Genomic DNA, 62,211 nt, shown 5'->3' with positions numbered 1-62,211 from the left:
TGCACTTTTCCATAAATCTCTGTCCGTTCTCTATTTTCCTACTGGTCCTTGAATTCATTTCCCCAGGCGGTGTCAAGAGCCCAACACCGGCTGGGGTCACAGACCCACTGGCGTTTCGGGACCTCTTGCCAGCTGGCATCAGAAGAGGAATGCAAATGGCAGTGAGTCCAGGAAAAGGTGCTCAGTGTCCACAGCCCTCGGGGGAAATGCCAATTGCACCCCCAAGGGACGCCTCACCTCGCTGGGATGTCTGACCCCAAACACAAAGAGAGTGGAGGGGGTGGGGCCTGTGTTCCTTACAGGGCAAAGAGCAGGAGACAGAGAGTCCCTGGAGTGTGGGGGCTGTCCTAGTGTCACCCTCTCCCCATTTTGGGAAATGGGGTTTCTCCCTGTTCTCTGGCCCCACCTGCTTCCTTCCTCTCCCCTTCTCCTGCCCTCCCTGTGATCCTTCTGTTCCACCCATCCCAAGGTTTTCTCTGCCTCACTATGTCCATGCTCCTGGCCCACAGCCCAGCAGTGAAACCAGGGGCCCTGGACCCTGAGTGTTGGGGTTGGGGAGGCGACATCGGGAAGCCTCTGTGGGACCCTGGACACTCAGGACCTAGTGTGTCCTGGGCGCCCTCCCGCAGTAGCCCCAGGGCAAGGAAAGGAGGATGGGGGGGGTCCTCTGGGGCCACACTGTCATAGCCGCACGGATCCGAGCTGGACAGTGACGTCTCCACACTGAGCCTGTGGCAACGTCCCCTCGAGGGTGAAGGAGGAACCTCGTGCTCCTCACCCCACCAGGTCCAGCATTTCCTGGATCCTCATGACCCGGGAACTGTCTGGCCCTTGCTGCGACCAAGGAGTCCTCCCAGGTCTTCCAAAGGCCGTTTTGCCCGGAGTCTGTGGACCCGGAGGCCCGGGGGCATCGGCCGGCAGCGGAGCACCCACTCCGGGGTCTTTACCCGGCAGGCCCAGGTTCCAAAAGTGGGGAGCAGCGGACGCCCTGGGAGGAGCTTGCTGAACCCTGAGAGCACAGTGCGGGATGGAAACTGAAACCCTTCAGGTGAAACCTTTACCCGAAAGTCATCTGTGGTTGAAATCAGCAATCCAACTGTAATATTCCCCCTGTGACAACACCGTTGGGTAAGTATCTAGAAGCAGTGCCTCGTCACTGCAGCAGCCCCTCGGGTCCCTGCCCAGGTTCCCCGTCCCTGGACCCAAGTGGTCCACAATAGGTCAGGCGAACCCACCCGGTGACAGTCCCCGGGAATCCGGGCCCCACTCTTCCTTATTTCTTCATCTCCGTATGTTCACCTGTTTCAGGATCAAAACCATGAAAAGTCATGTGTGAAAGGCTCCCCCGCCCCTGCCTGTGTCCACTCTCATTGGCCACACGCCTGGAACGAAACTTTATTGGATTCTCATCTTTCCAGGGAGTCTTTATGCCATTCCAATATGTATTCTTAATTCAGACTTGGATACTTTTGACTCTTGATGGAGCCCTGTCATGCTGTCCTTCAGGAAGCCTGTTCCAGTTTCTCCTCCCTTCACAGTGGACTATCCTCAGATGCCAGGTAGGATGAAGCAGAGGAGGATGATGAAGAGGCTCCAGGGACTGAGGGTAGTGGCCATGGCTTTGGGTTGGGCAGTGCCTGGGGCCATGGTGAGTGGTGCTGAAATGGAAACACAAGAGTGACAACCCTTGTCCAGGCCCCAAATCTTAGGGGACCCCTCCTCAGCTCCTGCTGTCCCAGGTCATCCTGCAAGGCAAAGATTGTGTCCCCCTCTGCTGTTGGGCAGGCACTGTGACAGGTCCTGGGTTAGGAAGGGAGAGGGGGCATCCCTGTCCTCAGGGAGCTCACACAGCTGCTGAGGGAAGCAAGGTGACAGCACAGCCCCCACTCCTGCAGTGGGGGAAGAGGAGGTGACGCCCCAGGATGGGGGAGAGGAGGGTGTTGGGGCTGGTATTGGAGGTGGTTTTGATGGATTTCCAGATACAGACCAAGGTAGACGAAAGAAAATGAAAAGTGCTCCTAGCAGGAGGGAACATTAAGAGGAAAGGTGGAAACACAGTGATAGTTACAGATTGGAGGCTGGTGAGAAATCCACAGTGTGGGGAGCAGAAGCAGGTGCAGTGAGGAGAGGAGTCAGGAGGGACAAGGGAGAGGAGGATGGGAGAGCACAGGTGCCCCCTGGAGGAGCCCCCCACGAGGGGGTCATTTTAACATAAATGTGTAAACTGGGATCATTGAAGCTGAACTCAAGGACTAATTTCTCGAGATCACCATTTCTGACCTAATTGCAGATCCCCGTTTCTTTTCTTTCGTTACCTCCTGTGCTCTGCTCCAGGGTTCTGTCCATGCTCATCAGGAAGTCCTCAAGCCATCTTGTACAGTCACCCGTTGAGAAGTAATGGAAGGACGAGGTCATATCCTTGTCGTTCTCCCACTTTTCTTTCATTTTTCTGGCTCCAGGATGAACCGTTGTCCACATTCTGTTCTCTGAGTCAAAGAGGAGGAAGATCTGTCCATCGAAGCTGAACTGCCAAGATCCACTGCTGCGTCCTTCGGCTTTCTGCTCACAAGACATCCTGGCCTGCAGGGTGAGGGGTTCTGCCCCCACAGAGAGAGATCAGCTCTTGACGCATTTTGAGCCCCCATCCTGTTCCCCTTACAATTTCCAGGCCTTACTCTCTCTGCCACATCCTGGCCTTGCCTCTAGACCTCTTGTGGGGCGAGATAACCTTCCCATTTGTATTTTTCATGAAAACTATAAATGTCTCCAACCTACCCCTGTATCTGCTCCCTCCTGTCCTGGGCCGTCTTAAACTTACCCCTGGGTGTATAATTCTCCAGCTGAATGCCAAGCAGTTGCTCTGTGAGCATGTCCACCAGCTCTCTCAGTACTGGGTTCTGTTCTTTCCAGGACTTTGTGGCATTTATTTTCTTCCCCAGGAGACTGACCGGTGTGACTGTCTTGTTGCCACAGTCATAGTGAAGGAAAGTCTTTTGATCCAACTGGCCTTGAACCACACACCACCGTGGTCCAGGTCTGAACTTAGGGGTGATGGTCACATCATAGCAAAGAGAGTGAGGGTCTGTGAAGAAAGATGTGTGTGGGTAGGGTGGGCAGAAAAAGACCCCAAGATAGCCCTCCTCCATACTGTGACAGTAAGAGTACACCTCTGGAGGTCTGGGCTGGTCCAGCAAGGAGTGTCCCCTCCAGAACTGTGGTGTTCGCAAGTTTAAGAGTGCTCCCCCTTGCATGAGGACAAGTAGGAGGAGGAGGAGGTCTCTGCCTGCTGAGAAGCCACATGTCCAGAGACATGTCCCCTTGCCCCTCTGTCCACATTGTCAACACATGACTTTGCTAGACTTTGCTAGAGAGGTGCCAGGCCTGCTAGAGGAGGAAGGGCCTGGATGGCAGAGGATCTTTACCAGTAGCCCAAGTGGCCTGCAGGGAGTGGGAGGGAGTGGGAGGGAGTGGGGGCTGCCCCTGAAGATGCGAGTGCATGGTGAGATGGAGTGAGGATGGAACCCACTTGGATAAAGCATAGTCAAATGTTATGGTCACAGGATTTAACATGTTGGCAAAGCCACTGGTGATGGTGCCCTGCTGCTACGAGGATACCTTCCTGAAACCTGGGACAAAGGGATGGTCCACAGAGCAAGAAACAGAAAATCTGAAAATCTAAGGCAGGTAGTAGAGGCAGGGATCACAGGTTCAGAGAAGTGCCCATGCCAGAGGGGTCTGAGTGTGAAAATCCGGAACAATGTCCACCCACTGTGCTCACAGGGAGCCTGGAGGACTCCTGTTTACCCAGCATATAAAGAAGGCCCCATGAGAAGGCACCAGAATGGGAGGAAGCTCAGGGATGCCTGTTGCTGAAGGCCAGGGTTGGGGGTAGGAGATGCTGTTCCTGAAATGGGCTCCCAGGAGTAATGGGGTAAGAAATCCTGAAATAACAGATTCCAGGTGGAGGCTGTCAACTGTCAGGATGACGGAGGGTGCCATGATGGAAATGATTAGAGAAGTCCCAATGTCAGCTGGGGACCTCAGCTGTACAAAGCTATGCCCATGGCTCATAGAACAAAGGGGTTCAAGATCCAAAAGAGATGGAAACCCAACTCAGATACTGCTGGATGTAAATAACTAAAACAAAAAAAGATAAAGCAAATGATGGATGACCAGGAGGCTGACAGTAGCCAGTCCATCAAGAACAAGGTTCCTTTGCCCAGTTTTCAGAATTAAGCCAGTTCTCAGACCCTGAACCCATTACTATAAGACACCGGTTCCCAGTGAGGGAAGGACCCTTTAACCCTGCAGCAAGTGGAACAATTCTTTGTGACCTCTCCAGAGGTATTTATGGCCAACTAGAATTTGCTGTGAAGGGCAAATGCACTTACCCCCGGGCCCGCTCACTGGCATTACTGGCTGGCTGCCAGCGGGGGACAGGAGCCTACCATTACAGGCTTCCTTCCATGACTGCCTCATGTAATCATCACAGCTCTACAAAGGGACACGACTAGATACAGAAACGGAGGCCCCAAAGTCTGCAAAGACCACAGGGCATCCTTCCTCCCTTTCTAGAAAGGGTTTCCTGACCTCTGTCTGCACAGTGACTATTCTCTATGATGCTGGCTCCCCAGTAGGAAGAACAGGTCGGTCAGGGCCCCAGAGGGGAAGTGGGCATCTCTACTCACCAGAGTTCCCAGGGTCGTCCTGGAAGAAATGGCGCTTCCCATCCCCCATGCACAGGTTCCCTGGGGAGCTTGGGCTGTGTTTGCTGGGGTGTGTTCTCAGGCAGGAGGTAGAAGGCGCCAAGTGGTGTAGGAGGTGGTGAGGGCCCCTTCATGGATGGGGAGACCTCTGGGGTGACCAGCTGGGTGAGGTGGGGAGTGAGGGGATGTGATCTGGGTGGTGGCACTCGGTGGCGATGGGAGAGGTGGGAAGTGTCTGCTGAGACCCTGGGTGCAAGTGAGTGTCTGCAGGACTGTGCAGGGGAAAATTCAAGGACAGAGAGCCCTGGGGGTGCTGGAGGGTTCGTGTGGTGGAGAGCGGGTGAGAGCAGGCAGGCCTGTGGCTGGTGGGGGTGTCTGTGATCCTGTCTCTGTGGAACCCCCTTCATCCCTGTCCTGACCCCAGCTCGGGTTCGGGGGCTCTGGTTTCTGCTTCCCGAGGGCGGGTGGGACTGCCGGACCGCACAAGAAATTTCCGCCCCACCTCGCTCTCTGCAGCTCTCTCGCCCCTCCACCCTCCCGAGGTTCCTTTCCATCCTCCTCTCTGCCCTGCTCCTGGAGGCGGGAAAAAAAGCAGCAGTGGGGAGTGGACCGGGCAAGAATGAGCCACGGAGCAGAACTGAGCTGGGGCGCAGTCCGGGGACATCGCGCGCGCCGGTCCTTCCAGAAGCCTCACCTGCTCTGAAACTCGCTGCCGTCCACAGCCCCCAGGTTTGATCCCCGCCCCGCTTAGGCTCCATCCCAGAACTCACCGATCCTCTCTGCCCGGGACCAGCCTGACAGCTGGAGCAGAAGCGGGAGGCACTGGAGCAACGCGGGGCTGGCGGCCGCTGCCATCGGCGACCGGGAGCGCTGAAGCCTAGTGACTTGATGGGGAGCCTGGCAGGTGAATCACCCTGGGGGTCTACGTCACCGGCTGTCTCACTGGACCGAAAGTTCAGGGGGCCGGAGAGTGGGGACCCAGCGGACCTATTACCCCGGCCTTGCTGGCGGACAGGAATTGCCGGGGAATGCAGCGTGAAACACAAGCAGGTCTGGCACCCCTTCTTCCCCGCCCCTGGGAGGAGACACACTCCCTTAAGCCCTTTTGTCATTCAGATGTCTACGCCCTAGAGCTCAGCACAGTCGTCTACGCTCACCCGGGCCTGGCCCCTCGGCGCTCCCCTGAGGGGAGCGGAACACATTTCCGTTTCCTTCCGTGGGCCTGCGGCGCGGCTGGGGCTCCCTTTTGGCTGCCTGCCCGGGCCCCGCGCCTCCGCGCTCCGTTCTGGCTGCCCTCCCCGGCCACAGGCTTGTCATTACGGGCTCCCTTCTATGACTTTTATATTTTTCATTTTCTTATTAACCCAGTGTGGACACTGATATACACAAAGGTGAAGAAAATGCACAGCAGTGTTCAGCGGCGTCGGAGTCTCCTGTCCTCGCCTAGACCGGCGACACCCGCCTTCCCTCTCCCTGCGCTGCGGAGTGACCCGCTCCCTGCCCGGCGCGCAGCCCCAGGCCAGTTCCCATCCCCGCGGCCGCTCCCCAGATCCCCGGTGGACGTGGTTATAGCCCGGGTAGGTTTGTAGGTTTGTTTCTTCGTGACAGTCTCGCTCTGCCGCCCAGGCTGGAGTGCATCCGCGCAATCTCATTCACTGCAACCTCAGCCTTCTAATTCAAGTGATTCTCTTACCTCAGCCTCCGGAGTAGCTGGGACCACAGATGCGCGCCACCAAGCCCGGCTAATTTGTGTATTTTAGTGGAGACCGAATTTCATTATGTTCCCCAAGCTGATTTCGGACTCCTGGGCTCAAGTGATGAGCCCGTCTCAGCCTCCCAAAGTTCTGGGATGACAGGGGTGAGCCACCCTGCCTGGCCCGGGGCTAGATTTTATTCCAGAAGCACCAGGATTCCAGAGGCTTCAGACAACATGTTGTAAACTAAACACTGGTTAAGATGGTAAATTTTATGTTCTGCATTTTAACCAAAATTAAACAGCTCTAAAAATTATCTTAAGAATGTATGTGTTGCTCAGATCTGCGCAATTTGATCGGCAAAAAGACTCTGCTCATTAAAATCAAGGACATCATTGAGGACCTTGTCTCTAAAATCACAACCTGTGGGACACCTTGCTGATTTAGAAAGCTCATCAGAGAGATTGGCCCTGAGCTCCCCTCAGAACAGCGCCCCCACCATCACCCCCACCAGGTCTAGGGAAGGTCCAGGGGGCTCAGCAGAGCAGGTTCAACCGCCCCCATGGTTCCTGGTGGTTCCCAACTGCCAGTGCTTGCTTTTGGCCTGTTCCCCCTGGGCAAGGGTCAGGCATCCTTCCTTCAAAGCCAGGCACGAATACCCCTCCCATGTGTATCTCTCATTTTCCCACAAGAAAGAGCACCCTTCTGCTCCCTGAGACCTGGATCCACAGTGAGCACATCTGGATCTCCCTGTGTGAAAATTGCTCAGACATTCCTTTGCCTGTCTGCTAGAAGTGTGAGGTCTTTGAGAATGTCCTAGTCTCAAACTCCTGACCTCAGGAGATCCACCTGCCTCAGCTTCCCAAAGTGCTGGGATTACAGGCATGATCCACCATACCAGGACTGGGCTAGGTTTTATTACAGAAATACCAGGCAGGGTTTCAGAGGTTTAAATCAACATATTGTACACTAAGCAATTAATCAAGATGGGAATTTTATGTCCTATGTTTTTACCAAAATTAAACAGCTTTGAAAATTATTTTTATTTTATTTTTTTTTATTTTATTTTATTATTATTATTATTTTTGAGACGGAGTTTCGCTCTTGTTACCCAGGCTGGAGTGCAATGGCGCGATCTCGGCTCACCGCAACCTCCGCCTCCTGGGTTCAGGCAATTCTCCTGCCTCAGCCTCCTGAGTAGCTGGGATTACAGGCATGTGCCACCATGCCCAGCTAATTTTTTGTATTTTTAGTAGAGACGGGGTTTCACCATGTTGACCAGGACGGTCTTGATCTCTCGACCTCGTGATCCACCCGCCTCGGCCTCCCAAAGTGCTGGGATTACAGGCTTGAGCCACTGCGAAATTATCTTAAAAATTGATGTCTTACTCCTGCTCCGCCCAATGCAGATTGGCCAAAAGACTCTGCTCATTAAACTCGAGGCCAACTTTAAGGACCTTGACCCTAAAATCTCAACCTGGGAGACACTTGCTGGTTTAGAAAGCTCCTCAGAGAGATCGGCCCTGAGCTCCCAGTTCAGCAGCCACCCTCGTCCAGGTCCAGGGATGGCGCAGAGGGCTCAGCAGAGCAGGTCCAAGTGAAAGTTCATGGTGGTTCTCAACTGCTACTGCATTCTGCTGGTTTGTGCCCTTGGGCAAAGGGCCAGCCATCCTTCAAGTGGGGCACAAATACCCCCTCCCGTGTGTGTCCCTCATCTTCCCATAATACAGAGCACCCTCCTGCTCCCTGAGATCTGAATAGACAGTGAGGGCATTGGAATCTCCCTGTGTGACAACTACTTACACAGTTTAATTTGTGCGCGTGAGCCTGTGTGTGACAGAGTCTTGTTCTGTCACCAGTCTGGAGTGCAGTGGCATGATCATGGGTCACTGAAACCTCAGCCTCCTGGGCTCAAGACTTCTTCCCCCTCAATGTGGTAGAGTGTGGGGCGGGGCAGGGTAGACTGAGCCTCCTGCTGAGCCTTCCTCTGGTTGCTGTTTTCTGTGCTCTGGCAGAAGCCTCAGTAGTATTCCCAATCTTGACTTTGCCATGCCCTGCCCTAGATCAATCCAGGGGCTGAGTGGGTCTTGGCTGTGAGGGCAACCAGGCAAGTCATTCTGCCAGGCTTGGGAACTGTTCTACTTGGGAAACTTTTCTCATCACCCACTCCAATCCTGTCGCAGATAGGAGGAGCAGTGAGTGCTGTGCCCAGGCTCCTTGCCTTCCCAGTGCTCCCAGCATCACAGCAGCTCCTCCCCTGACACTGTGGGATGTGTGCTCACCATGTTCACCATGCTCCACCATTGGCCCCACATCTTCACTGCCCTCCCAACATCATCCCAGCCCCTCCAGCCTCACTGCCTGACCAGGTGAAGATTGGGTGAAGAGGCAGAGGTCCCTGTAAAACCCATGGGCCAGTTTGACTTTAGTTTCCTCTCTGAAAAGTGACTGCATTCCACATGCTGTTCCTCCAGCAACCTCCGTTGGGACGATGTGTAGGGCAGTGTAGCATCTGGGCCAGTGATGACCAATTCCCGCCACCATGGCTTTTCAACTGTATTTATTTTCTCTGAAACGGATAAACAGACCAGCAATAAGTTATGGAAACACTGTTTTTGTTACCAACAGTTGAGATGTGTGTACGTGTCAATGCTGGTTTCTTTTTTTTAAAACAAATATAAGCCCCTAGGCACTCTGCTGCATGCAGAGTCTATCTCAAAATAACACACTTTGAAGATCTTCCCAGATCTGCACAAACAGATTCTTTCCCTTTTTATCTCAGCCCAACATTGCATGGAATGATTGCGTCACAACAAAGGTAACCAGTGTCTATGGATGAAGATCCAAATGGTCTCCAGTCAGTTACTTTTACAGAAACGAAATGCTGCAGAAACTGTGCCTGCATGAATTTCAATTCATTTGTGTGGAAGGATTTCCAGGCACAGGATTGCTGTGCAATTTAATTCACCTTTAAAGCGTCTCATGTCACGGGATGGCAATGCTGGCTACACTCTTGTCTGTGACTGTGAAGACCCAGCTTGGGCAGAGGATGGTGAAACATCCACTGTAGAGGGAGGGAAACTGGTACAGGCTTCCTGAAGGACAGGGTGACAGGGCTCATCAAGAGTCAAAAATATCCGGAGAGAGAGATCCAAAATGGCTGATCACTAGCAGCTTGGGATTGTAGCTCCCACTGAAAGCGCAAAGAATGAGAGGACGCCACGCCTTCACATGAATTCTTGTTGCTCACGCACCAGGAGATTCCCAGCGGAGGAGCCCCACGGGTCGCCAGCGCGACTCTTGTGACCGGCGAGGCGGTTTTGCCGGCGCCTTGGAGCGACGGTTCTTGGTGCAGAGTCAGAAAAGCACCATCAATCTTAACGCCGCTGATTTGGTCGGTGCAGTGGGTTGCTCAGATTTCGGCGCTGAGAATCAGTAAGTTGGACGTCCACTCAGAAACCTAATTACAGAGACGGTGAATACAAAGACCACAGATGGATAAATTTATAACGAAGGGAGGAAAACGGCCAAAAAAGGCTGAGAATGCCCAAGATCAGAACGCCTCTCCCTCAGCGGGGATCCCAGTTCCTCATCAGCAACGGAACAAGGCTTGATGGAGAACGAGTGTGTTCCAATTACAGAAGCAGGCTTCAAAATGTGGATAATGAGAAACTTCTGTGAATTAAAAGAACTTGTTTTAACCCAATCTAAAGCAACTAAGAACTTTGAAAAAAGATTCGACGAAATGTTAACAAGAATACACAATTTAGAGAGGAATATAAGTGAATTGATGGAGCTGAAAAACACAATAGGAGAACTTCGTGAAGTATGCACAAGTTTTAACAGCCGAATTGATCAAGCAGAAGAAAGGATATCAGAGGTCGAAGACCAACTCAATGAAATAAAACAAGAAGACAAGATTAGAGAAAAAAGGATAAAAAGGAACGAGCAAAGTCTCCAAGAAATATGGGACTATGTGAAAAGACCTAATCTATGCTTGATAGGTGTACCTGAATGTGACGAAGAGAATGAATCCAAGCTGGAAAATACGCTTCAGGACATTATTCAGGAAAATTTTCCCAGCCTAGTAAGGCAGGATAATATTCAACTCCAGGTAATACAGAGAACACCACAGAGATATTCCTCAAGAAGAGCAACTCCAAGGCACATAATCGTCAGATTCACCAGGGTTGAAATGAAGGAGAAAATACTAAGGGCAGCCAGAGAGAAAGGTCAGGTTACCCACAAAGGGAAGCCTATCAGACTTACAGCAGATCTCTCAGCAGAAACCCTACAAGCCAGAAGAGAGTGGGGGCCAATATTCAACATTCTTAAAGAAAAGAACTTTCAACCCAGAATTTCACATCCAGCCAAACTAAGCTTCACAAGTGAAGGAAAAATAGAGTTTTTTGTGAATAAGCAAGCACTCAGAGATTTCATCACCACCAGGCCTGCTTTACAAGAGCTTCTGAAAGAACCACTACACATATGAAAGGAACAAACAGTATCAGCCTTTCTAAAAAAATTATCAAAAAGAGCATCAATATAATGAAGAATTTACATCAACTAATGGAAAAAATAGCCAGCTAATGGCAGTATTAAACTCACATATATTATTATTAATTCTAAATTTAAATTGACTAAATCCCCCAATCCAAAGACAGGCAATTTGAATAAAAAACTAAAACCCATCAGTATGCTACATCCAGATCCATCTCACATTCAAGGATACACAAAGACTCCAAACAAGGGATGGAGAAAGATTTACCAACCAAACAGAGAGCTAAAATAAATAAATAAAAAGCAGAAGTTACAATTAAGCAACAAAGATCAAAAGAAGCAAAGAAGGACATTATATAATGATAAAAGGATCAATGCAACAACAAGAAGAGCTAAAGATCCTAAATATATACGCACCCAATACAGGAATACGCAGACATACAAGACTTATAAAGAGACTTAGACTCCCACATAATAATAGTGGGAGACTTCAACATTAATATTAGACAGATCAATGAGACAGAAAATTAACAACGATATTCAGGACTTGAACTCAGATCTGGAACAAGTAAATGTAATTAACATTTATAGAACTCTCCATTTTAAATATACAAAATATACACTCTTATCAGTACCACATCATATCAACTTAGAAGTTTAAAAGAAATCTTGGTTGGCTCCTTGTTTGTTATTCTCTTCCCTCATTTTCTTTCATGTCTCCATTATTAAGGACAATTATAGGCATACCCATATTTAGACTGCATTCTAGCCCGGGCAATAAAGCAATACCCCCATCCTCTCTCCCTCTTCCTCTTTCTCTTTCTTCCTCTTAAAAAAAAAAAAAAAAAAAAAAAAAGAAGTGAAAGATCTCTGCAACAAAAACTATAAAACATTGATGTAAGATATTGAAGAAGTTATTAAAAAATGGAAATATATTCCATGTTAATGGATTGGAAGCCTCAATATTGTTAAAATGTCTCAAAAAAAAAAAGAGTCAAAAATATCCAAGTCAGACTTAGAATATGTATTCATATGCGTTTGAAATGGCCCAAAGACTCCCTGGAAAGATGTGAAGAATCCAATAAAGTTTTGTCCTGGGCACGTGGCCAATGACAGTGGAGCAGGCAGGAGTTGGGGAGCCTTGCACACATGAGTTTTATGGTTTTTATCCTGAAACTTGTCAATATATGGAGGTGAAGTAGTAAGGAAGAGCGGCGCCGGGAGCCCTAGGGACGGTCACCGGGAGGGCTCGCCCTGATCTGTTGTGGACCAAAAGGGTCTGCGGATGCGGTACCCAGACAGGGGCCCGCGGGCACTGGTTCTAGATATTTACTCAACCAAGTTGTCATAGAAGGGATATTGCAGGTGATCGCTGCTTTCAAACACGGATGACTTTCGGGGAAAGTTCGCTCCTGCGGGTTTCACTTTCCACCTGACCGTGTCTCTCCCGGCTCTGCGCGCTCCTCCCAGGGCGCCCGCTGTCCCCCAGCTCCCACCGGGTCCTGCACGGTGGAGACCCTGGTGGAGTGGATGCCCCGCTGCAGGCCGATGTCCCCGGGCCTCCGGGTGCAAAATCTGCGGAAAAACCGGCCTTTGGAAGACCTGGGAAGACTCGGCAATCGCGGCAAAAAACAGGCGGTTCCTGTATCAAGAGGTTCTAGGAAACGCGAGGCCTCGTGGAGTGAGGAGCGCCAGGTTCCTTCTTCATCCTCGTGGGGACTTTGCCGCGGGCTCAGTGTGGAGACGTCACTGTCCCGCTGGAATCCCTAGGGATCCAAAAATGTGGCCCCAGCGAGGACCCCCATCCTCCTTGCCCTGGGGCTGCTGAGGGAGGGCGCCCAGGTCACACTAGGTCCTGTGTGTCCAGGGTCTTGCAGGGGCTTCCCATTGTCGCCTCCCGACCCCGTTGCTTGAGGTCCAGGGCTCCGGGTTTCTCTGCTAGGCGGCCCTCTCCCGACCCGGCAGCTTGAACGTTGTGAGGTTCAGAAAACCCTGGCATGGTTGGAAAAGAGGGCAGGAGAAAGGGAGAGGAAGGAAGCCCGTAGGGCCAGAGAACAGGGAGACACCCCAGCCATGAGAATGGGGAGAGGGTGACAGGCAAACACCCCCACACTCCAGGGATTCTCCATCTCCTGCTCTCCACTGTAGGAACGCTGGCCCCACCCCTTCCACCCTCACTGTGTTTGGGGTCAGCCATCCAGAGGGGTGAATCATCCCCTGAGGGTGCAATTGGCATTTCCCGAGGGCTGTGGACACTGAGCACTTTTTCCTGGGCTCACTGCCATTTGCATTCTTTTTCTGATGCCAGTGGGCAAGGGGAGGTCCCCAAAAGCTGATGCGACCTCGACCCCAGCCGGTGTCAGGCTCTTGACACCACCTGGGGAAATGAATTCAAGGAGCAGTAGGAAAACAGAGAAAGGACAGAGATTTACTGCAAAAGGAAAAGTGCACACTCAAGTAAAGGGAGCGCAGGGGAGCTCCAGAGAGAGGCTGGTGCAAGGGCGATTGGGGCTGCCACCTTCTGGGTTGTGTGTTCAGTATGTTAATGAGCATATAATGAGGTCCTAGGGGAAACCGAGGTCAAATCCAGGACCTTGTTGGGTCCGCTCATTCTTAGCCGGCTTGCTCCACACTCTCATAGGGTCTTATCAGGCCAGAGCCTCTGCAGATATTTCAACAGATTCCTTTTGCTGCTCACCTGAAACCGATGCCTAAAATTTTCTCTTCTTTTGTGGCCACACTGTTTTATACCAGTTTCATTTGGAGAAACACGTATTCAAATTCTTCGCATATATTTGAATTCTTTTTTGTTTGTTTGTTTGTTTAATAATGTTGAGTTGCAAGAATTCTTTATATATTCAGGATACCAGTCCCTTACCAAATATATGATTTTCAAATATTTTCTCCATTTTTAAAGCTTTTTAACTTCTAAATGGAGTTTTTTTTTTTGAAATACAAAAGTTTTACATTTGCATGAAATGAAATTAAACAACCTTTTATTTTGCCATTTGTGCTATTGGCATACAGTACTTAAGAAGCCTTTGCCAAATCCAGGTCACGAAAATTTACTGCTCTATTTTCTTCTGAGATTCTCATATTCTCATGTGTTAGGTGGACATCTGCCATTCACCTAGAGCTAGTTTCTGTGTGTGCTGGAAGGAAGGGTCCACCTCATTCTCCTGCAGGTGGCGCCCAGTGGCCCCAGCACCATTCACTGTGGTGTAGGATGCGCCCGCCCCACCTCCTGTCCCTCCCTCCTGCACTTGGCATCAGAACTGTGTCCCGCTGAATGGTTCTCCCCGCGGTTTCCACCAATGAAATCCCTCATGTGAATCCCATGGAGCCACCTTGTCCTCAGTGGACCTGGACTAGGGAGTGGATTCACCAGAGTAAATTAGATTTCATTAGATAGAAGCTTCTGAGAATACTAACACTCAGCAAGCCCTCTCATTCATCAAATGTGAAAAATGGCATTATTTGGTCATTTGGTTCCTACAACTCTTCTGTCAGCTTAGCTTATTGGGGTTTAAATTATTTTTTTGTTACTTCTGCTGCTGCTGTTGTTTTCTTTGAGACAGGCTCTCATTCTGTCTTCCTGTTTGGATTGCAGTGGCACCACCACGACTCACTGTGACCTCAAACTCCCAGGCTCGAGTGATCCTCCCACCTTAGCCTCCTGAGGTGCTGGAGCTAAAGCCACATGCTAGTACACTTGGTCAGTTTTCTGAAATTGTCTGTACAGATGGGCTCTCACCATGTTGCCACTGCTGATCTCCAACTCCCAGCCTCAAGCCATCCTCTGTCACTGGCCTCCCAGAGTTCTGGGATTACAGGCATGAGCCACCACTCCTGGCCCAAAAAGTTGTTGCTGTTGAGTTGTTACTTTTCACATGGTTGTATGACATTGTGTAGTTTTAAACATTCTGCAGAAGTAATTTGGGCAATGCCATACAATAAAATGTTTTCTTCAGACACAATTTCCTAAAAATAGAAGTGCCATGAAAATGTTGTGCATTTTGTCAAACCTTAAGTTTCAAATCTTGAGGGTGATTCTGAGCTCTTGTTTTGGTTGACACAATAATCCATAAAAACAAGTAAAGTGCCCCCTCTGGTCTGGAGGGGCAAGGAGGTGAAGGCATTGAAAAGCCAAAGTGACAGCCTCTTCCATAGACATGAACCTGCCTAAATATCTCACGCCCCATGAAAGAGGGTCCTGGAATCCCCGCTTCTCCAGAGCCCCATGCAGCCCGTGAAGCACTCTCTTCTGTCTCTGCAAATGGCTGAACAGCTCCTGCTGGTCTCTGTGGGGCTGTGGAGGCTCCAGGTCCCCAAGGCCCAGGGGATGTCCCGCTCACTGGGTCCCACCAAGGGTGCACCCCACTGTGGGTGGTGGAGGAGACCAGGTGTGGCTGCTCCTGCTCCTACTCTTCTCCTGACCGGCCAATCTTAATAGGAGAAAGGAGTATGGATGAGCGAAGCCATGGAGATTGATGCTGGAAAGAACAGAAATGAAGAACTTTGTGCAGTTCCCCAAATTATAGGGATTCCTTTCTGAGTCAGATCTAGTAGCCCTGGGGTGGTCTGATGATTGACTTCCTCCCATGTGTCTTAAACCCTATCGTATGGCAGCCGCTGTGCTAGGTGCTGGGATTTCAGGTGGGTGACTGACGTGTCTGGTCCTCAAGGCACTTAGATCCAGGCATAGAAACAAACACCCATGTGGTGGCTGCTGCCGATGTGATGTCCTCGAGGTGGTTTGGGCTATCAGAGGGCAGAAGAGGGGGTGACTCATTCTGCCTGAGGAGTGGCATGGAGGCTTCTCGGGAGGTGACATTTCAGATTGTTCTTGTAGGAATAGTAAGAATGCAGGGCTGATGGCCCCACAGGGTGGTGGGGTGTGCCTTATGCTGTGCTGAGGCACAGGATTTGAGAAATAAAGAGACAGGACACAAGTAAAACACAACTGGGCTCCGGGGGCCAAACCACCTGTGAGCGGAGTCAGTTGAGGCCCTGAATGTCCAGAAGCATGTGTATTTATTGTGTATAGGTTAGGGCGCAGGGCAGTGAGTGAAATGATTTTTAAGGATAGTGATAGGGTCGTGAGCAATAAAACAAGGGGTCCACCCCCATTAGGTCACCTAGGCTAGGAGGTGGACAGTGCACAGCAAGGGGTCCATTCCCATCAAGGTAAGGACCGTGTGCAGTAAGGGGTCCACTCCCATTAGGTCACGGAGGCTTGAAGGTGGGTCGTGCGCAGTGAAGAGGGTGCAGTGCGCAATACCTCTATCTATGGCAAACTACTTCCTCGAAGATTTATGGGGGGATGCTTTAAGTCACCCAGTAGTTGCAGAGCTGTCAGGGTTACCACCACCTGCTGGCAGCTTCCAGTGAGTTCTGTGGGATGATGCTTTTCGAGCAGCACAGTAGCAAGAGCTGATAAAGTTCACGGTCACCAAGGTGGATTGCCAGTCTGAGGGCAGCCTTCCACAGGAACTGGAGCAAGGTCCTATAACTCCTTTATCAGGAGGAGTGGCTCTCGCCCCAAGCCTGCCATCCAGCCAGTATCTTTATGATACTCAACCTGGGCCATGGATTCTTGTCCTGGTATAACTGCTTTTTCCTTAAGTCACGCTCTGCACTGTGTCTGCTCTAGGCATTCCTCCAATTATAAGCTGCTTATTCCTTTATTCATGCTCTGTACTGTATCTGCTCTAGGCATTCCTCTGATTATAAACAAAGATATAGTTTTATATATATATTTATATATATATATATGGAAATAACTGAGTGGTAAGATATTCTTTAGACACTCATTCTATGAACTAATATATGATTATATAGAGAGGATTGTATAAAGGAAAATAACTGAGTTGTAACACTATAAACTGAAATATTCTCCAGGTCTTAATTGTGCCAGGATTCTGTTTACCTCTCCTTCCTTGGTACCTATATGGGGGTTACCCACAAAGAATACAGCATGGCCAGGTGGGAGGAGAAGACAGGGCAACCGGCAGAGGGACAGGCCTGAGGAGGAGGCCTGGGGTGCAATTATCACAGAAGTCTGGGGAGCTGTGAGAAGTCTGCAGGAATGAAACCTCAGTTACTGGGGTAGACTCTTTCCACAGGGAGGAGAGAATGTCAGGAGGGAAGACAGGGAATGAGGGGTGGGCGGGAACTCCGGTGGAGGCCCTATCTCTCTACACAGCAAATCAGCCAGGAAATCAATTCACCATTTATGCATGCATGTTATCACACACACACACACACACACACACACGCACACACACACAGGTACACACGCACAGTGTCACACACACACACAAACCCCCACACATACACAACTGCAGCAGAGATTCAGACACAGACACGCACATACACGTGCACACACAGACGTATATAAAAACACGGAAGAAACTGCATGTCATCTCGAGAGTTGTCCTGTCTGTCCCATTCTGCCCACTCACCTGTCATCTTGGGGGCTCTCTCTCAGCTCCTGAAGGACTTCTGAAGGACTTCAAGCAGGATGTCACTGTGTGATCTGAAACACTCAGACAGCTCCTCACTCTGACCTTCCTTCCTGGTCCCCTGGGTTCTGGGATGAAGCAGGGTCCTGCTCGTTTCTGCTGCAGCAGAAGAGAACCCTCTCCCCTGGGGCAGAACTGCAGGGCCACTGGAGGGCACCCCTCTGCTCTTTGCCCTCAGGGCATCTCGATCTGTAGGATGGGAGGAACTGCCCCAAGCCCCAGAAATAAACCTTTTATGGATCCCTCCCTCATCCACCATGATGTCACAAGCTGTGTGCCAAGGAACTCAGGGCACAAACTCACTGAGCAAACCCTCTGGGCTTATGGAAATATTTAAAAGGTAAGCAGTGCCATCTGCTGGAAATGACTAGGAAGTGCTAGTCCACGGTGTTAGTTTCAACGTTAGACTATACATCATTGCTTCAGATGACGTGGTATTTTTACAATCTGTGATTTCAGCAGTTGCTGTGATAAAAAAAAAAAAAAAAAAAAAAAAAAAAAAAAAAAAAAAAACACACACACACACACACACACAAAAAAAAAACACAATCCCCTGCAAAAATTGGTATGAAACAGGAAATGAGGGCGTCTGTGCCCAATCTATTTCCAAGGTTTGAGAAGTTGCTCAGTGCCCAACAGGTACCCATGTCCACTAGTACACACTTGTGCTTATTTGAGAATAAAATAGGGGGAACTGACGTGCAGGTCGGAATAAAGGCCGGTGTGAGAGAGCCCAGCAGAAGAAAACATGGCTGCCAAAGTGTTTGAGTCGGTCTGCTAGTATGGCCTGGCCTTAGCTGTGGCAGGAGGTGTGGTGAACTCCACCGTATATAATGTGGATGCTGGGCACAGAGCTGCTATCTTTGATTGATTCCGTGGAGTACAGGACATTGTGGAGGGGAAGAAACTCACTTTCTCATCCCATGGGACAGAAACCAATTATATTTGATTGCTGTTCCAACCACTTCATGTGCCAGTCATCACTGGTAGCAAAGATTTACAGAATATCACCATCACACTGCGTGTCCTCTTCTGGTCATTAGCCAGCTTCCGTGCCCTCCCCTAGCCAGCTTCCCTGCCCTCCCCTGGCCAGCTTCCCCGCATCTCCACCAGCATGGGAGAGGGCTATGATGAGGGTGGGCTGCATCCATCAGGACTGAGATCCTCAGTCAGTCGTGGTTGGCTTTGATGCTGGAGAACTAATCTCCCAGAGAGAGCTGTTCCCCAGGCAGGTGAATGACGGAGCGAGCAGCCACCTTTGGGCTCATCCTGGCTGACATGTCCTTGACAGATCTCACCTTTGGGAAGGAGTTCACAGAAGCGGTGGAAGCCAAACAGGTGGTTCAGCAGAAAACAGAGAGGGCCAGATTTGTCGTGGAAAAGGCTGAGCAGAAAAAGGCGGCTGTCATTTCTGCTGAGGGTGGCTCCAAGGCAGCTGAGCTGATTGTCACCTCACTGGCCACCGCACGGGACGGCCTGATGGAGCTGCACAAGCTGGAAGCTGCGGAGGACATCGCAGGCCAGGTCTCACGCTCTCTCTCGGAACATCACCTACCTGCTGGCAGGGACATCCGTGCTCCTCCAGCTGCCCCAGTGAGGGCCCACCCTGCCTGCACCTCTGTGGGCCGACTGGGCCACAGACTGGATGATTCTTAACACTGCCTTCCTTCTGCCCCTCCCCAGAAATCATGGTGAAATTTCATCATTGGCTTACAGTGAAGGAGATAAAGGTAAAATCTCTTCATATCTCTAATTAGGTTATCAAATGACTCTTTGGTTCTTCTCACATCCATGTACTTTTTTATCCACCTCCCTACCAAAAATTTGCCAAGTGCCTGTGCAAACTGGCTTTAGGTCCCAATTTGGGGCCTGCTGAAGCTCTGGCCTGGCACCAGCAGCTGGCAGCCTGCAGGCAGGGCAGTGTGTGATGGACTGGGGAGCACAGGTGTCCTCCTGGGTCCACGTGTGGCCTCCATCCTGTGGCTGATGGAAGATTTGCGGATGAGGCCCACGTGTCTGAACTGAGAAGGCAGGCCTCCTTCTTCACAGCAGTTCCTGCGCAGATGCCGCTGAAGAGATGTGCCGGGGAAGGGCGGAGAGGACGTAGTCTGTCTCTTTCCATAAGGCTGCTGCTCTTTAGCTGTGTGACCAGCAGGTCTGTGTGAACTGGGCACAGATTGAAGAATCTGCCCCTGTTGAGGTGGGTGGGCCTGATTGTTGCCGCCCAGAGTCCTAAATCTTGGATGGACTTGGATAGTGAGCAGGCCTGGACTGAGATGTGAGCCCCCTTGAAGATTCCCTCTCTACACCCACCTGGGTCCCTCTCTAACACCCAAGGGAATTCCAACTTGAAGGATTGCATCCTGCTGGGGCTGAACCTCCACCAGAGATGTGTCTGACCTGCGTTCCCGGCTCCCTGGTTCAGAGACTGCCCTTCTCCTGGGCTCTGTGCCTGCGCTGGGAAGGACACTACCACGGGAAGGAAACAAATGTGTAGAAACTGCCATTGATAAATGACACCCAGCCCTTCCAGCTCAGAAACAAACAAACAAAAAGAATGAAATAAACATACTACATTTTCAATTTACGTGAAATGTTTTCTTAAATAGTGATTAAATTGCTAGGTCATAAATATTTATTGTTTGGTACTAATTATTTAATAAATACATTCTTGGGTATTTCTTTTTCTTTTTTTTCTTTTTCTTTTCTTTTTTTCTTTTTGAGACAGAGTCTTCCCTGCCCAGGCTGGAGTGTAGCGGCGCCGTCTCGGCTCACTGCAATGCCTGCCTCCCAGGTTCAGGCGATTCTCCTGCTTCAGCCTCCTGAGTAGCTGGGACTACATACACTTGCCACCACGCCTGGCTGATTTTTGTTTTTAGTAGGGATGGGGTTTCTCCATGTTGGTCAGGCTGGTCTCAATCTCCTAGTCCTTCCACCCCGGACTCCCAAAGTGCTTGGATTACAGGTGTGAGTCACTTCACCCAGGCTTTCTTTTTTTTTTTTTTTTTCTTTTTTTTTCTTTTTTTTTTTTATTGCATTTTAGGTTTTGGGGTACATGTGATGATTTTTTTTTTCTTTTTTTTTTTTTTATTGCATTTTAGGTTCACCCAGGCTTTCATTTGTTTTAGAGTTGTCTTAAAAATGTTATATACCTTCTGGATTTTCCCTGGACCTCTCAAGGCCTCTGCCTCCTGCGGGAATGCTCACCTCCTTGAAGGCGGGACTCACATGTCACCTTCTCGATAGACCTTCATGTTTCAGCTACTGAGGACTTCGGGGCTCCCCTCCTGTTCTTCCTCCCCACAACCTTGTTCTCTGTGCCCTGAATCATCTGTCACCTTTCTACGTCCCATGCAATGCACCTGCTGGTTGTGTTCACCTGCTGTCCACACTGGAGCAGGGATTCTGTCTGTTTTCCTCAGAGGAGCATGCGCAGCACAGCCCATTGTGGGTGCTGAGGCTGTAGGAACTCGGCGAGTGAATAAAAGAGACACAGTGATTGGGGCGGGGCCTCTTTCGTGTCAAATCACTCACTATGGTTTAGATGGTAACTTAAGACGTGGTGAGAGCAGTATTTTCTGGGCACAATAAATCCGAATATATTGTGAAGACAAGTAGAAAGAAATGTTAGGTGGAAGTATGTAAATTTTCAAGGAGTTAGGAAGAGTGAGAAAAAAGCCAATCAGGAAAGGGGCAAGGTTGGCTTGGGTGTGGCTAAGCTGGTGGAGAAACGCAGCCGTCTGCGATAGAGGGCCTGAGCTGTGAGGCTCCTCTGCAATTCCGAGACCACCCCCATCACCTGCCCGGCCCCTCCTCTCCCCCAAGGCTGAATGCAGCTCTAGTGCCTTCAGTGCCAAGGAAGCCACAGTCCCAGGACTGAGGAAGGGCTGAGGTGGACAGTGGAAAAGGAGGGGTTGGTGCAGAAGGGGAAGGCGGACAGCAAGGATTCCCTGAGGATACACAAAACATATCACCTGAAAATGGGAAAACAGTAAGGCTATAAAGAACAAGATGGAATTCATGTGCAATTTCTTATGCAATGTTTCATTTTAGGGTATGGCACTTACATGTATAACTTTTATACAATTATCATCATATAACTTACGGTTATTTTAAATGATTGGAGTTTATTTTTTTGAGCTGGGTTAGGGTTCATAGTGCAGAGTTCTCTCACTCAGTTAATCCCTTTTTTTGGGCCTTATGTCATTTTTATTTATTCATCCATCTTTAATTTCAGCCTATATTATAAAGAGTACCCATACAGGGCTGTTACACGGATAGATTTTGGGAGGCTGAGGCTTGGTGTCCCAATGATCCCATCACCCAAGCTGTAAGCAGGGTCCCCAACAGGTGGTTTTCAGCCAGATGTCCCTCCTCTCTCCCCCATCTAGTGATCTCCAGCATCTGGTTCATGTGAATTCAATGTTTAGCTGCCACTTTCAACGGGAACCTGCAGTATGTGGCTTTCTGTCCTTGCATTGGGTTGCTTAGAATAACAGCCTCTCGTTCCATCCGTGTTGCTGAAGAGGACATGATTTTGCTGTTTCATGGCCGCATAGATTTTCATGGCATCTGTGTACCACAGTGTTTTCATTCAGTTCACTGTTTCGGGGCACTGAGATTGACTCTGCGTCCTCGCTAGTGAGAACAGCACTGCATTGAACATATGGGTGCAGGTGTCTTTTTGGTAAAATAAATTCTTTTCCTTTGGGATATCCCCACTAGCAGAATTGCTGGGTGGAATGGCAGTTCTACTTTAACAGCGTCTGTTTCCTTTCTCTGCAGCCTCACCACCATCTCTGACTTTGTGACAGGTAAGAGGTGGTAACTCACTGCGGTTTTGATTGGCACCTGTCTGATGATTTGGCCACTTGCATGTCTTCTACTGAACAATGTTCATCTCTTTACCCATTTGTTCATTGGATTTTTTGTTCTTGCTTGTTGAATTCTGGATACTGAACAAGATTCTGTAGATATTAGCTTCTGGATATTAGACCTTTGTCAGGTGAGGTTACAGTGAGTGATGATTATGCCGCTTCCCTCCAATATGTTTTACAGAATGAGAAAATGTAAAATACCCTAAAAATACAAAGGATTAATAGAATTCTTGGTCAGTGTATGGAAAGGATTCCTGAGGTGTAAATCCCAGCATGTGATTTTACTAGCAATACCGTTTGGAATAATGAGGTCATGCTTCAGAGAAGTGTCTGCTTTCCCACAATCAACAAAGTAGAATGAAAATGCTTTTTGCTGGGATTTCTTGTCCAGTTATAACTTGTGCAGAAATTCCATCCATTAGCACCGAGAGGAAGTGGCAGAGGATGTGAAGAAAAACGGCTGCCAGGACCATCACTGAAGGTAATGAGCGGCATGAGAGGTTGGGTCTCCAATGCCCTCATCATCTGCTGCAGGCTGTGGCCTTGCCAAGGCTTGAACTCCTGGCTGTCCAGCAAGGCACAGTGGTGAGTAGACAGGCGGCCTTCCTGAAGGAGAGTGGGAGGCAAACCGGGCCAACAGGGGCTGCTGGGTGTCATCTTCCACCTTCAGAAAGATGAAGCGTTGGTTTAAGTGGCTGAGAAAAACCTGGGTCTGTTCTCCTGGGTGACCCCTCCCAGGCCCTCCCCATTTTGGAGCCCCTCCCCCAGATAAGGACCATGTTTTCCCTCCAACCCTCTCCCTGGCTCTGCAGCCTCGAAACCTCCTTCCTCCCACACCACATCACTGAGCCAGCCCAGGCCCCACTACAGCCCACGGGGTTCAGAACTGAGGCTGGGAAAGAGGGGTCTGCACCCTCACTCAGGGCCTGCACCTCCTCCTCACAGAAGGGTCTAGAGGATCTGGGGGGGCCTGTCCAAAGAGCGGTCTCTGGATCCACGTTCCCTGGCCTTGGGTGGGCTTGCAGGCAAACCTGCTCTTTCCCCTTCCCTCTCAGCCTCTCCTCACCCTGGGAGCTGCACCCACAGCTCTGAATGGAACCGTCCCCACCCGCCCCATTCATTCCTGGCCAAGCTCAGTGCTGACCATGGAACTCCAGCAGCCGCTCAGCTCCCTGTCTGCGTCCATCTGCTCCAGGCAGGACTGCAGCTGGCTCAGGGTCTGGAGTGTGCAGGAGGCGGGAGGGCAGGGGCACTGCCACAGAGCCTTGCTGGCAATCCCACGGATTCTAGTGGCTCGGCCTTTTCCTAAACCTCATCCTGGACACACTCCACCCTTCACCTTCCCCCTTAACTGCTGGAACCCAAGCTGCTTTCTCTGGGAATGCGGCCTTTGGAATGGGGTGAATCAAGGCCTCACCGCCCCCTCGTCCTGGGATTCCCCCAGATCACTCTCTCCTCTGCCTCCTTCAGGGATGCCCTTTCCCTTGACCTCCTAGGTGAAGCGGCCATGCTGCTCCTCTCCTACTGTGCGGACTGCCCGTGTCTGGGTTCCTGCTGCCTGCGGGCCACACACCACTACCCTTCCCAAGAAGGAACCTGCTCTGAAACAGGCCTGAGTTGGCTAATCAGACCCGGAGCCTTGTATGGGCCCCTTCCTTTCCCTCCAGCCTCTGAAGGTGAGAATCCATCAGAACTCAGGGCAGAGCTGCCCAGGTCAGTGCCAACAAGTGACACGAGGTCTCATTCACCTGTCTCATGTCAGGACGGAAAGGTCCCGGCCATGGGGAGGGGTGGGATTCTGGGAATTCTCCTTTCCCATGCTCTCACGTCACCCACCTGCTTCTTGCTCCCCTCCCAAATCTGCCCACCGTACCTGTCACTCTAAATGACTCACCTCAGATTATATATAGATGACATATAAGATGAAAGAGAGAAGGATGAGGAGGCCCCAGGGACTGACGGTGGTGGCCACGGATATGGGTTGGGCTGTGTCTGTGGGCTCGGAGGGCGGTGCTGAAATGGAAACACCAGCGTCACAACCCTTGCCCAGGCCCCGCATTTGAAGACACACCTCCTCTGCTCCTGCCACCCCTTGGAGGTGGTTTTGATGTATTTCCAGAAACAGAACAATGGGAGAGGAAAGGAAAAGTGATTATAGGAGGAGGGACATCTAAGGAGAAAGGTCTAGAAACACAATAATGCCCATAGTTTTGAGGCTGGCGAGAAATCCACAGTGAGGGGAGCAGAAGCAGGTGCAGTGAGGAAGAGGAGTCAGGAGGGAGAAGGGAGAGGAGGATGGGAGAGCACAGGCGCCCCCAGGAGGAGCCCCCCACGAGGGGTCATGTTCTTACTCAAACGCACACACTCACAATCACACACACACTCCCACAAACACTGACACCCGCTCACACCCATACACCCGCACCCACCACAGACACCGACAGACAAGGCTGTAACTCGACAGCATCTCCAGGCGCTCCCAGTGCTCCCCTGTAGTCACCTGTGGGCTCCTGCCTCTCCCTGCACATCGAGAAGTCCTGAAGCCAGCTCCCGCAGTCTCCCACTGAAAGCTTCTCCAAGTGCTGAGTCAGTTTCCTGTCCTCCTCCCACTTCTGTTTCATCTGCCTGGCTCCAGCAAGAACCACTGTCCACTTTCTGTTGTTTGAATCAAAGAGGAGGAACTTCTGTCCATTAACGCTGAACTCCCAGGATGCATTCCTGTGTCCATCGGCTTCACACTCACAAGACATCCTGGCCTGCAGCGTGACGGGTCCTGTCCCAATCAGATAGAGATCAGCTCTGGTGTTTACAAATTCTCTTCCCTGCCCCACATCCTCCTCCTCTGAGCCCCTTCTCATCTGGCCCTGTTGTCTCCTCCAGGTCCTGCCCTTGCTGCTGGGTGTCACGGAGGCCCCGTGTCTAATGTCTTCTCCCCACACACGGTGCAGCCCCTGAGCCCACAGTCTGCTCCCTTCCGTCCTCGGTCTCCTCCACTCACCACTGGGGGTGAAATACTCCAGCTGAATGAAATCAGCCAGTTCCAGTCTGAGCGTCTGCCCCATCTCTCTCAGCATTTTCAGTTGTCTTTCCCAGGCATCTGTGGCATTCAGCTGCTCTTCTAGGCAACCCACAGATAAGACCTTGTCAATGCCACAGTCATAGGAGAGGAAATTCTTCTGATCCACCTGGCCTTGGACCTTGCACCACCGTTGTCCAGGTCTGGGCAGATGGGTGATGGTGAAGTTGTACGAGCGACAGTGAGCGTCTATGGGAAAAAAGAAAAACACCGGAGAGTGTTGGGGCGGGGAAAAGACCCCAGACACTGTGACAGCAAGAGGGTTTCCTGCAGGGCGAGGCTGCATGGGCTTCTCTTCCTGGGCAGTGGCCTCTGTCTGTGGAGGAACCACGGGTCACCAATGTGTCCATCTCCCCACTCTGCCCAGGCCTATACATACATCGGTCAGCACAGGACCTTGCCCAGGAGGTGCCAGGCCTGCTACAGGAGGAAAGGCCTAGATGGCAGGACCTTCAGCAGCAGCCCAGGTGGACTGTGGGAGGTGGAGAGTGGGGAGGGCACCCTGAGGATGCTGGAGCGTGGCACAGTGGGTACAATGTAGTCAACATTGGAGAAGAGTGAGTCTATTTATTATGGGTAACAAGACACAGTGGGTTCCCTGGAATGTGCCTCTCATCTGCTAGTAGGTTGCCCTTGGGACATTGAAAAAGAATACCTACACCGCATGAAACAAAAACCCAGCTCTTATGTGGCGGGTTGTAGGGGAAGGAACAAAAGGCCCAGAGAAGCGCCCGTGCCAGAGTGGCTGCAGCAGGAAAATCCAGAACATTGTGCCCACGGGAAGCCTGGAGGACTCCTGTCTACCCAGCATATAAAGAAGGCCCCGGGAGAAGGCAGCGGACTGTCAAGAAGCTCAGGTGTGCCTGTTGCTGAAGGTCAGGGTTGGGTGTAGGAGATGCTGTTCCTGAAATGGGCTCCCAGCAGTAATGGGGATGGAAAATCCTGAAATACCAGATCTCAAGTGGAGGGTGCCATGATGGAAATGATTAGGGAAGTCACAATGCCAGCTGGGGACCTCAGCCATGCAAAGCTATGCCCATGGCTCATAAAACAAAGGGGTCCAAGTTCCAAAAGAGATGGAGACTCCATGCAGCTACTGCTAGACTTAAATAATTACCACAAGCAAAGACAAAATGCAAGGACAGATGACCTGGAAGCTGAAAGTCGTCACCCCAGGAAATAACCGGGCTCCTTTGCTCAACAGTGACAACTGAGCCACATCTCAGACCCAGAGTCCATGACTAGAAGAAGAGCCCAGAGCCCCTGGTGGGCCCCTTCAACCCACAGCAACTGCAGTGACTGCTTCAGCCTCCCCACAGAGCCAGACGGGCATTCACTCTGCTGACTGTACACTAAGAAACAGCAAATACCCAGACACGCCTAGTGGACACAGTGTGCGAGCCGACCTCCTCCCAGGGATCTGAAGCATTTGCTTGCTCCCCTGTTACTCATGAGGTGCATTTGGGGCAAAGCAACGGATGGACACCTGTGTCAGGTCCAGTTAGAGGGATGTGCTGCACTCATAGACCCATTCCATAGTAATTTCACATTTCCTGGATTTGTACCAGGAATGGATAGAGTTTGTAGTTAATTTAGTACCTATTACAGGTTGTGCTGGTCATATGACCTCCCCATCACTACTCAACCCTGCCCTTGTAGATGGGGTGCAGCCATACACAATCCGTGAATGAGGAGTGGGGCTGGACCTGCCACTATGGCTATTTGACCCTGGACTCCCTAAGATCCCAGAGGCATGTGTGGTTGGAAAAGGTGCTATGTGGATTTCATGGCAATTTCCAACCGCAGAATCACAACAGCGTCCCCCAGTGCTCAGAATCAAGGCTGTGCCACTCACAGCTGCAAAATCTCCTCATTGTAAAGTGGCTCCAGGTGTGTCTCTGGGCCCTGGTGAAGATGGGCCTCCCTATAGGAAGGCAGTGACTGCACAGCCTCAGAGCTGCCATCACAGGGTGTGCTCCTCACCCTCTAGGTCATTAGGAAAGTAGGCCTGGCTGTGAGAAGATGCAGGTGGTTCTCCTGGGATGGGCAGGAGCAGGGCCACAGGGAACTGAGAAGCTGCACAAGCAGTTGGCCCCGATCCCCGGACACCACATGGCTGCACCCCCTCACCCTCAGCTTACACTTGAGGCTTCAGAGAGGGTCCCTGATGGACCCTGTGGACCATAGATGCCACTCAGTAGCAAAGTAGAGGAGAATAGACCCCGAACCATGGGACCACCACTCCTGTAACATCTATACCACCCAGAAGCCACAGGGAGAGTAGGACCCGCTTCTGACTCTTGAAGTCAAACCTGGACACTGCTTGGAGATGGCATTCTAGGGAACTGGGCCCCAATCACTGGGACACTGTAATCTCATGGAGGGACAGCAACAAAGGACAGTGGCCAAATCTGGTCCCCCTTCATTTACAGGTTGCCATTGTCTGCTGTTACTCTACAAAGGGACAGGACTGAACACGGAGACAGAGAACCCTGAAAGACCAAAGTGCCTCCTGCCTTCTTTTTCTAGAAAGACTTTGCTGACTCCTGTCTGCATGTAGCAGGCCAATTCCCCCTGACAGTCACACAGACAGGCCTGCACGACACTCCAGTTACACAGCCAGATTTCCACAGCACTGCCTTCACACTCAGCAGGTAAACCCAGGGAAATCGATGCCCAGACGTCAAAGCTAAAAATGAAACATGTGGTCAATAGGAGCCTTGCATGGGCTTCTCCCTAACCTGGAGCAAGCCAAAACAATAGAGCCAGTCTTCATTCCTAGTGCCAGGACCTGTATCTGAGACAAGTCAAGGTAGCAGGGGCAGTTGTTTGAATAGATTCATTGGAGCGCCTAAGGCAGCTCTCCTGACCAAGCTGTAAAGGAGAGAAGATAGAAATAATCGGGCCGGGCGCGGTGGCTCAAGCCTGTAATCACAGCACTTTGGGAGGCCGAGGCGGGTGGATCACGAGGTCAGGAGATCGAGACCATCCTGGTCAACATGGTGAAACTCCATCTCTACTAAAAATACAAAAAATTAGCTGGGCATGGTGGCACATGCCTGTAATCCCAGCTACTCAGGAAGCTGAGGCAGGAGAATTGCTTGAACCCAGGAGGCGGAGGTTGCAGTGAGCCGAGATCGCGCCATTGCACTCCAGCCTGGGTAACAAGAGCGAAACTCCATCTCAAATAAAATAAAATAAAATAAAAAATAATAATCACCCTGGTACAACAGCATACAGGCGATGAAGGTACTGGGGCCCTTTTAATCAGACTTAGTGAGGATTTTTGCCTCTGACCTTCTCGGTGAAATAAGATTAGTTCCCTGTAGACTTAGGTGAAAGCTACACTGCACATAGGCACATAACCCCAACCTATGTAAGCACTAAGAAAATGGTAACACTTTCAGTTGGTCTGGTGGAATTATCTCCGCCTTCTCCCTCTATCTGGTTACAGCAATAAATTCCCTTCTTTCCTAGTTTGTCTGCTTCTCATTATTTGGCCTTGGGAAAAGGCAGCCAGATGGGCTTGGCTCCGGGAACATGCACGGTGACTCTTCTCTATGAGGCTGTCTCCCCAGTAGGAATCAGGTGGCTCTGGGACCCAAGGGCAGAAGTGGGCACCTCTACTCACCAGGGTTCCCAGGGTCATCATGGGGGACATGGTGTGTCCCATTTCCCCTGCACAGGTTCTGTGGGGAGTTAGGTATGTGTTTGCTGGGTGTGTCCTTGGGCAAAGGGAAGAAGGTGCCAGTTGGTGGGGGAGGTGGTGAGGGAGGCCTGTGGGGTGACAGGGCTGGGCTGAGGTGGGGAGTGAGAGGATGTGACCTGGGAGGTGGCAGTGGATGTGAGGGAGAGGTGGGAAGTGTCTGCTGAGCCCCTGGGTGCAGGACAGTGTCTGCAGGAAAGCTCAGGGAGAAAGGGCAGCAGTCCTGGGGCTGCTGGAAGGTTTGTGTGTGGAGAGCGGGTGAGAGCAGAGCAGGCCTGTGGCTGGTGGGGGTGTCTGTGATATTGTCCCTGTGGAACTCCTTTTTACCCCTGTCCTGACCCCAGCTCGGGTTGCGGGGTCTCTGGTTTCTTCTTCCCTAGGGCGGATGGGACTGCCGGGCTGCATTAGTGTGGGTAATCCCCCATATAGGTACCGAGGAATGAGAGCTAAGCAGAACCCTGACACAGTTAGGGCTTGAGGAAGTAACACTTTATAGTGTTACTACTCCGCTATTTCCTTTTATATAATCCTTTACACAATCATATATTAGTTTATAGAAATAAGGCTTGAAGCCTCCCTTTATCTAATCCTCTATATATAATCATTAATAGTTGATAGTATGAGTGCCTAAAGAATATTTCCCTACATATATACCTATAATTATATCTTAGTTTATAATCAGAGGAATGCCTAGAGTGGACACAGTACAGAGCACGAATTAAAGAACAAGCAGCTTATAATGGGAGAAATGCCTAGAGCAGACACAGTGCAGAGCATGACTTAAGGGAAAAACAGTTATACCAGGACAAGAATCCATGGCCCAGGTTGAGTATCGTAAAGATACCCGCTGGATGGCAGGCTTGGGGTGAGAGCCGCTCCTCCTGATAAAGGAGTTGTAGGACCTTGCTCCAGTTCTTGTGGAAGGCTGCCCTCAGACTGGCAATCCACCTTGGTGACTGTGAACTTTATCAGCTCTTGCTACTGTGCTGCTCGAAAAGCATCTTCCCATAGAACCCATTGGAAGCTACCAGAAGGTGGTGGTAACTTTGACAGCTCTGTCACTGCTATGTGACTTAAAGCATCCTCCTATAAATCTTCTTAGAAGCAGTTTTCCCATAGATAGAAGTATCGCACACTGTACCCTCTTCACTGAGCACGGCCCACCTTCAAGCTTCAGTGACCCAATGGGGGTGGACCCCTTACTGCACGTGGCCCTTGCTTCCGTGGGAATGGGCCCCTTGCTGTGCACTGTCCACCTCCTGGCCTAGGTGACCTCATGGGGGTGGACCCCATGTTTTATTGCTCACGACCCTATCACTATCCTCAAAGATGATTTCACTCACTGCCCTGCCCCCTAACCTATACACAATAAATACTCATGCTTCTGGACATTCGGGGCCTCACCTGACTCTGCTTATAGGTGGCGTGGCGTGCCCCCTCCCCCACCCCCTTCCCCACCCCAACCCCTCCCCCACCCCACCCCACCCCTCCCCCACCCCAACCCCACCCAACCCCTCCCCCACCCCAACCCTCCCCCCAACCCAACCCTCCCCCCACCCCCACCCCCTCACCCCCACCCCCATCCGCTCCCCTCCCCCACCCCACCCACCACCCGCTCCCTCTTCCCCCACCCGCCCCCTCCCCTCTCCCCCTTCCCCACCCCCACCCTCCCCACCCCTCCCCCACCCCCACCCCCATCCTCACCCTCCCCCCCACCCCCTACCCCCCAACTCCCGCCGAGCCCAGCTGCATTTTCTCTGTACTCTGTGTCCTGTCTTTTAAAGTTCTCGGATCCTGCGCCTGAGCACAGCATAAGGCTTACCCTACGACCCTGTGGGGCACTCAGCCTTACATCTGGCTCCCAACGTGCCCTACACACTAGGCATCCCCGCCCCACCTCGCCCTCTGCAGCCCTCTGGTGCCTCCACCCTCCTGAGGGTCCTTTCCCGCCTCCACTGCGCCCCGCTCCTCGCCCTGGGGGTTGGGAGACGTAGCGGGGAGCGGACCCGGCGGGAAGGAGCCGCTGAGCGAACTGAGCGGCGGCGGAGATCGCGCTCTGCCTTCCAGAAGCCTCCCCTCCTCTGAAACCTGCTGCAGTTCGCAGCCCCCCAGGGTTGGTCCCCGCCTGGCTTAGGCTCCACATCCGAACTCACCTGCCCTCCCAGGCCCGGACAGGCAACACAGCAGGAGGAAAAGCGGGAACCAACGAAGAAACGCGGGGCTGGCGGATCCCAACATTTCGGATCTGAATCCGAGTGACAGAAGACGCGGAGCCCAGCGGAGCGATCGCATGGCGGCTGGAAGGCTGGCTGTATTGCCGGGGAAGGACTTTCGAAACTCCAGCCACTCCGGCAGGTGTTCTGCCCGCGCCTTAGGGATGCGCCCAGCCAATCCCCACAGGACCCCACCCAGTCAACTCCATAGCAACAGCAAGGAAAGCCTCGCCTCCTGCCCCGGCTGGTGCTGGACGTTTTGCCTGCCTGCCAGCGCCGGAAATGCTTCCAGGACAGCCTTATGTATTGACGACACTATTTTTTTTTTTTCCAAGACCGCCTTGTGTAGTGACCACAGTATTTTTTTTTTCAATGTTTATTAACCCAATATGAATACTAATGCACAGAAAGGTGAACAAAATGCACAGCGGTGTTCAGCGGCGACGGAGTCTCCCTGTCCTGGCCTGGACCAGCGACACCTGCCTTCTCTCTCCCTTGCGCTGCGGAGTGACCGCCTCCCCGCCCAATGCGCAGCCCCAGGCCCTGTGCCATCCCCGCGGCAGCTGCCCAAATCCCGAGTGGGCGTGGTTATAGCCCGGGTAGGTTGGTTTGTTAGTTTGTTTTTCTTGGTGACCTGCCCAGGCTGGAGTGCAGCGGTGTGATCTGGGTTCACTGCAACCTCAGCCTCCTGAATTCAAGGGATTCTCCTGCTTCAGCCTCCGGAGTAGTTGGGACCACAGGTGTGCGCCCCCAAGCCCGGCTAATTTTCATATTTTAGTGGCGACGGGATTTCACCATGTTTCCCAGGCTGGTTTCGGACTCCAGGGCTCAAGTGATCAGCCCGCCTGGGCCTCCCAAAGTGCTGAAATGACAGGGGTGAGCCACTGCGCCTGGCCCCGGGCTAGATTTCCTTCCAGAAGCACCAGGCTTTCGGGGGCTTCAAACTACATATTTTTCACTAAAAATTGGTTAAGATGGTAAATGTTATGTTCTACGTTTTTATAAAAATTAAACAGCTTTAAAAAATTACCTTAAAAATGTATGTCTTGCTTGGATCTGTCCAATGCGACTGGCAAAAAGACTCTGCTCATTGAGTACAGCATTAGTACCTTGTCTCTAAAATTACAACCGGAGAGACACTTTGCAGATTTAGAAAGCACATCAGAGAGATTGGCCCTGAGCTCCCCTTAGAACAGCGCCACCTTCCACCCCAACCCCCACCAGATCTGGGGATGGCCCAGGGGGCTCAGCAGAGCAGGTTCAAGTGAAAGTGCCCCATGGCTCCCAACTGCCAGTGCTTGCTTTTGGCCTGTTCCCCCTGGGCAAGGGCCAGCCATCCTTCAAAGCAGGGCAAAAGTACCCCCTCCCATGTCTGTCCCTCAACTTCCCACAAGAAAGAGCACCCTCCTGCTCCCTGAGACCTGGATCCACAGTGAGTGCATCCAGATCTCCCTGTGTGATAATTGCTCACGCATTTCTTTGCCTCTCTGCTAGAAGCATGAGGTCTTTGAGAATATGTAGATTTGTTTACAGCTTTTGAGGAAAGAAAGCCCTAGTGGCCTACTGTTGCTCAATCAGAATGTGATCAATTGTTTTTCCCTTGGGAGTAGGAGGCGAGGGAGGAGTCTATGCATGTGTGGGGCTCACTTTGCACAACCGTCTCTGGCCAACCACACCCGATGCCATGGCTGTACCCACACCTCTGCTCAGTACATGGATGGTCCCTGTGGCCATCCTCAAAGGGAAGCCCCAAATGCATCCTCGTCTTAATCATCATGAGGGCATCTGGGAAGTGGTGGCAGAAGCCAGAGAGAAGTAAGGGGCCCAGTGGCCCCTGGCAGCTGGGGAGGGCTTAGCCTAGGGTGAGGGCTGGACAGAGCCTCTGAGTCCCACTCTGCCCCCAGCCATTCAGGAACCTCCTCCCTCCTCTTCTCTCTCAGCCTCTCCTCACCCTGGGAGCGGCACCCACAGTTCTGAATGGGACTGTCCCTGCCCTGCCCCATCCATTCCTGGTCCAGCTTAGCAATGACCTTGGAACTCCAGCAGCAGCTCAGCACCCCTGTCTGAGTCAGCTCTGCTCCAGGCAGGGCCAGGATCTGGAGTGTGCAGGAGGCAGGATGGTAGGTGCATTGTCCCAAGACCAAGCTGTATTCCCAGGGGGTTCCCAGAGATCTGGCCTCCTACTCCTAGACAGCCTCTTCAGTCAGCCTCTGCCTCGATGGCTGCTACCCAGGCATCTTCCCTGGGAATTACCTCCAGCATTTTCCCCTGGGTCGTCACAGTCCTTGGAAGCCTCTCCTTCCTGGGGTTACACCCAGTTCCTCTGCTCTTCTCCAGTGAATGGAATCTCCTCCTTAATCCTGGGAGGAGGGGGCTGGGAGACCCTGGTACGCCTAATTCAAAAGGAGGGAGTGCAGAGCTGCCTTCCCACAGCAAGTGACTTGGGTTCCAGAGATTTAGGTGGAAAGCAAAGAGCAGAGGCTCCTCATGAGAAGGATTTTTAAAAAGTCAGGCCCATGGACCCATGGGGTTCGAGTCCGGACCCTGAGGCAGCTCCCACAATTGACCCATGTAACAAACCTGCATGTGTACTCTTTAATCTATAGTAAGAGTTGAAATTAAAATGAATAAAGAAAATAAAATGACGAGACCAAAAAAAAAAAAAAAATGGGTTTAACTGACAAGAGTGAGAGAGAACCCAGCACTATGAATTCTAACCCTGCTCTAGGCCAGGAGCCATGGCTTAGGCTTGTAATCCCAGCGCTTTCCGAGGCCGAGGTGGGCAGATCATCAGGTCAAGAGATTGAGACCATCCTGGCCAACATGGTGAAACCCTGTCTCTATTAAAAGTACAAAAATTAGCTGGGCATAGAAGCTTGCGCCTGTAGTCCCAGCTACTTGGGAGACTGAGGCAGGAGAATTGCTTGAACTTGGGAGGCAGAGGTTGCAGTGAGCCGAGATCACATAACTGCACTCCAGCCTTGGTGACAGAGTGAGACTCTGTCTCAAAAATAAATAAATATTTTAAAAATAAACTCTAGTCATTTAAAATAGTGGTGAGGTGTATAATCATAATCTTATAAAAATTACATTTGATTGTACCAAAACCTTAACATTAAACACTGTGTATGGAATTTCAGATGATTTCCACCTTGTTCTTCATATCCTTCTTTTTTATCCTATTTTCAAGTAACATTTTTCATTTATCCTCCGGAAGTCATCGCTTCCAGGCGTTCTCTTCTGCATCCACCCCCTCCTTTTCCACTGTCCACCCCAGTCCTTCCTCTGGTCTGGGACTGCGGCTTCCTTGGCACTGAAGGCACAAGAGCTGCATTCAGCCTCGGGAGAGAGGATGCAGGGCAGGGTGGTCCTGCCTGCGTGGTCTGGGAATTGCAGAGGAGCCTCCCAGCTCAGGTCCTCTTCTGCAGACGGCTGCGTTTCTCCACCACTTTAGCCCCACCAAGCCAACCTTGCCCCTTTCCTGATTGGCCTTTTTCTCACTCATCCCAATTCCTACTTGAAAATTCATATTCTGGGTTATGCGCAGCCGCACAGTCGGCTACCTGGCTGAGGTGCAGACTGGAGCTCTGGCTCGGGCTCCCAGCTGCGAGTTTGGCAGGCCCCTCGCCCCTCCCGACAGGCAGGCCATGCAGGGCCGGGCTGGACCCGTGAACTCAAGCCTTGGACTGCCAGGCGGGCCGCCCTCCACAGTCACGTCTGGGAGGTGATCGTGCACAGTCTGGGCATCTTCTCGCAGGGGCTGCTCGGCGTCGTGGCCTTCAGCACGTTCATGCTCAAAAGCTTCAGAGAACCAAAGCAAGAAAGACGTCCATGGAGGATTTGCGTTTTAGACACTTTCAAACAAGCCATAGGAACGCTGTTCACCCGCTTTGCAAAGGTATACCTAGCAGATCTCGCTGAGGACCCTTGCTCACTGTGCCTCACAGCTTCCTCCTGGAGCCACCACGGGCAGGCCGCTCCTCTCCGTGGCTTCCGCGCCTTGGGAGTCCCTGCTCTTTGGGGAACATGGAGACCCTCTGCAGTGTGGAGCCTGGATCCGGCAGTGCGCTCTTTACATTGTGATCTTGATTTTTGAAAAATCTGTTGTCTTCATCGTCCTCCTAATACTTCAGTGGAAAATGGTGGCCCTGTTGAATCCCATTGAAAACCCAGTCTTGAACTGGCCATCCTCATGTTGATCATCCCCTTCCCACCATTGACCCATGTAACTTTGTCAACGCTTTGATGTTTTGGGCAGTGGACACTTTCCTCATGAGAAAGGGGAAGACAAGAAAGCTAAGCTACAAGAAAGGGGCGCCAACCAGCAATGGGAGCAAGGTCCACTATGGGAGGGCCATGTCCCAAGAAGAGTCTGAGTCTGAGATCCTGATCTTTAGGGATAACCAGACCCAGGAGTCCCATGTGGAGGAGGACCTCAGCAGACTGACCCCCAACAAAACGCCGCTTCGGGCTGCCCCATGACACATTCCCATGGGGGTGACAGAGGGCCCTGCAGGCTGCAGGTGTTCCGAGGTCACCCAGCGTCGTTCCTTCCCCCTCTCTGCCCTTCCTTTCTACCTCTGCTCCTCTTGGTGTCTCTGCCCCCAGACTACTATGACTTAAAAAGAAGAAAGAGGAGCAGTTTCACTTGCTCTACAAACACTGACCAAATATGCAAGGAAGGAGTTGTGTTGTTCTGGTGTTTTGAGGAACCCAAGGCCCTGCCCTGTGTCCCACTAGGTGGCAAGGTGGAAGGAAGCACAGGTACACAGATGGTGGGTAAGTCCCCTCACTGTGGTGCCACTCAGAATGCCTTCAGGCTGAAAGTGACTCATTGACCAATCTGGAACCGCAATGCTTTCTTTCTGGAAATGGCTTTTGTAACTGTTGATTTCTGAAGCTGGTTTGATGAGCTATGACAGTGTTACTAGGTTAGGGTATGTGTTTATTTCCTACAAAGTACTTATGGAACTAATGGGCAAAACAGAGATTTTTAAGTCTTCCGTATGCTGTTTGACTTATGTTTTTAAGTTATATTTTCATACTATTGTATTTAAAAACTCTTTTTAATCCACAAAGAAATGGGTTTGTTTGCCTTTCACCGGATGTGGGCTAGCAGGAGGAAAATGTGGGGAGTTTTCTATTTGGAATATTGCTAGATGATCCCCCTAGATAAGATGAGACAAATGACTGAGCAGGAAAGGAGGACAGCCCTTCCCTGGAATCAGCCAACACAGTGGTTCTGTGAAGGCCAGACCCAAGCTTGGAGCAGCTAGTCTGGATGCAAATACAGGAGCTTCGAGGAGTGTGTGGAACAGGCAGGGCTCTAGCATTCCTGCTGGCAGATTAGAGGTCTTGGTTAAATCTGACTGAGAAAGAAGCTTAGCTAAGAGGTCTTTGTGTCCAGGGTGAAGAGGGAGACCCAGGTATCTCAGATCAACTTCCTCTTTGACTATATCACACTGCATTTCAATAGAAGAGATGGCTGACCGATGGGCGCCTTCTGTTTCACCTTCCTGTAGGTGCTAGGCTGGGTCTTGGGGAAACTCTCCGGAAGGCATTCTTTTTACTTAAAACAAGATCAAACCAGAAACCTTTTCACATGTGAGTCCTGAAACTATGAACCGAAACCTTTTCGTATGTGATTCCTGAAACTGTAAACGGAGACCCTTTTCATATGTGATTTCTAAAGCTATAAACCTAAGATTCTTCCCTGTGTAATATCTAAAGTATAAGCCTATATAAAGGCAGAATCTTACTTTGTTAGATGAGCTGAGCTTTGGACAAATTATGCTTAGGCTCCCAGCCAAATAAAACTCCTTTCCTCCTATATTCAGTGTTCAAGAGATCTGTTTCTTGTGGCCGCTCCTGCTACATTTTTGGTGCATTGGCTGGGAAGCGAGTCTCAGATAGCAGATAGGGGGGCGGGGCGGAAAATCTCTCAGGTGGTTTGCCTAGCCCTGTGGTGCATCCCTGCCCGGGGGAGGGGGAAGTTGGGGGGAAGGAAGGGAGAATGGGGCTCCTGCTCGCTGGGTGATGCATCCTGAGAGCACTCCCGGGCAGGTATTTGCCCAGCACGGAGCAGAGCAGGGAGGATCCACCCAGTGGCTGAACACCGAGGAGGAACAGGTATTTGGGAAGTCCGGACCACTGAATCTGGTAAGATTGAACCCGGGAAAGTTGCCTGCTCCATTTTGGGTGGAAGCGTGGCCTGATCACCCACGGATGACAGATTTAGCACTTTTGAACGTAGCGCTCTCTCTCTCTCTCTCTCTCTCTCTCTCTCTCTCTCTGTAACTAACCTTGGAAGCTTTTTTCTTACGGTTTTGAATTGGAAAGAGAGCAATTGGATGTGTGTCTGTGTGTGTAGATGTGTCCAACCAGACTCATCAGTTTTGAAAGGTATCGGGCCCATTAGGAGGGGTCTCATGCATCGAGCAAGTTGTAAGAATTAGAGACAGCCACATAAGCCTAAGTGAAGAAGTCTCTGGGCATTGTGAAAGGATTGAAGTGAATGTAAATTGGAGAGTGCCCTGTGCTGCATCTTGCTGGGTGGGAACCACTGTGAGTGAACTAACACTCTCCTAACTGTGAGAATTGTTTCTTTGAAGTGTTAATATGGGTCACTCCCATACCAAGCCCACCCCTTTAGAAACCATGCTGAAAAATTTCAAGAAGGTATTTAGTGGGAATTATAAAGTAACTATGACACCAGAGAAATTAAGGGCTTTATGTAGGGAAGATTGGCCAGCATTTAGGGTAGGTTGGCCCCCAAAGGGGACCCTAGACAGCTTCCCTGCCCTCCCTTAACCAGCTTCCCACCCCCCCAGCCAGCTTCCCCCCCTCCCCTAGCCAGCTTCCCTGCCCACCCCTAGCCAGCTTCCCTGCCCTCCCCTAGCCAGCTTCCCTGCCCTCCCTTAACCAGCTTCCCACCCCCCCCAGCCAGCTTCCCTGCCCTCCCCTAGCCAGCTTCCCTGCCCTCCCTTAACCAGCTTCCCCCCCTCCCCTAGCCAGCTTCCCTGCCCTCCCCTAGCCAGCTTCCCTGCCCTCCCCTAGCCAGCTTCCCTGCCCTCCCTTAACCAGCTTCCCCCCCTCCCCTAGCCAGCTTCCCTGCTCTCCCCTAGCCAGCTTCCCCGCATCTCCACCAGCATGGGAGAGGGCTATGATGAGGGTGGGCTGCATCCATCAGGACTGAGATCCTCAGTCAGTCGTGGTTGGCTTTGATGCTGGAGAACTAATCTCCCAGAGAGAGCGGTTCCCCCGACAGGTGAGTGACGGAGCGAGCAGCCACCTTTGCGCTCATCCTGGCTGACATGTCCTTGACAGATCTCACCTTTGGGAAGTTCACGGAAGTGGTGGAAGCCAAACAGGTGGCTCAGCAGAAAACAGAGAGGGCCAGATTTGTCGTGAAAAAGGCTGAGCAGAAAAAGGCGGCTGTCATTTCTGCTGAGGGTGACTCCAAGGCAGTTGAGTTGATTGTCACCTCACCGGCCACCGCACGGGACGGCCTGATGGAGCTGCACAAGCTGGAAGCTGCGGAGGACATCGCAGGCCAGGTCTCACGCTCTCTCTCGGAACATCACCTACCTGCTGGCAGGGACATCCGTGCTCCTCCAGCTGCCCCAGTGAGGGCCCACCCTGCCTGCACCTCTGTGGGCCGACTGGGCCACAGACTGGATGATTCTTAACACTGCCTTCCTTCTGCCCCTCCCCAGAAATCACGGTGAAATTTCATCATTGGCTTACAGTGAAGGAGATAAAGGTAAAATCTCTGCATATCTTTAATTAGTCTATCAAATGACTCTCTCATTCTTTTCACATCCATGTACTTTTTTATCCACCTCCCTACCAAAAATTTGCCAAGTGCCTGTGCAAACTGGCTTTAGGTCCCAATTTGGGGCCTGCTGAAGCTCTGGCCTGGCACCAGCAGCTGGCAGCCTGCAGGCAGTGCAGTGTGTGATGGACTGGGGAGCACAGGTGTCCTCCTGGGTCCACGTGTGGCCTCCATCCTGTGACTGATGGAAGATTTGCGGATGAGGCCCACGTGTCTGAACTGAGAAGGCAGGCCTCCTTCTTCACAGCAGTTCCTGCACAGATGCCGCTGAAGAGATGTGCCGGAGAGGGACGGAGAGGACATAGTCTGTCTCTTTCCATAAGGCTGCTGCTCTTTAGCTGTGTGACCAGCAGGTCTGTGTGAACTGGGCACAGATTGAAGAATCTGCCCCTGTTGAGGTGGGTGGGCCTGATTGTTGCCACCCAGAGTCCTAAATCTTGGATGGACTTGGGTAGTGAGGAGGCCTGGACTGAGATGTGAGCTCCCTTGAAGATTCCCTCTCTACACCCACCTGGGTCCCTCTCTAACACCCAAGGGAATTCCAACTTGAAGGATTGCATCCTGCTGGGGCTGAACCTCCACCAGAGATGTGTCTGACCTGCGTTCCTGGCTCCCTGGTTCAGAGACTGCCCTTCTCCTGGGCTCTGTGCCTGCGCTGGGAAGGAAACTACCACGGGAAGGAAACAAATGTGTAGAAACTGCCATTGATAAATGACACCCAGCCCTTCCAGCTCAGAAACAAACAAACAAAAAGAATGAAATAAACATACTACATTTTCAATTTACGTGAAATGTTTTCTTAAATAGTGATTAAATTGCTAGGTCATAAATATTTATTGTTTGGTACTAATTATATAATAAATACATTCTTGGGTATTTCTTTTTCTTTTTTTTCTTTTTCTTTTCTTTTTTTCTTTTTGAGACAGAGTCTTCCCTGCCCAGGCTGGAGTGCAGCGGCGCCATCTTGGCTCACTGCAATGTCTGCCTCCCAGGTTCAGGTGATTCTCCTGCTTCAGCCTCCTGAGTAGCTGGGACTACATACACATGCCACCACGCCTGGCTGACTTTTGTAATTTTAGTAGGGATGGGGTTTCTCCATGTTGGTCAGGCTGGGGTCAATTTCCTGACCTCCTAGTCCTTCCACCCGGCCTCCCAAAGTGCTGGGATTACAGGTGTGAGTCACTTCACCCAGGCTTTCATTTGTTTTAGAGTTGTCTTAAAAATGTTACACACCTTCTGGATCTTCCCTGGACCTCTCAAGGCCTCTGCCTCCTGCGGGAATGCTCACCTCCTTGAAGGCGGGACTCACATGTCACCTTCTCGATAGACCTTCATGTTTCAGCTACTGAGGACTTCGGGGCTCCCCTCCTGTTCTTCCTCCCCACAACCTTGTTCCCTGTGCCCTGAATCATCTGTCATCTTTCTACGTCCCAGGCAATGCACCTGCTGGTTGTGTTCACCTGCTGTCCACACTGGAGCAGGGATTCTGTCTGTTTTCCTCAGAGGAGCATGCGCAGCACAGCCCATTGTGGGTGGTGAGACTGTAGGAACCCTGCGAGTGAATAAATGAGAGACAGTGATTGGGGCGGGGCCTCTTTCTTGTCAAACCACTCACTATGGTTTAGATGGTAACTTAGGACGTGGTGAGAGCAGTATTTTCTGGGCACAATAAATCCGAATATATTGTGAAGACAAGTAGAAAGAAATGTTAGGTGGAAGTATGTAAATTTTCAAGGAGTTAGGAAGAGTGAGAAAAAAGCCAATCAGGAAAGGGGCAAGGTTGGCTTGGGTGTGGCTAAGCTGGTGGAGAAACGCAGCCGTCTGCGATAGAGGGCCTGAGCTGTGAGGTTCCTCTGCAATTCCGAGACCACCCCCACCACCTGCCCGGCCCCCTCCTCTCCCCCAAGGCTGAATGCAGCTCTTGCGCCTTCAGTGCCAAGGAAGCCACAGTCCCAGGACTGAGGAAGGGCTGAGGTGGACAGTGGAAAAGGAGGGGTTGGTGCAGAAGGGGAAGGCGGACAGCAAGGATTCCCTGAGGATACACAAAACATATCACCTGAAAATGGGAAAACAGTAAGGCTTTAAAGAACAAGATGGAATTCATGTGCAATTTCTTATGCAATGTTTCATTTTAGGGTATGGCACTTACATGTATAACTTTTATACAATTATTATCATATAACTTACGGTTATTTTAAATGATTGGAGTTTATTTTTTTGAGCTGGGTTAGAGTTCATAGTGCAGAGTCCTTTAATTTGGTCAGTTAACCCCATTTTTTGGCCTTATATCATTTTATTGTATTTATTTATCTTTAATTTCAGCCTATATTATAGATTAAAGGGTACACATACAGGGCTGTTACACACATAGACTTTGGGAGGCTGAGGCTTGGTGTCCCAATGATCCCATCACCCAAGCTGTAAGCAGGGTCCCCAACAGGTGGTTTTCAGCCAGATGTCCCTCCTCTCTCCCCCATCTAGTGATCTCCAGCATCTGGTTCATGTGAATTCAATGTTTAGCTGCCACTTTCAAACAGGAACCTGCAGTATGTGGCTTTCTGTCCTTGCATTAGGTTGCTTAGGATAACAGCCTCTCGTTCCATCCGTGTTGCTGAAGAGGACATGATTTTGCTGTTTCATGGCCGCATAGATTTTCATGGCGTCTGTGTACCACAGTGTTTTCATTCAGTTCACTGTTTCGGGGCACTGAGATTGACTCTGCGTCCTCGCTAGTGAGAACAGCACTGCATTGAACATATGGGTGCAGGTGTCTTTTTGACAAAATAAATTCTTTTCCTTTGGGTATATCCCCAGTAGCGGAATTGCTGGGTGGAATGGCAGTTCTACTTTACGTTCTTGCAGAAATCTCTGAGCTGCTTCCCACAGCGGCTGAACAGGTCCGCTTTCCCACCAACAGCGTCTGTTTCCTTTGTCTGCAGCCTCACCACCATCTCTGACTTTGTGACAGGTAAGAGGTGGTAACTCACTGCGGTTTTGATTGGCACCTATCTGATGATTTGGCCACTTGCATGTCTTCTACTGAACAATGTTCATCTCTTTACCCATTTGTTCATTGGATTTTTTGTTCTTGCTTGTTGAATTCTGGATACTGAACAAGATTCTGTAGATATTAGCTTCTGGATATTAGACCTTTGTCAGGTGAGGTTACAGTGAGTGATGATTATGCCGCTTCCCTCCAATATGTTTTACAGAATGAGAAAATGTAAAACACCCTAAAAATACAAAGGATTAATAGAATTCTTGGTCAGTGTATGGAAAGGATTCCTGAGGTGTAAATCCCAGCATGTGATTTTACTAGCAATACCGTTTGGAATAATGAGGTCATGCTTCAGAGAAGTGTCTGCTTTCCCACAATCAACAAAGTAGAATGAAAATGCTTTTTGCTGGGATTTCTTGTCCAGTTATAACTTGTGCAGAAATTCCATCCATCAGCACCGAGAGGAAGTGGCAGAGGATGTGAAGAAAAACGGCTGCCAGGACCATCACTGAAGGTAATGAGCGGCATGAGAGGTTGGGTCTCCAATGCCCTCATCATCTGCTGCAGGCTGTGGCCTTGCCAAGGCTTGAACTCCTGGCTTTCCAGCAAGGCACAGTGGTGAGTAGACAGGCGGCCTTCCTGAAGGAGAGTGGGAGGCAGACCGGGCCAACAGGGGCTGTTGGGTGTCATCTTCCACCTTCAGAAAGATGAAGCGTTGGTTTAAGTGGCTGAGAAAAACCTGGGTCTGTTCTCCTGGGTGACCCCTCCCAGGCCCTCCCCATTTCGGAGCCCCTCCCCCAGATAAGGACCATGTTTTCCCTCCAACCCTCCCCCTGGCTCTGCAGCCTCAAAACCTCCTTCCTCCTGCACCACATCACAGAGCCAGCCCAGGCCCTGCTACAGCCCATGGGGGCTCAGAACTGAGGCTGGGAAAGAGGGGTCTGCACCCTCCCTCAGGGCCTGCACCTCCTTCTCACAGAAGGGTCTAGAGGATCTGGGGGGGCCTGTCCAAAGAGCGGTCTCTGGATCCACATTCCCTGGCCTTGGGTGGGCTTGCAGGTAAACCTGCTCTTTCCCCTTCCCTCTCAGCCTCTCCTCACCCTGGGAGCTGCACCCACAGCTCTGAATGGAACCGTCCCCACCCGCCCCATTCATTCCTGGCCAAGCTCAGTGCTGACCATGGAACTCCAGCAGCCGCTCAGCTCCCTGTCTGCGTCCATCTGCTCCAGGCAGGACTGCAGCTGGCTCAGGGTCTGGAGTGTGCAGGAGGCGGGAGGGCAGGGGCACTGCCACAGAGCCCTGCTGGCAATCCCACGGATTCTAGTGGCTCGGCCTTTTCCTAAACCTCATCCTGGACACACTCTACCCTTCACCTTCCCCCCTAACTGCTGGGACCCAAGCTGCTTTCTCTGGGAATGCGGCCTTTGGAATGGGGTGAACCAAGGCCTCACCGCCCCCTCGTCCTGGGATTCCCCCAGATCACTCTCTCCTCTGCCTCCTTCAGGGATGCCCTTTCCCTTGACATCCTAGGTGAAGCGGCCATGCTGCTCCTCTCCTACTGTGCGGACTGCCCGTGTCTGGGTTCCTGCTGCCTGCGGGCCACACACCACTACCCTTCCCAAGAAGGAACCTGCTCTGAAACAGGCCTGAGTTGGCTAATCAGACCCTGAGCCTTGTATGGGCCCCTTCCTTTCCCTCCAGCCTCTGAAGGTGAGAATCCGTCAGAACTCAGGGCTGAGCTGCCCAGGTCAGTGCCAAGAACGACATGAGGTCTCATTCACCTGTCTCATGTCAGGACGGAAAGGTCCCGGCCATGGGGAGGCGGGGACTCTGGAAATTCTCCTTTCCCATGCTCTCACGTCACCCATCTGCTTCTTGCTCTCCTCCCAATTCTGCCCACAGTACCTGTCACTCTAAATGACTCACCTCAGATGATATATAGATGACATATAAGACGAAAGAGAGAAGGATGAGGAGGCCCCAGGGACTGAGGGTGGTGGCCACGGATATGGGTTGGGTCATGCCTGAGGACACGGTGGGCGGTGCTGAAATGGAAACACCAGCATCACAGCCCTTGCCCAGGCCCCGCATCTGAAGACACACCTCCTCCGCTCCTGCCACCCCAGGTCATCCTACAAGGCGAAGGTTTTGTTCCCCCTGCTATGGGGCAGCTCCAGAGACAGGTCCTGGGGTAGGAAGGGAGAGGGGGTGTCCCCTGTCCTCAGGGAGCTCACACAGCTGCTCAGGGAAGCAAGGTGACAGCACAGCCCACCCTCCTGTTGTGGCAGAAGAAGAGGTGATGCCCCAGGGCGGGAGAGGGGAGGGTCTCCGGGCTGGCATTGAAGATGGTTTTGATGGATTTCCAGAAACAGACCAAGGGGAGAGGAGAGGAAAAGTAATTTTAGGAGGGAAATCTAAGGAGAAGGTCTAGAAACACAATAACACCCATTGTTTTGAGGCTGGCGAGAAATCCACAGTGAGGGGAGCAGAAGCAGGTGCAGTGAGGAAGAGGAGTCAGGAGGGAGAAGGGAGAGGAGGATGGGAGAGCACAGGCGCCCCCAAAAGGGGTCCCCCATGAGGGGTCATGTTCTTACTCAAACGCACACACTCACAATCACACACACACTCCCACAAACACTGACACCCGCTCACACCCATACACCCGCACCCACCACAGACACCAACAGACAAGGCTGTAACTCTACGGCATCTCCAGGCGCTCCCAGTGCTCCCCTGTAGTCACCTGTGGGCTCCAGCCTCTTCTCCCTGCACATCAGGAAGTCCTGAAGCCAGCTCCCGCAGTCACCCACTGAAAGCTTCTCCAAGTGCTGAGTCAGTTCCCCGTCCTCCTCCCACTTCTCTTTCATCTGCCTGGCTCCAGCATGAACCACTGTCCACTTTCTGCTGTTTGAGTCAAAGAGGAGGAACTTCTGTCCATGAAATCCAAACTCCCAGGATCCATGGATGTGTCCATCGGCTTCACACTCACAAGACATCCTGGCCTGCAGCGTGACGGGTCCTGCCCCAATCAGATAGAGATCAGCTCTGGTGTTTACAAATTCTCTTCCCTGCCCCACACCCTCCTCCTCTGAGCCCCTTCTCATCTGGCCCTGTTGTCTCCTCCAGGTCCTGCCCTTGCTGCTGGGTGTCACGGAGGCCCCGTGTCTAATGTCTTCTCCCCACACACGGTGCAGCCCCTGAGCCCACAGTCTGCTCCCTTCCGTCCTCGGTCTCCTCCACTCACCACTGGGGGTGAAATCCTCCAGCTCAATGCCAGGCAGTTCCAGTCTGAGCGTCTGCCCCACCTCTCTCAGCATTTCCAGTTGTCTTTCCCAGGCATCTGTGGCATTCAGCTGCTCTTCTAGGCGACCCACAGAGAAGACCTTGTCAGTGCCACAGTCATAGGAGAGGAAATGCTTCTGATCCACCTGGCCTTGGACCTCGCACCACCGTTGTCCAGGTCTGGGCAGATGGATGATGGTGAAGCTGTACCAGAGAGAGTGAGCGTCTGTGGGAAAAAGAGAAAAAACACTGGAGTGTGTTGGGGTTGGGGAAAGACCCCGGACACTGTGACAGCAAGAGGGTTTCCTGAAGGGCGGGGCTGCCAGAGCATGGGCTTCTCTTCCTGGGCAGTGGCCTCTGTCTGTGGAGGAACCATGGGTCACCAATGTGTCCATCTCCCCACTCTGCCCAGGCCTATACATACATCGGTCAGCACAGGACCTTGCCAGGGAGGTGCCAGGCCTGCTACAGGAGGAAGGGCCTAGATGGCAGGATCTTCAGCAACAGCCCAGGTGGACTGTGGGAGGTGGAGAGTGTGGGAGGGCACCCTGAGGATGCTGGAGCATGGCACAGTGGGTACGATGTAGTCAACATTGGAGAAGCATGAGTTTATTTATTATGGGTAACAAGACACAGTGCGTTCCCTGGAATGTGCCTCTCATCTGCTAGTAGGTTGCCCTTGGGACCTTGGAAAAAGGAATGACCAACACCGCATGAAACAGAAACCCAGCTCTTACGTGGGAGGTTGTAGAGGAAGGAACAAAAGGCCGAGAGAAGTGCCCGTGCCAGAGTGGCTGCAGCAGGAAAATCCAGAACAGTGTCCATCCTCTGTGCCCACAGGAAGCCTGGAGGACTCCTGTCTACCCAGCATATAAAGAAGGCCCTGGGAGAAGGCAGCAGACTGTCATGAAGCTCAGGGGTGCCTGCTGCTGACGGCCGGAGTTGGGGGTAGGAGATGCTTTTCCTGAAATGGGCTCCCAGCAGTAATGGGGATGGAAAATCCTGAAATACCAGATCTGAAGAGGCTGTCAACTGTCAGGAGGAAGGAGGGTGCCATGATGGAAATGATTAGGGAAGTCACAATGCCAGCTGGGGACCTCAGCCATACAAAGCTTGGCCCATGGCTCATAGAACAAAGGGGTCCAAGATCCAAAAGAGATGGAGACTCCACGCGGCTGCTGCGAGACTTAAATAATTACAACAAACAAAGACAAAATGCAAGGATTGATGACCTGGAAGCTGAAAGTAGACACCCCAGGAAATAACCGGGCTCCTTTGCTCAACTGTGACAACTGAGCCACATCTCACACCGAGAGTCCATGACTAGGAGAAGAGCCCAGAGCCCCAGGTGGGCCCCTTCAACCCACAGCAACTGCAGTGACTGCTTCAGCCTCCCCACAGAGCCAGACGGGCATTCACTCTGCTGACTGTACACCAAGAAACAGCAAATACCCAGACACGCCTAGTGGACACAGTGTGCGACCCGACCTCCTCCCAGGGATCTGAAGCGTTCACTTGCTCCCCTGTTACTCATGAGGTTATTTGGGGCAAAGTAACGGATGTACACCTATGTCAGGTCCAGTTAGAGGGATGTGCTGCACTCATAGACCCATTCGATGGCAATTTCACATTTCCTGGATTTGTACCAGGAATGGATAGAGTTTGTAGTTGATTTAGTACCTATTACAGGTTGTGCTGGTCATATGACCTCCCCATCACTACTCAACCCTGCCCTTGTAGCTGGGGTGCAGCCATACACAGTCTGTGAATGAGGAGTGCGACTGGCCCTGCCGCTATGGCTATTTGACCCTGGACTCCCTAAGATCCCAAAGGTATGTGTGATTGGAAAAAGTGTTATGTGGATTTCATGGCAATTTCCAACAACAGCATTACAACAGGGTCCCCCAGTGCTCAGAATCAAGGCTGTGCCACTCACAGCTGCAAAATCTCCTCATTGTAAAGTGGCTCCAGGTGTGTTTCTGGGCCCTGGTGGAGATGGGCCTCCCTATAGGAGGGCAGTGACCGCGCAGCCTCAGAGCTGCCATCACAGGGTGTGCTCCTCACGCTCTAGGTCATTAGGAAGGTAGGCCCGCCTGTGAGAAGATGCAGGTGGTTCTCCTGGGACGGGCAGGAGCAGGGCCACAGGGAACCGAGAAGCTGCACAGCAGTTGGCCCCAATCTCCGGACACCACATGGCTGCACCCCCTCATCCCCAACTCACAACCGAGGTTTTAGGGAGAGTTGCTGATGCCCTGGTGGATCATTGATGCCACTCAGCAGCAAAGGAGGGGAGAGTAGGCCCCGAACCAAGGGACCCCCACTCACATCCATCACATCCACACACCGAGAAGCCCAGGCAAGGTAGGACACACTTGTGACTCTTCAACTGACACCACTTGGAGATGACACCCTAGGGGATGCGGCACCGATTGCCAGGACACGGCAGGTGCCCTCATCTGGGGTCAGCAACCTAGGATGGTGCCCACATCCGGTCTCCCTTTTATTTCCAGGTTGCTTTGCCTGCTGTTGCTCTACAAAGGGACAGGACTTGACACAGAGACAGAGAACACATGGCCGGCAAGGACCACAGTGCCTGCAGCCTTTTCTTTCCAGAAAGGATTTCCTGACTCCTGTCTGCACAGTGACTACTCTCTATGACCCGGCTCCCCAGTAGGATGAACAGGTGCGTCTGGGCCCTAAGGGCAGAAGTTAGACCTCCACTCACCAGCGTTCCCAGTGTCATCCTGGGGGAATGGTGCTTCCCATCCCCGCTGCACTAGGTTCTGTGGAAAGCGTGGGGTGTGTTTGCTGGGGTGTCCTCAGGCAAGGGGGGAGAAGGTGCCAGTTGGTCGAGAGGTGCTAAGGGCCCCTTCATGGATGGGGAGATGAGGGAGACCTTTGGAATGACAGGGCTGGGCTCAGGTGGGGAGTGAGAGGATGTGACCTGGGAGATGGCAGTGGATGGTGAGGGAGGGGTGGGAAGTGTCTGCTGGGCCCCTGGGTGTAGGTGAGTGGCTGCAGGAAAGCGCCAGGGGAAGTTCCAGGGCAGGGAGCCCTGGGGTTCCTGGAGGGTTTGTGTGGTGGAGCGCGCGTTAGTGCAGAGCAGGTCTGTGGCTGGTGGGAGTGTCTGTCATCGTGTCCCTGTGGAACTCCACTTCACCCATGTCCTGACCCCAGCTCGATTTCCAGGGGCTCTCGTTCCTCCTTCCCTACAGGGAGTGGTGCTGTGGGGCTGCTCGAAAAATCCCTGCCCCACCTCGCCCTCTGCAGCCCTCTGACCCTCCACCCTCCTGAGGTTCTTCTTCGGCCTTCTTTGACAACCCTCCTGGCCTGGGGGGCAAGCGGCAGCGGCAGTCAGCGGACCCGGCGGAAAGGAGCGGCCGAAGGGAGCTGAGGGCGAGGCGCAGTCGGGGGAGATCGCTCCTGTCTCCCCTTTTCGGAAACACGCTGCAGTCCACAGCCCCCCAGGATTGGGCTCCACCCCACAACTCACCGGCGCGCCTTGCCCCGGACCAGCCGGACTGCAGGAGCAGAAGCAGAAGCTCGAGGAACAGAAGAAACGCGGGGCTGGCAGCCGCTGCCATCGCAGTCCTGGAGCGCAGCGGAGGAGAGCGACAACCAAGGCGGAGACCGGCGGATGAATCGTCCAGCCAGAAGGTGTTTATAGCGGTGCCAGGTATTTATAGGCGGAGCCGGAAGGTATTTATAGATAGGCCCACTCTGCGAAGGGGACCGCACCAGTCGGCCCTGCTCTTAACCCGAATGCGTGGCTGCAGTTTCAGCTTCTCAGAGGCGGGGCAGGATGATGTTTCTTCTCTGACCGCCTCATTAAACTTCGCGCACAGCATTTATTGTTTCGTAAGGTAATTGCTGTTGGACAGGAAGGTGAAGAAACTTGCACAGCAATGTTCAGTGGCCGCGATGTGTTCAGGTCACCACCAGCGCCAGAGACACCGGCCTCCCTCCGCGGGAGTCCTCATCCTTCTCACCCAGGTCGCAGGCGCTTCCCCGGTCCAGAGAGGACCTTCTTTGCCTCTCCACTAAAAGCATGAGGAGGTCTTTGAGTATATTCTATATCCGTTTATGATTTCTGGAAAAAACAAAAAGAAGAAAGCCCTAGTGGCATGCCCTGATCAATCATGTGATCAATTGTGTTTCCGTGGGGAGCAGAAGCCAAGGGAGGAGTCTATGCATACGTGGGGCTCACTTTGCTCCCTCGTGTGGGAAGAAGAAAAGTTCCTTTTTAAAGTTTCCTTTCTTGTTAAAGAATAAGTGTGCTAATAACTTTGTTAAGCCCTATCCTATGTAGCTGTTAGACATGCCATGCTTATAGGCGGTAGTACATTCTATGTCCTTGTACTTTAACCAAAATATCTGTGCTGGACATGCCCACAGACATGTCACAGCTCTCCATTGCTTTTTACCTGTTTAGAAAAGTTTTAAGTTGTTAGCCAATAGGGTTTTAGTTTAGATTGTGAGGTCTGGCTCCAGCCAACCGAGACCAGTCAGACACAGCAGTAAGGAGGATCGCAAATGCTAAGGGATAAATGTGTGTGTTTTCCTCTATTCATTTTACTCTCGTGGCAAGATGGCTAGTGAGAGTATCCTTCCTGCAGTCTAGGAAGTAAAAATTGCATTGCTGCAAGATCATCTGTCTAGGTGCTGATTTTTCTTTGAGGCACCAAGTATCTAGTTCCAACACACACTCTTCTGTGGCCAACCATACCTAAGCCCATGGCTGCACCCGCACCTCTGCTCAGTCCCTGGATGGTCACTGCAGCCGTCCTCAAAGGGGCAACCTGAGTGCATCCTTGTCTCGGTCACCATGGAACCATCTAGAACTGTGGACAGAAGTCAGAGGGACTTGGTGGGGGTGGCCAGTGGCTCCCGTCTGCGAGGGAGAGCTTAGCCTGGGGTGAGGACTGGGCAGAGCCCCTGAATCCCACTCTGCCCTCAGCCACTCAGCCTGTTCCCCATTGAATGAGAAAAATAGGCAGAGATCTCCCACTCTGCACAGTCTCCACGTCGGGAGGCCCTGCACCTGATGACCATGAATCTCCAGGTTCCTGAGGCTGTGGGAAAGGGAAGGAGGCCTGGACCAAGCCCAGGGCCTGTCTTTGCTTTAGGAAAGGAGCATGGGATGGCAGCCACCTCTGTGACTGAGGAGGGACACAAGAGCCTGGAAGGTGCTGGCCTGATGTACCAGAGCCTCTGTGCAGGAGGGGCCACGTGGAGGGTGGTGTGGAGGACAGCAGACCCACAGGGGTGGGCAGTTCTCAGACCTGGGAGGGGCAGAGCGTGGCGGGTCCAGGGATCTGTGTGTGAGAAGAACCTCCCATGCACAGGGCTGGGACAGGAGCCGGGTTAGTCCTGGGAGGAGGCCACTGCGAAGGCCCTGGCAACCCCACCCTTGAGGCTGAGTGACCTGGGCCAGTGACTGGGGGAGCAGGAGGAAGGCAGAAGGCTGGCAGGAGAGCCTGGAGGAGGACAGTCAGGTGACAGGAGGAGGGGCCTCTGTGCACACCTGGGCCCTCTGCCTCACCCCTGCTGCGGGCGTCTGGCCACCAGACTCAGGCCAGTCCAGGATGGGGATAGGAGTGGCCCAAAGGTGACTACTATTATAGTCACCTATAATAATATGGGTGGCACTATTATTATCTCATGTCTCTGGGCCTGTGTTAGTCAGCTAGAGATCGTGCATTCAGACGTGGAAGTCAACTGACAATGTAGGTGAATATTCTTGTGTAAGGTCCTTCAGCTTTCTGGGCATGGATGTCCGCAGGTGGAAAATGACAAATGCTATGAACACTGACGAAATGAGCAGATTCTACCATGAACCCTGTCCTTGCACATGCCGAGGACCCAGGGCAGGTCTCCCATTGCAGCTGTGAGCCCTGCCGCCCTCCCTGAAGTCAGCAAATGCCAGGCCCACCCTGAGGAGAGCTGGAGCTCAGCCCAGGCCTTGGCCTCTTACTGGCCCTGGGGGCACCGTGAGGGGGTGGAAATGAACGCGAGACTCACTTGTGAGGGCTCAGGCATGTTTTTCAGACCCAGAGAGGAGGATTTTTCTCTCTATCACCTCGTGAGCCTGACATGATTTAAAGGTGGTTGGAGGCTGAGTGAACCAATGAATGAATGGGACAGCTGTGGGAGCGAATGGGGCTCAGGACTCACACAGGTGCAGAGGGGAGCTGCAGCGGAGGCTGTAACCCGCAGAGGCCTGAAGGTGGCAGCATTGAGGTTGGAGACCCCATCGCTGGCCAAAGTTGGTACATTTTTTTTGCGTTTTAAAATTTTATAATTTTTTTGAGATGGAATCTCTCTGTCACCCAAACTGGAGTACAGTGGGATGATCTCAGCTCAGTGCAACCTCTGACTCCTGGGCTTAAGCGATTCTCCTGCCTCAACCTCCTGAGTAGTTGGCATTACAGGCTCCTGCCACTCTGCCCCGAAATTTTTTGCAATTTTAGTAGAGACAGGGTCTCACCATGTTGGTCAGGCCGGTTTTGAACTCCTGGCCTCAGGGGATCCACCTGCCATGACATCCCAATGTGCTGGAATTACAGGCATGAGCCACTGCGCCCAGTCACAACTTGGAAATCTGAATGCCAACCTGGGGTGTCCACAAACATTTTCCAAGGGGGCGTAATTGGTTTTCAACCAGTCTAAGGGTGCTTCATTAGGACAGCATCTTCTAGAAAATATATTGTGATGACAGACAGCAAACTGTTCTCTTCAGCTAACTGTTTGAGCCTAGGGTGCAACAGGGCCAGGAAAATCTTGCTTTTTAGCAAAGAAGGAACGAGTCTGAAAGCAGGAATGGAAATGGGAAAGGTGAGGAGCCAGGAGGAAAGAGAAGGAGAAAAGAAGGGCTGGGGTCTGAGAGGGAGCGGCCTGTCAATGCTGTAGACAGTCACGTTTCTAGCAGTGCTTGCTTCAGGTCTGCAGAGGGAAAAGAACAACGCTGTGTTCACGGAACATTGGCTTGTAGACAAAATGATGCTGGAATTATAATAAATTCATTTTTACTTCCTACCACTTCTCTATTTTATAGATTTCATAAAGTCAGCTCACAGCTTTAAGTTTATTATGATTATGATAGATATCTTAGTAAAATACCCCATCCCTCTCAGTTATTGGAAACGCTTATGAATTCCCAGCTTTGACAATAAATAGCACATTGTGGAACAGCATGCCGTTTAAAAACTGAACTCAGGTGAATTAATCGGACATGACATTTTTGTGACTCTAACAGAAGCTTAATGAACAATGTTGAATAGATTTAAATACTTTTGTATAATAAATCTAAACTCTGTGAATTATGGTAATACTGCCTTTGAGAAGAAATCATCAATTTTGGATTTTACATACAGGATGGCACCCTAGGAAAACATGAAAAAGTCAGGAGAATTGGACCTTTAAAAGTGGAAATGAACAATGAAAATGCACATTACCAGAGTCGCCTCCTAGGACGCCTAGACCCTGACTTGTGATGCGAGCATTTTTCTGCACAGAAACGGCAAAACTGACTGTTGACCTCTAACTGGCAGGCACCATGTGACACAGCAACAACAGAGCAAAAAAATCAGGAAAATGTTTTGCTCAAAATAAAGTTATTTCAAATTTGTTGTTTTGCAAAGCTTTTTTGCTAAGGTGCCTCCTCCTCCCAAGAAATTAACAAAGAGCCAAAGCAGCCACAGTGACGACCAGCAGGACAGCATTGCGCATGTGCAATACGGTAGCGCACTCAAACATAGTATCTCTGCAGAAGGCAACCTCAGGTAGGCAGCAGAGGCTTCCTACAGTAAAAAAGTCATGCCACAAAAAAGCTCAGGAGCCCACAGAATAAATCAAGAGTGAAACCACAGCGAGCGAGTGAGCCAATCTCACACAGTAAGTTAAGCCCTGAAGAACTGCAGATATTAGAACTACAAATAAAATAGTAATATATGTATACTTAAATCATTGAAGACATAAAAGAATAAAACACACTGCAAATATTGAGACATTGTCAAAAAAGACTAGCTATATTTCATATAGAACCAAGCATTATTCACAGCAATGAAAAATGTGTTAATTAAAATTTGAAACTCAACACACGGATGAAGCAGAGTATTGTTATAGGATGGGCTGGGCACGGTGGCTCACGCCTGTAATCTCAGCATTTTGGGAGGCCGAGGCGGGTGGATCACGTGATGTCAGGAGTTCGAGACCAACCTGGCCAACAAGGTGAAACCCCGTCTCTACTAACAATACAAAAAAATTAGCCTGGTGTGGTAGCGGGCTCCTGTAATCCCAACTCCTTGGAAGGCTGAGACAGGAGAATCTCTTGAACCCGGGAGGCAGATGTCGAGCTGAGATCGCACCACTGCACTCCAGCCTGGGTGACAGAGTGAAACTCCTTCTCAAATACATATATATATACACATATATATGTAGATATCTACATATATATATCTACATATATACATTTACATATATGTAGATAACTACATATATATATATATAGATAGATAGATAGATAGATAGACAGATATATGATGAAGTCACTGAGCTGGATTGATCTGAAGAAATCATTTAAAATTTGATGGAGAGAGAGTTTCATGCTGAAACTGCAAGAGAGAAGTGTAAAGATGGATGTGCAATGAGAAGGGCCACCTGCCTCTAACAGGACTTCCAAAAGCAGAGAAGAAAATGAGGGAGAGGAAATTTTCACACAGCTAGTGGCTAAGAATTTTCCAGATTTTATGAAAGACATAGATTCTCAATTTTTGGAAACATAACAATCTTAATTAGAATAAATAAAAATAAATTCACTCGTAGGAGCATTGTGATGGAATTAGAGAGTATCTTAAATGTCGTCTTGAAGAATATCTTTGAAGAGAAACACTTAAAAGAGAAAAATTTAAAAACAACTATTGATAAAATACAATCAATCAATAGGAAAGACAATCCATTTGACAGCAGCCTCCTGACCAGTTTTTAAATTCACAGCCCTTGCTCTGGAAATGTGCTTTCTGTGTCATCTTTCACCTGTCCTCTTAGGATTCCAATTAAATATGGGTGAACCTCTCCACAGTGTCTGCATGTCCTTTACTGTCTCTTCTGATGTTTCCACCCCTTGGTCTTTCTGTATCACATTCCAGATGGTTTCTCTTGACCCGCCTTCCAGTTTACCGCTTCTCTTCAGGTCTGTCTAATTAGCTGTTAAAGTCATCTGTTGGGTTCGTCATCTCAGTTATTTAGTTTAACATGTATAGATTATTCCATACTTCATATATCTTACATTTGAAGTAATGAATTTTTTTCTGTTGATCTTTTTCTTTTTTCTTTTTTTAAGCGATTGAAACATAGTAAGCATAGTAATTTTAAAATCCCTGCCCAATAATTCTAAATTTTTTAATTTTTTTTTTTTGAGACAGTCTTGCTTGGTGGCCCAGGCCGAAGTGCAGTGGCACAATCTTGGCTCACTGTAACCTATGCTTCCTGGTTTGAATTCATTCTTGTGCCTCAGTCTCCTGAGTAGCTGGGACTATAGGCATGCACCACCACACCAAGCTAATTTTAGTATTTTTAGTAGAAATGGGGTTTCACCATGTTGGCCAGGCTGGTCTTGAACTCCTGGCCTCAGGTGATCCTCCCATCTCGACCTCCCAAAGTTCTGGGATGACAGGCATGAACCTGCACACAGGCCAGCTAATTCTAAAATCTAAAGCTGCGAGGTCTAACCCAGCAGTTACTAGATACATGAGGCCTTTGAGAGCTTGAAATTGACTAGTTTGAATTGAGATGTACTGTCAGTATATGGTGTACACCAAATTTCAGAGGTTTAGTATAAAAGTGTCAAATGTCTCATTATTCATTTGTCTGTTGAGACATGTTGAGGTAATAATTTTGGTTAAAAAAATTTGAGGTTGGGCACAGTGGCACTATGGGAGGCTGAGGCAGGCGAATCAGGAGACCATCCTGGCCACCACAATGAAACCCTGTCTCTACAAAAATACAGGAAATAGCTGGGCATGGTGGTGCGCACCTGCAGTCCCAGCTACTCGGGAGGCTGGATTAGGAGAATCACTTGATCCCAGAGGTGGAGGTTGCACTGAGCTGAGATGCACAACCGCACTCCAGCCTGGCAGCAGAGCAATGCTTCATTAAAAAAAAAAAAAAAGATAGGCAATAATTAAAATATACTTTCAATTAGTTGAAATCATATTATTCCATCAAACTATTGTTAACTTCAATGCAGATGATACTTTTTGAAAAATAGAAATAAAGGCAACTTCATAGGAAAAAGAGGCCCTCATGAATGTTAAATTTAAACAATTTTTCTTCTTTAGATAGAAGTCTCTGTCGCCCAATCTTAGCTCACTGCAACCTCTGCCTCCTGGACTCCAGCGATCCTCCTGCCTCAACGCCCCCACTCTGGAGCTGGGATTGCAGGCATGAATCAGCACGCCGAGCTAATGTTTGTCGTTTCCACGCCTACCTAATGTTTGTCATTTTAGTCAGAGAGGGCATTTCACCATGTTGGCTAGGCTGATGTGTCCACCTCGGCCTCCCCAGAAAACATTTAAATGATCTCTTGACAGCTGTTTGTGTGAGGGGTGTTTATACTCTGTCATGTGCTGTTTTTTTCTCAGTTAACATAATTTCAAGAAAACAAATGAAGACTTTTATGTAAATGACCTTTTATAATACAATAAACTGCCTTATGTCAGTTCAGAAATGATGACAGTCTAACTCCTGCCCTCCATCTTAACCTCAGCACTGTGTGTTCAGGAAATCGGAAGGCTGGAAATTCTTACCAGTTCTAACTCAGAGGATGCATGGGGGATCCATCCATCCATCCCACAGAGAGGGGTGGAGACTCCAGCTCTGACACATGCAAATTCCAAAATCTGAGCGGATACCTGCACAGTTCATTTTCTCCCCCTACAAAAGAAAGTGCTTAAATACGATTGTAAAAATGTTTTTGGTTACCAAGAGCTATCAAAAGAAGCGTGGTTGTTTTCACAAGAAGTTGACAATAAACTTGCTGAGTGATTCATAAATGGTGGAGTGATTTTAAATATTTAAAACAAATTCTAGCTGGGCATGATGGCTCACGTGTGATTTGGGCTTCATACTCCTTCCTTCTTCCATTAAACCTTGGTCATGTCTTCCTACTTTCAACCCCAGCCCTGGGCAAGTAGAAAACTCAGAGGAAGCACGGTCTGCTTGTGCAGGGAGGAGGCCAGGAGGGTCCACGATTCTAGTTCCTGCTGTGCCACTAACCAACCATGTGACTCAAGCAAGTGCTTGCATGTCCCAGTCCCCAGGAACGGGGAGATGTAAAGGTGGAGTGTGAAGGGCCCTGTGAAGAGGTGGAGCCTGAAGCCGGGAGTCCAGCGGTGGAAGGCACTTTGGTAAGGATCGGAGGCGGGCTCCCCAGGTGCAAGTCCAATTTCAAGGTAGCGCACTTGCCCTCTGCCTTACCTGCATGGCCTGTGGTTGGTGACTCCAGCACTGACCACAGCGATAAACAAATCATAGGTGCTTAATGCATGTCCACTGAATGAATGGGGCGTGATGGGAAGCCCTGCAGAGGTGGTTGGCACTTGCAGTAGAACTCAGGTCAGAGGGGTTTGCTGGAAGAAGGAAATCACTTTGTGAAACAGATGTGGATGATCACACCTATGACCCTCCTTGCTAGCACAGAAAAATCCCTGATGTTTATCCATAGTTCTAAAGGCAGGATGGAGCTCAGGCTGGTGGAGTGTTTTTTATTCTTTCACCTTCCAAAGCATTTGTGATCCTCCCTTTCAGCACCCCTGGGAAAGCCAAGTGAGAATGGAGCTTGGTGAGCAGGGAGCCCGAGGTCTGCGGGGAGAGCAGAACCTGCCTTCCTTCCTCCCTCCATCCTCCAGGCAAAAAGAGCTCCCCTTCGTCACCCCACGACACTGGGAGGAGTTAAGCCCTAAGAGAATCCTGTGCTGTGTCGCCACTCCTGTGGTTAGTGTTTCTCAGTTTACCTTCATCTCCTTTCTCATTGCATCTGGTGACCGGAAATGCGGCTGGAAGGAGGGAGACTCCTGAGGGAGATGGTGGTCATAGCATGGGAAGCACTGGACACCAGGGCTAAAAGTGAGTCCGCATGTGAACTCTCTCACGGAGGTGACACACTGTGGGGACGCATGGCAACGTATTCAAACTTATATACAGGCATTTGAGGTCGGGCATGGAAAATCCTGAGGCCCTGTGTGTCTGTTATTTGTGCATGAGAATTAAACTCCTTGACCCTGAAAACAGGGCCGTGAGTGGAGTGTGTGGTGTCATAAGGAATGCTGCAAACAGCTTCCCGAGAATGCGGTTGGAGTGCTGTACAAGGTCACAGGTGCCTCAGTAAGCGACTCAAAGGGCCATCTAGTGGATGTTTGTAGTTAATACAAGTCGTTTCAATAAATACTTGGCAGGCGGACGGTGGGGCGGACTCTCAGAAGAGCCACCCCCAGTCCCACTCAGCTGGAATTATCTGAGTACTTCCTTCTCCATGTTCACTGCAAGCTGTAAGCTCTGCAGTTGGAGCACGACCGGCTATGTGGATGTGCTGTCTGTCAGGCATCAACAAATTCCAACCGCCTTTCCAGAAACGTGATCTTACAGTTTCCAAATGGTTTCTCAGCAAGAAAAGAGAGTCTGACACAATGAAAAGATGGAATACCCATGAAAAATCTAAGGCAGGTGAAAAAAACCTTTAAAAAATCCCGTGTAAGAATGTCCTGTCTGAATAAAATGCTTTCTGTAAAACAGAAAGGTCAAAGTTGCTCACTCTAGTTACCACCAGAGAAAAGTGAAACAACAGGCTTTTATTTCACAGGGGACCCCATGAACACGCAGGCAGAACTCCACACCTCCGAACAGAAACCACGCACTCTCCTAAGCCCAGGCTTCGGTCCAGTCCCTGACAGAACCTGGCTGACCTGCTGTGCTGGACATGAATTCTCTAGTTTACAAACATCAGATCCACATCAATGTGGATAGAGTACCGCTTTTCTAGCCCTCTGTAGGGCTGGAAACCAGACTTCTTTCCTCGGGCTAGGCTGGATACAAGAGGATGGAATTGTTCAATGAATGACTTGGACCACAAAGAGAACAGGCCCTGGGGCTGTGACCACAGCCAACGACAATCCAGCCATTGCGCCTTTACAGACTCAGCAAACACGAACCACAGTGCAGCTCTGTGCTCCTCCCACCTGGTGGCTCTGAGTGTACTGAGCATGCATTCAGTGGTGTAACCTTATGTCTGCACATACCTTCATTGTGTCCTCAGTAACCTGTGTGGAATAAATCCCCCAAAGATAATTGGGTCGGCGGCAGGTGAGAGGGTGTGGGGGCTGCCCCTGAGGATGCTGGTGCATGGTGGGATGGAGTGAGGATGGAACCCATCTCGATAAGGGAGTCAATTGTCATGGTCACAGGATTTAACATGTTGGCAAAGCCACTGGTGATGGTTCCCATCTGCTCTGAGAATGCCTTCCTGAAACCTGGGACAAACGGATGGTCCACAGAGCAAGAAACAGAAAATCTGAAAATCTAAGGCAGGTAGTAGAGGGAGGGATCACACGCTCAGAGAAGTGCCCATGCCAGAGGGGTCTGAGTGTGAAAATCCAGAGCAAAGTCCACCCACTGTGCTCACAGGGAGCCTGGAGGACTCCTGTTTACCCAGCATATAAAGAAGGCCCCACCAGAAGGCACCAGAATGGGAGGAAGCTCAGGGATGCCTGTTGCTGAAGTCCAGGGTTGGAGGTAGGAGATGCTGTTCCTGAAATGGGCGCCCAGGAGTAATGGGATAAGAAATCCTGAAATAACAGATTCCAGGTGGAGGCTGTCAACGGTCAGGAGCAAGGAGGGTGCCATGATCGAAATGATTAGAGAAGTCCCAATGCCTGCTGGGGACCTCAGCCATACAAAGCTATGCCCATGGCTCATAGAACAAAGGGGTCCTAGATCCAAAAGAGATGGAGACTCCACGTGGATACTGCTAGACTTAAATAATTACAACAGGCTAGGCATGGTGGGTACCGCCTGTAATCCCAGCACTTTGGGAGGCCAAGGAGGGCGGATCATGAGGTCAAGAGGGATGAAGACCATCCTGGCCAACATGATGTAACCCCATCTCTACTAAAAAAATACAAAAATTAACTGGGCATGGTGGTGTGTGCCTGTAGTCCCAGTTACTTGGGAGGCTGAGGCAGGAGAACTGCTTGAACCCAAGAGGCAGAGGTTGCAGTGAGATGAGATAGTGCCACTGCACCCCAGCCTGGCACCTGGCGACAGAGCAAGACTCTGTCTCAAAAAAAAAAAAATTACAACAGATATAAAACAAATGATGATGGATGACCAGGAGGCTGAAAGTAGCGAGTCCATCAAGAACAAGGCTGCTTTGCCTAATTTGCAGAATTAAGCCACTTCTCAGACCCCGAACCCATCACTAGAAGAAGACACCAGTTTCCAGTGAGGGAGGACCCTTTAATCCCACAGCAAGTGCAATGATTCTTTCTGGCCTTCTCCAAAGATATTTATGGCCACTGGAGTTTGCTGTGAAGGGCAATTTTGTAAATATGCGAAGGTGTGCAGGGAATAAATTCTCCATTGTAACTACTCAACTCTGCTGCTGTAGCTCAAAAGCAGCCACAGACAATCCATGAATGATGAGTCAGGCTGGACCTGCCTTCAGTGCCCAATGACCCGAGATCCCCCAAGATCCTAGAGGTAGATGTGGTTACAATGTCTAACTGGAGAATCACAACATAGATTCCATGTGAATGTTCAGAGGCAGGGCAATGCCACTCACAGCAGGGAAGTGTCAGCATTAGAAAGCGGCTCCTGTAGAGTATAGCACCTTGTCAGAGATGGGGCCTTTAGCCATGGGAGGGCAGTGACGATGCCGTCCAGGGCTGCCCAACACGGGTGGGCTAGTCACCCTCTAGGTCATTAGGAAAACAGGCCTGGCAGTCAGAAGACGCAGGTGGTTCTCCTGGGATGGGCTGGAGCAGGGCCACGGGGAACCCAGAAGCTGCACAAGCAGTTGGTCCCAATCCCCAGGATGCCACGTGGCTGCACCCCCTCACTGCAGCTCACACCTGAGGCTTCAGGGAGGGTCCCTGATGGGCCCCTGTGGACATAGATGCCAATCAGCAGTGAAGGAGAGGAGAGTAGGCTCCAAACCATGGGACCCCACTCCCATCACGTCCACACCACCCGGAAGCCACAGGCTGGGTAAAACCTGCTTCTGACTTTTGGAGTTGCAGCTGAGACCCCACCTGGAGATGCCACCCTAGGGGATGCACCATCAACTGTTGTGTCACTGTGTGTACCCTCCTCTGGGGCCAGCAACCTAGGATGGCATCCAAATCTGCTCCCTCTTTTATTTTCAGGTTGTCCTGGCCTGCTGCTGCTCTACAAAGGGACAGGACTTGACACAGACACAGAGAAACCATGTCCCCAAAAGACCAAAGTGCCTCCTGCCGTCCCTTTCTAGAAAGGGTTTGGCAACTTCTATCTACTGTTCTACATGACACTGGCTCCCCAGTAGGGACAACAGGCGGTTCTGGGCCCCAAGGACAGAGTGGGCGCCTCTACTCACCGGTGTTCTCAGGGTCATCCTGTGGGAAATGGTACTTCCCATCCCTCCTGCATAGGTTCTGTTGGGAGCTTGGGGTATGTTGCTGGGGTGTGTCTTCAGCAAGGGGGAGAAGGTGCCAGTTGGTTGGGGAGGTGGTGAGAGCCCCTTCATGGATGGGGAGGTGAGGGAGGCCTGTGGGGTGACCAGGCTGGGCTGAGACTGAAGGTAAAAGGGTGTGACCTGTTTGGTGGGAGTGGGTGGGGACGGGAGTGGGTGAGAAGTGTCTGCTGAGCTCCCAGTTGCAGGTGAGTGCAGCAAAGTGCAGGGGGAAGTTCAAGGGCAGGGAGCCCTGGGGTGCTGGAGGGTTTGTGTGGTGGAGGGTGGGTGGGAGACCCATAAGTGCCGAGGCAGGAGTCAGAAGGCTCAGAAGGCTCCATATAAATAATGAAGAAGAAAATAACTAGAGATATAACCATGGTAGTCATTCATAGGTAATCTCTGTTATCCATAGGTAATCATTAAGATACATATACTCAGCATAATCTTTTACTAATGCTTCTCAGGTCAAGAAGTGTGAACCTGCGGTGACATTGTGAAAGAAGTGACCCGAAGGCAAGATGCTTTAAGCCCTCTGTCATGCTGGAGTAAGGGCTGCTGGAGGGCACCCTGGCTATGTGGCAGCACCAACGTGGGAAAGCTCCTGCTGTTTAGCAAGCTATGGAAGGGATGTCTCCTTCCTCGTAGGAGCTAGGAGAAAACTCCACTCCCTCACGCTCTTGCAGTGGGCCTGGTAGGCCTGCAGACTTCCGGGGGCTTCATTGTCTCTATGCGATGCTGTACTTCAGTGGTCACGTTCCACACCCACTCTCGTGTTCCGCTTCTGCACCTGGTTCCTTTTTTTTCTTCGAAGATATAATCAGTAAAAGTAGCATAGATCTGAATGTCTTTGTTCTTCCTTGACAAGTGTGGACAAGTGCTGATGCATGAAGCTCCTTACCTCATCTGGGCTGCTTGAAAGTCCTGGGCCTCTACCTGTATGACACGTGATGCACTTGACCCAATCACTGACCACCAGTGCCACGCCCCACCTACCCTTTCTCCTGCTTTGTACTCAGTAAGAGTCGGAGTGTGCAGGCACTGGAGGCCACTGCCGGAATTCAAGCTTTGGTTGCAGTGGACCCTTGGGCCCAAACGCTC

At 51.0% G+C, this 62,211-nt stretch overlaps 3 protein-coding genes and 3 pseudogenes across 3 annotated transcripts; 3 read left to right on the top strand and 3 right to left on the bottom strand.

Moving 5' to 3' along the window:
- Positions 1 to 1,539: 1,539 nt before the first annotated feature.
- On the bottom strand, positions 1,540 to 5,561 carry LOC101037366 (UL16-binding protein 2-like). The gene is made up of 4 exons (XM_074397284.1): positions 5,477 to 5,561; positions 2,819 to 3,082; positions 2,316 to 2,597; positions 1,540 to 1,658 (listed from the first exon to the last, which is right to left on the bottom strand). The coding sequence occupies exons 1-4, from the start codon at positions 5,559 to 5,561 to the stop codon at positions 1,549 to 1,551; spliced, it is 741 nt and encodes a 246-aa protein (XP_074253385.1). The 3' UTR covers positions 1,540 to 1,548.
- Positions 5,562 to 18,172: 12,611 nt separating this feature from the next.
- LOC101036722 (prohibitin 1 pseudogene) lies at positions 18,173 to 19,021 on the top strand (annotated as a pseudogene).
- Positions 19,022 to 21,484: 2,463 nt separating this feature from the next.
- Positions 21,485 to 31,419, bottom strand: LOC101043097 (UL16-binding protein 3-like). The gene is made up of 5 exons (XM_039467392.2): positions 31,237 to 31,419; positions 25,300 to 25,566; positions 24,802 to 25,074; positions 24,196 to 24,314; positions 21,485 to 22,965 (listed from the first exon to the last, which is right to left on the bottom strand). Exons 1-4 carry the CDS (start codon positions 31,373 to 31,375, stop codon positions 24,202 to 24,204), a joined length of 792 nt encoding a protein of 263 aa, XP_039323326.2. The 5' UTR covers positions 31,376 to 31,419; the 3' UTR covers positions 21,485 to 22,965; positions 24,196 to 24,201.
- A 3,524-nt stretch (positions 31,420 to 34,943) lies between these two features.
- On the top strand, positions 34,944 to 35,778 carry LOC104650176 (store-operated calcium entry regulator STIMATE pseudogene; annotated as a pseudogene).
- A 1,554-nt stretch (positions 35,779 to 37,332) lies between these two features.
- Positions 37,333 to 38,925, top strand: LOC141579938 (prohibitin 1 pseudogene; annotated as a pseudogene).
- A 253-nt stretch (positions 38,926 to 39,178) lies between these two features.
- Positions 39,179 to 48,994, bottom strand: LOC101042466 (UL16-binding protein 3). The gene is made up of 7 exons (XM_074397088.1): positions 48,904 to 48,994; positions 45,373 to 45,636; positions 44,872 to 45,147; positions 44,055 to 44,173; positions 41,983 to 42,087; positions 40,591 to 40,682; positions 39,179 to 39,485 (listed from the first exon to the last, which is right to left on the bottom strand). The coding sequence occupies exons 1-7, from the start codon at positions 48,992 to 48,994 to the stop codon at positions 39,179 to 39,181; spliced, it is 1,254 nt and encodes a 417-aa protein (XP_074253189.1).
- Between the last annotated feature and the right edge of the window lie 13,217 nt (positions 48,995 to 62,211).

Source organism: Saimiri boliviensis, chromosome 4 (assembly GCF_048565385.1).
Source record: "Saimiri boliviensis isolate mSaiBol1 chromosome 4, mSaiBol1.pri, whole genome shotgun sequence".
Classification (NCBI taxonomy): Eukaryota; Metazoa; Chordata; class Mammalia; order Primates; family Cebidae; genus Saimiri; species Saimiri boliviensis.
Note: the sequence above shows the minus strand (reverse complement) of the source record. Positions and strands in the feature narration are given on the sequence as shown.

Bases quoted from the DNA above. Each gene is read 5' to 3' on its own strand.
- LOC101037366 (XM_074397284.1), bottom strand. From the start codon at position 5,561: ATGGCAGCGGCCGCCAGCCCCGCGTTGCTCCAGTGCCTCCCGCTTCTG. The intron at 2,598-2,818 runs GTAAGTTTAAGA...CTGTGGGGGCAG, and splicing joins GGAGAATTATACACCCAGGG to AACCCCTCACCCTGCAGGCC. The intron at 1,659-2,315 runs GTAACGAAAGAA...TTTCCATTTCAG, and splicing joins CCTGGAGCAGAGCACAGGAG to CACCACTCACCATGGCCCCA.
- LOC101043097 (XM_039467392.2), bottom strand. From the start codon at position 31,375: ATGCGATCGCTCCGCTGGGCTCCGCGTCTTCTGTCACTCGGATTCAGA. The intron at 25,567-31,236 runs GTGAGTTCGGAT...TTTTTCCCATAG, and splicing joins GTCCGGGCCTGGGAGGGCAG to ACGCTCACTGTCGCTCGTAC. The intron at 24,315-24,801 runs GTGACTACAGGG...TTTCCATTTCAG, and splicing joins GGAGAGGCAGGAGCCCACAG to CACCGCCCTCCGAGCCCACA.
- LOC101042466 (XM_074397088.1), bottom strand. From the start codon at position 48,994: ATGGCAGCGGCTGCCAGCCCCGCGTTTCTTCTGTTCCTCGAGCTTCTG. The intron at 45,637-48,903 runs GTGAGTTGTGGG...TTTTTCCCACAG, and splicing joins GTCCGGGGCAAGGCGCGCCG to ACGCTCACTCTCTCTGGTAC. The intron at 39,486-40,590 runs GTGAACACAACC...CAGTTCACACAG, and splicing joins TGCTCCAGTGTGGACAGCAG to ACCTGCTGGTCACACAGCTA.